Consider the following 72,089-nt stretch of genomic DNA (forward strand, 5'->3'; position numbering starts at 1 on the left):
TGCAAAAAACACCGCATTCATGAACCATTGCCAATGAGGGTCATTCACCTTAACTGGAATAAAACACAATAACAATATAATTTTCTTAATTTCCTGTATGACTTTCCTTCCATGCATTGCAATTCCATCCTCATTTTCTTTTGTCTCATTTCATGTCTTCTATTATAGTGGCTTTATTGTGCTTACTCCCCAATCCCTTATTGGCCCACATTCAAACAATTTACCGTTGGTAATTAGCTTTAGTGGGTCTAAGCCTTGTTATCTCAGCCTGCTCTGTTCACAGCTGTCTTTTATGAACACTCTTCCTACATTAGAATTTAAAAGTGTAAAAATAGGATCAATGTCTGTTGAGGACATTGTGGCTTAGTATTTCAGTCTCTAGCAACTAATTGTTCTGCTAGCCTCATTTGATTAAAACCACAAACCCAATGACAGAAGCACGGTTTCTTAAAAAAAAAGGGGGGGGTACATCAGACTCAAAATTTAGAATGCTTTCTGTGTTACAAGCAACTGTAGTATATGCTGTACAAAGCACGCTGAGAAAAGCTCTAGAACAAATGGAAAACAATTCCAGAAAACACATCTGCCGGCCAGGATAGCCCTGTCATTCCCCCAGCCAGACTCCATCCCCAGCAGGTTCTTCCCAGTTCTCGGAACCCGGCCTCTCCTGACAGCTAACTTGAGAGTAGCTGCAATTATCCATTGTTGCAACTGCCCATTGAGATGTAAATATTTGTAAAAGCTTCATGCTGGTTTTATAGCCCAAAAAGGTCTTTCTCAAAACCCCCCGAGGGATTCCTTTGAAATGTAATCTCCAGGGAAAGCAGCCCAGTTTCTCCTGGAGGGCAGGACGCTAACAGACTTGCTGTAAAACCAGTCCTAAGGAGGATGGAAAGTTCATGCTGCCTGTGATTGAAGAGGCCTGGCGAATCCGGATACTTGGGATTGCCTTCTGACTCCCTTGGCTTCAGGGCAGGTGTGTTCAACCTTTGTTCTAACGCAGAGAAAGGAAGCTTCACTTCGAGCCACTTCACTGATGCAGTTTTTACTTAGGCACTCGGAAGACTCACAACGTCCTTCCAGGGCTGTGCGGCGTATACTAAAGGACTAGAAACCAAGGTTACAGGAGAACCAGCAGCTGCAGCTCTGGTTTGTGTCAGCGAGTGACTCGGATTTCAGGTGACTAAATTGGCATATGTGTATTGAATAATATTTGAGAATGAAAATTAAGCTAAAAAAATACACTGAGCATTTTGTCAGTCTTGATATTTTTCCTTAATTAAGTTCTTTACATTATGGCCAAGAACATTTAGTGTCGATAGAGTGTTCATTATTATTTCGCTTTGACATAGTAAAACACAGTAGAGATTCAATAAATAGCTTGTTTTAAAGATTTATTTATCTTTATTTGAAAGGCAGACTTTACAGAGAGAGATTATCCATCCTCTGGTTCACTCCCCTAAGAGGCTGCAGTGGTCAGAGCTGAGTCGATCTGAAGCCAGGAGCCAGGAGCTTCTTCTGGGTCTCCCACTTGGGTGCAGGATCTCAAGAACTTGTGCCATCCTCAGCTGCTTTCCCAGGCCATCGCAGAAAACTGGATAGGAAGTGGAGTAGCCGGGACAAGAACTGACACCCAGAGGGTTAGCCCGGCACACCACGGTGTCAGCCCCTCAACAAAGCAAGTTCAAGGAATATGCGTTTGATGTCCTTTCCTTGCAAATATCCATTTATGTGATAGCTGATGCTAGTTGACATACTACTGTGAGGGTAGGCACTGCGGATGGGCTGCGAACACCAACAAGAGGAAGTCTGGTCCAGAGGACGCTGCTGTTGGTCAATGCAGAAAGCAAGAAGGGGAAGCAGCAGAGAGCGGGGGTGGTTAGCCACTGAATTCCACTGCTGGCAAACAGGGTGCCTGTCAGCTCAAGGGAGACACCTACTCACAGCCTGCTGACAGGGAGTGCTTTCTACAAAAGAGGAACAACGCACTCTTCCGAGAGGAGTCAGTACTTTCTCAAGAAAGTCTGGCAAGTTCAGAGTAGAATAAGGGGACTTGGTGGGTTACCTTTCAAAAGCCTAATACCCTCTGGATAAAAATCAGCATCAACATGGGGAATGAAGCAAAAGCAAGCAAGCTCAGGAATTCCAGACACCTGCTCCATGATGGAGCACCCAGGACTGATACAGAGTGCCCTGGCTTCCCACTAATGCTCACCCTGGCTCCTGGCTGCCTCTCTGTTTATGTGTGTCTCTCCCTTTCAAATAAATTAATAACATTAAACATTATTTTGTTGCCATGAAACAGATAAGTATTGAAGGAAATGTCAATAGTGAATGACAACAATTTTAGTAGTACCAGATTGCATCCTTGGCAGTGGAAAGGCAACCTGAACAAAATTTTGAGATTTATTGTTTTCCAGTACTTTGTTCTTGACTAAATAATTTTTATTGCTTTAACATAAACAGCAGGACCATATAAAAATTCACTCTCATCTAACATTTGTGAGTAAAACCTGCAAAATAACAAATATCTTCCATTTTATTCCTGAAATGGAAAACTGCATCTACAAAAACAGCTCTTGTTAACTGCTCTTCTTATAATGAGAAATCTTTGCAATAGTCTACAAATAGAAGTCCAGCAAAATTACTAGAATGGAAGCAATGATAATGAGAAGATACAGATGTAATTTTTTACAGCAGGCCAGAAATACTCCTGCATCAAGAACACCAATGTTCCCAAAACAGAGCGGCTCACAAAACTAGTGAGACAACACTGCCACCTGGTGCTCAAAAGAGATATTGCAAATCTGGAAAGAAAGTTTTGTTGTTTCCCCCTTGAGACTATTTCATTTTTTTTTAAATTGTCTCAAGTTGTCTCGATTATTCAATAAAATAACACAGAACTTTAAAAACATTATGTAAAATTCCAATTCTCAAATCTATGGACTGAGGCCAGCATGATGCACAGCTGGTCAAGCCACCTCCAGCAATACGGGCATTCCAGCTATAAACACCAGCTCTGCTTTTGCTCTAGCTCCTTACTAACGGTCTTGAAAAGCAGTGGAAGATGGCCCAAATATTTCAGTCCCAACTGCCCAACTCTAGGAGACCCCTATGGAGCTCCAGGCTCCTGTTGTTGAACTGGCACAGCTCTGTATGTTTTGGTCATTTGGGGACTGAACCAACAGATAGAAAAACCTCTCACTGTGCCTTTTTTTTAAAAAAATAAATCTTTCCTAAGAACCTTAAAATTAAAAGTTGTGGACTTAGTCTTTGATCTGTGAAGTTGGGCCTTAACACATCTTGACACAGAAAGATAAATGCAAGCTTTGGGGTCACAGGACTTTAAGCACCAGTGCTGACACTGGTATTACAACTTGAAGTTGTAATTTCCCTGAGTTTGGGTCATCTCTCCTATGCAGAATATCTACCACATTTCTTCAGAGGTAAGAGATAGCCAGTAACTGAGAGCTATACCACTTTCGCTAGAATTTCCCGACTTTTGTTCAACATTCTTTTGAAAGTGTTGTCATAGGTAGTGTGGCTCAACAACTTCATACTTCTTATAATTTTCAGATTCCCAAGTAACCTGTCAAAGGCATCAGGCAACCTTCACGCAAAATACAAGATCGACAGGCATATAACCGTGCATGCACATATGTTCATCTAGAGCAGCTGTATAATGGGGACCAGTATATCAAGAATTGACGATACAGTGCAGTAGGTACCTCTATTTCTGAACAAAAGATGGACTCCCGATGAAACTGTGAAATACATGGTAACTGTCAGTACAATGTGTGTCTGGATAAAAGGCAAAGTGACAGCAGATTGCTTTGATCCAGTGAAGCAAGAACAAGAAGCCGAAGGCAACAGGAGGAAATAGAATTCTGATGTGGTTGATACGGTTGGTATGACTTAGTTCTCCCTTCCCTCCCCGAGGCTCTGGCTCATTGACAACTGGCAGTAGAACTGAAAGAGGACCCTGCTGTTGTGTATGACTTGAAAGATCTCAAAAACAGAGATGCTGGACCGTGGGTGTGGTACAGCGGATGAAACCATTGCCTGGGACATCTGCGTGCTGCATGAGCTGAGGTTTGAGTCCTGGCGGAATGCTGGGACGGCTCCTGGGAAAGCAGAGAAAGATGAATGTTTCAACCCTGGCTGCCCACAAGGCCAGACTCCTGGCTCCAGACAGGCACAGTCCTGAGCATGACGGCCATTTGGGCTATGAATCAAGATGAGAGCTTTTCTCTCTTAAATTTGCCTTTCAAATAGATAAAGATTTCAGAAAACCGTTAGAGCCGCACAATGTATGTCGGAGTTTCTACGGGCGTTTCAACCCCTCAGCTTAGTTATGCCAGATGAACCCCATGTCCCTTACCAGGATTCTTCACACAGCCATCACTTACATGGGGTCATGAGTGCCGTCCCATTGCTGCTGGCTCTCTGCAAATCCTGCACTCCTACACTGTGTTATCCTTCAAACACATCAGCAACGGAGAAGGAAGGACTCACCTAGTGACAGTGTCGTAAATGCTGAAAGACAGAAACTTCAGCATCATTCACAAGAGTATACCTCTCTCCGTTGCTTTCCAAATTTCTAGCTTGCTGTCTTCCCCAACTCACTTAGCATTGCCCCAAAGGAGATATATTTTCATATTTTCTCAGAAAGTCCCAAACACATGAGGAACCTCAAAATTACTCCATATTCTTTTCCTCTCTTCTAATTTTTACAAATAATTATGAATTCTTATGGAAAGGCAGATTTACAGAGAGAGGGAAGACAAAGATTTTCCATCTTTTGGCTCACTCCCCAAATAGCTGCAATAGCCAGAGCTGATCTGGTCTGAAGCTGAGTCAGGAGCTTCTTAAAGGTCTCCCACATGGGTCTCTGGACCATCCTTCACTGCTTTTCCAGGCTGTAAGCAGAGAGCTGGATTAGAAGTAGAGCTGCCAGGACAAAAACTGGCACCCATCTGGGATGCTGGCACTTGCTTGCAGAACACTAGGCAGTTGAACTGTCGTCCTGGACCCTCTTCTACTTTCACAACTGCATTTCTCCCTCAAAGATCAAAGTTAGCTCTAAGAAGCCAAGGTTACATCACTGGCAGCATATGTCGATCCATGTCACTCCCCCATCATCCGCAATATGTTCATGACCATGTAGTAGCTTCCAATCCAACTTCATTTTGGAATCACTGGGGGAATTTCACCCTGAATGGGGCCTGGGCATCATTAGTGTTAAAAGGTGTGCACATAACACCAGCACTCCTTACTGCCAGCTGCTCAGTGCCTCCATCGGTTAATGAAATTTCAAGAAGGAACAAATGTTTGCATCACTTGAAGAAGAAATGTACTGAAACGTATAATCATTTCCTCTGAAGAACTAAAATCATGGGCAAGCAGCATAGCAGCTCAAATGGTAGGACTCGGGGGATGCTGTCAGTGTTGGTCCACTCTACAGCTTTACAGCCATTTTAGAGTTAGGTCTGCTGCCTTTCACCCTCAAATTAGAGCCCTATTGTGGAAGAGTCACCACAATAAATGGAGCTCAGTCCCTTGCCAGTACCTGCCATCTTTTGTGATATTTTGTCTGAAGGAATAAAGTGGAGAAACAGAGAATGAGAATCCAGCATCTTACCCCGCCCCAGGGCCTGTCTTCCAGCTTTCCCTGTGTTTCCCATACTGGACCAACGTAATCTACATCATGGCAAGCTTTTCAAATTGGCTCCCTTATAGTGTGCAGATAAAGTTCCATGGTGCCCCTAAACTGAGTATGCCAGACGGGTTGATGCCCTGTTAAACTGACTTTTCACAGACCTACCCCTGCCCACAGCTGAGTGCCTGCCTCTACCAGGACCTGTTGGCAGCGAGCACATCAGAGCAGAAACCCATGAACACAGGTCAGGTGCAGCGACTTCCCCCGGGGGAACTCCCATTCTCTGCTGTCCTGGATGCCCCTCTTCCTTTGAGACGCATTCTGCTAGCATCGCGGTCCATGGCTGCAGAGGGAGTCTGACAGGAAGAGCTACATTCCTATGGAGTATCAGCAATCTCTCAAAAGAGTGCTGGATTTCCTTTTACAAGTTTTGTTTTTTATTTATTTATTTTCTCAGAAAGCCAGATGTTCTTGTTTGGAAATTATAGTCACCAAGTAGAGAAGTACCCTCCCTTTGCCATCCCAAGATAATGCTTATATCCACAGGGAGAAGCTGAATTTCAAAATCTATGTCATTTAATAAGGTCCAACACTTAAAATATCCTAATATAAACATTCTGATGTAATAAAATATATGTAAATATGTATGCATATTTGTTTGTAACAGAAAAGCATGAAAACAAATACATTTAGATCTTTCTGGTTTCCCTTCCATTACATAGTAAACAATCATATACAATCATTCCCATGTTTGGTTTCACATGTGTATTTTCAACAATGCAATAAACAAACAGTAAAAGTTTATGACATTGAATTACATACAAAATCACAATTAGATCAACAAATAAGTTCAAGTTTTAAGATCATTATAAATTGTGAAAAACATGTATCCAGAAGTAAAACCAATGATTACAAATTACAGTAGTGTCTATATTCCCTGTAAAAAGAGGTATTTTTTCAGAATATACAGATCATAAACCACAGAGCCTGGCTCCTGAGTGCAGAAATCATTGGTTTCCTTAAACCAGTGGTTCCCCTAAACCATTGTCACTTAAAAATTCGTAAAAACAAACAGAAAACCCTGTATCATAGAGCTGAGCATACAGGACAGCTGCTGATAACTGAGAAACTATGAAGATCAACCTTGTAGTACCCTGTTCACTGCATCATGTCTGTGTACGGACTGTTTTGCTCTTCTGTGTCCTCACTTGCAACAAAGGGCGACAAGCCTTCCATCAGTGCATTCCTTTGGATTGGCCATTAACCAACAGACATGAGATTCCTCCATTTAATTCCCTTCTGCCATGTCCAGAACAGAAAAACAGCCACTTCCACCACGAGGAAGAAGCATTGAAAATGTGCCCAGCGGGGTGAGGAGGAGGCTCTCAATCCAGGTGTCATGTATCTATATTCCCGTCTATCCTTTGGTTGAATTCCTTTCTTCCCACTTTCATTGTACACCCCCCCACCCCCTGCATGCTGTTGCTGTTCGATGCTTCTGTGTGACGAAAGCAGGCCAGCCTCTTTCATTTCTAAGTTGTTTCTATCTTCTAATATAAAAATGTGCTACCTTGACGAGCTCCCAATTCATCCCATCCCCTCAAATTTCAGTTTACAAGTGCAACTAGGATCCTTGACCCTTCATCGGTCAAGGATCATCCCCTGAGTGATTGCTTAAATTCTGCAGCTCTTTAGCACTTCGAAGGCTGGTCACCCACCACATCTTCACTCTCAGTTTGTGTTCTGGTTTCACTGCATCTAAAGTACCACTTAAAACTAGCCCAGGAGCAACCTGACATCTCACCATTAAGCAACACTTACCAAATGCAGTCATCTCTGAGTCTGAATGTTAACAAAAATTGGGAAAATTCTAAATGTGGGTAGAAGTTACTTGTGTTGGTATTCACTGACTTGCTTCCTCTCTGCTTTTCTGGCCTGAATTAACAGAGAGGAACGCAACAGTGTTTTCAGCTTTGTGAAATATCTGAAGCTTCCATTAAGGAATAGGGTTTAATTTTTTCATCAAATCATAACACACACACTGCATGAGTAAGTCAAAATCTTATTTTAGGGACTATGAAGAATGCACTAAGTAACAGTTTTCTAACACAAAAAATTAAAGTGCTGAGTGTATATAAATGTAGAACAACGGCTCATGAAAGAAATCTTTCCATGTCTAATTGGCACTGTTTTTTTTTATTGTTGATTTCACTGGAATATACATAATTGAATAATACTACCATAGAATAGGTGTTAAATATTAAAAATTAGCAAGATCAATAAATTACCTCTTGAAATACTTGAGATAAAGTGAAAGGCTGTATGTGAAAAGTTGATTATTCATTATAGACCAGAACAAAAGACAATTAACATAAATTTAATAGTTCAAAAATTTGCAGTGACAAATAAAGGTTTGAACTTCAAAGAGTTGATAGAAACCAAAGTTAAAAGACATTTATTTTGGTGCAAAAATATTTGGAAGCCCATGCACACTTTATCCATAGTAATCATTTCCATGAGCTTTTTTCTTTTTTAAGACCCATGGATTATAAAACTGGATTTAAATCCATGGGTCTTTAATAATTCTTAGAAATCACACAAACCTGATTAAAATTCTGGTCTCATAGATTTTCTAAATACATCCAAACTCTTGACAACAAAAATTAAAACAAGTTGTAAACTGAACAAAGGCATCAGTTAAGTAACTTGTAACTGATGATTGGCTGTTTTGTTAACCATTGTGGGATACACTGGTAACTCAAGGGAATCAAGGAAGGGGTGTGTGTGTGTGTGTGTGTGTGTGTGTGTGTGTGTGTGTGTGTGTGTGTTTCGAGTCTTTAGTGGGCTTTGAAGGCACTAGGTTATCCCTTGCATTAAAAACAAAAGTGACTCCCACAGACACACAAAACACGTCAATGAATTTGTAGGTATATCTGTCCACTCTGAGTACATAATGCTGGCAGTGCTGCGGGGGAGATCAATTTTCCCGCCTTACACGGCTCTCACGTGGTGTCACCCTTCATTCTCTGCTTTGCCGTCACGCTCCGCCACAACAGTGGTCACCACGGTGCTCTGATTCTGAAACAGCACATCCGCGCCTGCTGGTGGTGGCTTGTACAGAAAGACGGCGAGTCCATTGAAGAACATGGTGATGATTTTGCAAGTCACACCTACATATTCAAGAGAAAACGTACATCAGGCCTTTATGACAAAATCAAGTTAGCTCTCACTAGAGAAGTTCTTCAAGAACAGAAACTCATCACTCTATACCAAAGACCAATCGGGCACTATAGGTCTATGCTCTAAAATCATGTGCAAACCATTCAATGAAATAGCATTTGTTTTCCATGCTCCACCTCCAGCTTCAGCACAGTACATGGCTATTGAAAGTCACAGACATACGGCAGCGATAGACAAATAGCTCACAGTGCCCTTGAACTTGAATAAGTTGCAGGATTTTTCCTGTTGCCAACAAACAACAATTCCGGGAATCGAAAAGGCTTTTGGGTTTCTTAAAAGGCAAGTTCTAGGGAACACATCACATTTAATGCACACAGTTTCTCTTAATTTTAAGCTAAAACTATGAACCATTCCAACTCACAAGCTTTACTGGCTTGCATTTTGAGCTCACCAAAATAAAGAGAAAGTAGTTCTAACCTCAACATTAAGCATTAAATAATAAGAGCCAGTGAATATGTGAAATGTCTATTTTTTTCAGCAACTGATTGGTTTTGTTTTAAAATGTTTTAAAAGTTATTTTAAAATGTGTAGTTGATAAGCAGGGTTGCTCACTGATGGGAACTGCTGGGTTCATAGGAGGGTTACTAACAGGGAACTAGTCACTGCTTTTGGTTGTTGCATTGTTTTTGAAGACTTAAGGGTGTGTATGTTTTGTCACACTCAACAACACAGAGCAGGAAAATGAACAATGCATCATCCTTATGGCCAGACAATACAAACAAAAGCAATTAAGTATATTTTAACTGTAATCACAGAGAATAAAAATGGTTTTTAAAAGCAGCTAAAGGTAATGAGATTAATCGTGACTATTCTTCTCCATGTTACTCTTTCATTGCTTCTTAAAGTTTATATATTCATTTCCTCAGAGGATATTTTATTACCCTGTCAGCAATTCAGTCAGGGCTTTCATACAGAAAGAGTAATAAGCTTATCTTGATAACTGTGCCAGAATAATAACAATGGAAATGATAGATTGATATCAGAATGATCTGTTTTTAATACTCAGATTTAATTGCTTAGAAGCTTTTCCAAGTTTTTGAAAGTCTGTCTTACACACCAGATGTGTTATTCCACTTTCTAATTCTTAGCTTACATTTTACATGTAACCAAGACTGCACCGACTACAAAAGCAGGAAAACACTGAATGTCACGGCTGACCACCTACACTGCGCAAAGGCCTCTCAGCAGGGTTGAGTGCCCACGGCCCTCTCACTCCCGGACAAGCTGCGCTTGCAGAAGCCTTGCCCCCATGGGACAGCCACCCCAGCAGGTGTCTCAGAACCCTGTTTTGGCGTATGGATACTCTATCCAGAAAACTGTCTAACATGTAGTACAGGGGAAGCAAACACTATGCTCTCTTCGGTAGACGTCTCACCCTTGCAAACTCGCTTCAAAGCCCCACGACGAGGACTTCTGCATGCGTCTGGACTTGAGGACTGTCCAACAACTTGGACGGAACACGACAAGCCAAGGAGCTAACAACAAACTCCTACCCATTGTCGCTGTTGACAGCAGTAATGCCAATGCTAAGAAGCTACCACTTACTTATGGCGACTAGCATGTGGGCCATCTTGATGTTATCATAGATCCAGCAAGCTCCTTTAATGCCACACTCATTAATATCCCAGAGAATACATGTGCTGTCTATTGTCGTACCAAATATAATTGGTCCAGGAATTGTGCCTAGAAAAATCACAGGTGAACACACATGAGTAAAGATTTCAGCTTATATTTGCAGATTTCTAATGTACATGTCTCTATGTGTATTTTATAAATAAAAAAAAGGCCCTAATGAATCTACATTCAGGTTATTCAATTCCTATATAAGTTGCAGGGATATAGAAGATTATAGATAAATTTTTTTAGAAAACCGTACGTAGTTATTATATCCATTAACCATTACTATTAGTTTAATATTTCTAATTAAATAAAATGTTATTTCATAGAAATACATTGAATTAGTGACTTGAATTACTGAATTACGATAGCTAACATTTTAAGTCACTGCTTTTGTTATATAACAAATGAATATACCTTTGAAAATAGCCATTGCATATTTAAAAATCAAAATCCACTGTGTCTGCTGAACCAAATCATGCACTCAACCACTGCATATGTGACATGTGTAAATGTGTGTGTACATGCTAACATGCTTGGGTATGCATGAGTGCATCAGACAGGTACACACAGACTTCTGGACTAATCCACACTGAAGTATTACTCCCTTACATGCATGTTAAAAGCAAACACTATGCCATTATGTAAGAGAATTTGACGCTCTCGGTTCTGGTATGAGGGTTCTGGAACCAATCTCCTGCAGCTACTGAGAGACAAACACAGCCAGGGTGCGTCAGCTGTTACGTATCCAAAACTGACTTGAGGCGATATTTCTTAAGGACTTTGGCCACTCCCAGTCTGTTCTCACATGACTTGTCATCGACAGAATCAAAACGACACTGGACTGAGAGAAAAGAATCAACTTCCTGGTCGCATTCCCGCCATCAGTTGTGGAAGAACATTGGACAAAACCCTGTACCTCCCAGGGTCTTAGTTTATGCGTCTGAAAAAATGGGAAAAGTTGAAGGAAGGGTTTTCTAACAGTAAGCTTTTGTCCTTTTAAAAGCTTTTGTTTTAAAAAGCGATCCCCCCAAAAATAGGATTCTATCATCTTCTTATTCCTACATTTAGAACCTTATACAAACCCATAGTATAAATCCTTGTACCCATATATGTTTAATTAGTCACAGTATCTAAAATACAGTATGCAGAAATTAACTCATTAAATTTCCTACCAATGCAATAGGGTAGTGTCACCAATGGAGAGAACAGCAGGGAGAAAAAACTGATGCTAATGTTTTTAATATTTCTGTAAATATGCCTTTTGAGGTTCTATTTGCAACAGAACGGAAGCAGCAGACACAAAGCAGGTGCCTAGTAAAGTTGTCATATTCTTAAGTGACACATAATAATGCTCCTTCTTCACCCAGAAAAACAGTTTTCTTCCATGAATAGTAAACAAGCTTCCACTATGCTTTATATTCTGGGCATACAAATGTAAATTAATAAACCAGCACACTAATCCATCCAGACACCACACAGTGGATTCATAAAAATGAGCATACCCAATAATCGAAGCAACATAAACTGTATTCCCAATGCTAGTGAGCGCTGCCTTTGATTAACACACCTGGAAATATTAAACAAAGATGAGACCAAGAAAGGGTAAGCTCATATTTATACCAATTTAGCATTGCTATATTAAAGTAAATGCTGTGCAAACAATAAAATAAAGAGACAGAGATCTTTCATCCACTGCTTCGTTCCCACAATGACCAGACTGGAGTCAGACCAAAGTCAGAAGCCAGGAGCTTCATCTGGGTGTCCCTCATGGATGCAGAGACTTGAGCCATCATCCAATGCTTTCTCACAAGAGCATTAGCACGAAACCAGATCAGAAACGGAGTGGCCAGGACATGAACCAGCACTCCCAGAGGACACTGGCAGCACACGTGGCAGCTTTCCCTGCTATGTTCCAATACGGGTTCCCACACAAAGACTTAAAGCAATGATTTTGAAGCATTACAAAGATGATTGAAACATAAGCATAATCAACACAAAATCATGTCAAAGCAATCCATCAATCTTCTAAAGCAAACAACTAGTTCAAATAAGTTGAAATTTTTAAAAGCATTTTCTCTCTATCTTCAATTTCCATGAAATGCAAGATTAATAACACTGTTGACAAAATCCCTAAACTTCATCAATATTTGCCACTTAGGATGCCAACATCCCATGTCACAGGGCTTGGTTTGAGTCCCATTTTCTCAATGTTTCTGATCCAGCTTGCTGTTAATATGCTGGGGAGACAACAGGTCATAGCCCAAGTCTTTGGATTCCTGCCACCCACATGGGAGTCCTCGTGAATTCTTGGCTACTGGTTTTGGCCTGGTCCCCTTCACTACTGCAGGCTATACACAGGTATCCACACATAATTTAAAGGTTTGGGAAAGAGACCTTACAGCTAAAAAGTTTATTTGAAATCCATGCATAGTTTTGACAAGATAATATTTTCCATGGACTTTTTAAAGAGCCTGCTGATGTGCATAGATATGAAAACATTTTGGGCACCAAAATAAACCTGTTTTTTAAATTCCACTTTCTGTGAACTTTTGGAAGTGCCCCTGGACACAGAACAGCTGAGGAAAATATGTAAGAAATATTGTGCAGAGCAGTAAGAAGGAAAAACAGCTGAAATCAGAAAGCTGGTAACCAGCCAGATGCCAGCCAGTTTCTTTTCAATTAGCATCACGCCTAGGAACAATCGGTACCACAGCCCCTAACGAGTGAAGCAGAATGCACATCATCCTGATGTTGGTACAGGTGCAGTGCACTTCAGTTCCATGATACTCATGGACCAATGAACCTGTCGCCAGCTCACAACGGAAGCTTGATGAAAGAGGCAGACAAAACAGCACCAAGGACTCGCCAAGTGGGCAATGCAAACAATCTCCACACACATCATCTCCTTTAACCCTTACACATCAGGCAGCCTCTCCAATGACACAAGATCAAATCTGCTAAGCACCAAACGAGCTTTCCAGCTCACAGTCAGTGGAAGTGCAAATGGAGCCCGTTCCACTCAGTGTGTCCCTTAGGGATGGGATCACTACAAAACACCTACCTCAGGATGGATACAGTTATCGGCGTACCAGCCATAAATGTGAAGACAATTGTCATGAAGAAAACACCCAGGAATACGGTCAAGTTTGCACACTGGCTTTGACACTTCCCAGCTTTTGCCTCAGAGCTAAGGCCTTCTGAATCTGAAGTTACTTCTGGTTGCCTTTGGATACAGGAGCAATTATGATATACCTGGGAAGCATTAGACATAAAATACCTACTGTTTATTTTGAAAATATCCTTACATTATTGCACACGGGGTGGTATGTAGGTACAGCAAACACTATAGCGCTGCCTGGGCCCCTAGATAACAAAGAACTCTGAGCACTAACCCCAAAGAAAAAATGAAGCAAGTGGAAACAAGCCAGATAGAAGAAGCACCATGGCCTACGCTTGATTTATTTGGCCATTACTTCAATGTACAATCTATTGCCGGCTCATGACTTTTTGAAGCAGATAAATGGAAACCTAATAGCTACAACACTCTAGACTACCTTCAATAGATTACAACTGCTCATATAATGTATCATTGCTAACTTTTTTTTTTTCCCCTTCTTTTTTGGGAGGGAATTGGCAACCATAGGGACAATCATTATCTTCCCTAGTTTGAAAAACTCACACTGCCATTGGCACAGTAAAAATAGCTAATGCGTCCTAAGACTGTGGAAGAAAAAAAATGCTATAACTACAATTTGATGAACATGTTTTAACTGCTTTACTGAAAGCAAACTGTATCCTTTTAAAACAGTGTGCTGACAGTAACAAAATGATTACTGTCTCAATAAGAGCTATTTTACAAATAATTATGCATGAACAATTTCTCATTCAAATAGACACATATATTATTATCTTAATAATGAAAGATATGAAATTAACATGATAAAACAACAGGCATTTTTCTCAGTAAGAGAAATAAGTCATTGACTCATTTGCATCAACACACTTTCTTCTATATGTGGGAGTTAAAAATGCATAAGCAAAAACAAAAAAGAAAGAAAACAGAAATGCCTGTATCTGTTTTATTGAAAATAAAGTTTTCTCAAACTTTAAGTCTTTGACAGATTCTTAAATATTACAAACGGCTAGAGTTTCAATGATTTTGTGACTATTTTTAAATTTATTACAGTTGCATCACTTACCATTTGTAACTGTTTAAAGTCCTCGCCTACTTTCCTGCTAAATAATGGTTTTTTTTCTTTTTATTTTTTGAAAGCTTTTTTTTTAAAATGAAGCATTAAATCTTTGAATATTATGCAAATTAAAATAATAAAAAACAGAAGTTCATTAGTCTCTAAGAGAAAATTATTTCTTCCAATATTTAATATCTCAGTTCTAATCCTGGTACAAGTTTCACACTTGTAAGACCTCAACCAATTTGGAACAAGTGGGCAAAGTCAATGCGAAATGGTGCTCTTTCATTGATCCAAGTCCAGAATCCCTTTGACGTGCCAATTCTAGAAAACAGTCCTGTCTCAGGAAATCTAAATATGCAAATAACACTGCATAGGCACCTGCACCCATGTGGGAGACCCTGAAGAAGTACCTGGCTCCTGGATTCCACCTGGTCAAGCCCTGGCCATCGCAGAAATTTGGGAGAGTGAATCAACAAATGGAGACCTTTTTTCCCTGTCTCTCCTAACCTTTTCTCTGGAATTCTGTGTTTTAAATCAATAAAATCAATCTTTAAAAACAGAAAAGCAATTAAAGTATTTCCTCTCCTGGTGAAACTGAACAACTCCCAAATAAAGGAGAAGCATTGACCCTTAATCTATCTTCCAAAGCCTGGTTTTGCAGTTTGGGTCACTAATTTGAAATGGAAGACAAACACTGCTATCACAGGTGTATAAAGGTGTTTATTTTGTTATTAGAAATACATTTGCTTATAGGAACTATTCCATGAGAAATAAGCATCTGAACAATCAGTGCATTTTTATAAACTAATTAGGTATAAAATGACAAGTCAGATCATTGAGGGTCAAAATAAATGGAAAACAATTTGCTATGTGTAATGGAAGTTATCTCAGCATTTAGTGGAAAAAAAATCAATTTGGGGAGTGTATCAGTAGCTAGAATTTCCTGGTTTTTGTCTGCTTTGCAAACAGAGTGAGAATGAATACATATTTCTTTAAATGCAGCAAACGCAATGCCTCTTTAAAGTAGCACACCCCGTTACCTTTGATTTCGATTTTGAAATGGCGTTCACACAACCTGCAAAGCAGGGAGAGAAATACTGGACCCCATCCTCTCCACAGACAGGATAATAGTATGATCGCAGACAGTTGCAGTCGGCATTGCAAGGGGCGGTCAAGTTCCCCAGCTCTCCAGTCCTGCATACAGGGGAAGAAGGGAGGATTGAGCTGATGATACCATCCCTCTCAGTACCAGACTGCTGCTGGCGAGTCGGCCACGTGTTCACTCACACAGCACACGGTGACTGAAGGAATAAAACACCTATCTGTCTTGCACATGCACCATCATTTCTTGTTGGAGGAGCTTGTATTCTGTAGACCTGCAACCCCTCCTCAACACACACACAGCACACAGCAGCAGCAGCAGCAGCACACTCTGACTCTGCAGCCATGGCAACCAAAACATCTCCAGACATGGCCACATGGGCTTGAGGTGCAGGCAACATTCTAAACCTGAGAGGATCAATGAAACCATAAAACTGCAGCCTCGAGAGGCTAACTTCGCTATGCTTGGCCAAGTGTGATTTCTCCGGTCACCAGATCCGGTGTAGCCTCAGTTGCCTCTGAACAGCAAGCAAGCTGCTTTGCATCATGGAGGGTTGCTGTAAAGAAAAGGTTTTCCCAATCCCTCATTCACTCATTCCTAAGTCATTCATTCATGTGCTTTATGTTGGGCAAGTGCTCAGCAGCAGCAACACGAAACAAACTAAAGCCGCCTGGGCGCTCAGTGATTTCACAGTTGAGCAGCAGAAGTGGTTGCAAACAGGCACCCATGTGCTGAGTGTGGCTGCCAACACGTGCCAAGTGCATTCTGGGGGTTCTGGGAATGCCATCTAACAGTAGCCCAAGTGTACAGTCGAGGTCCTGGAGCAATCGCTGCCTGAATCTTAAGCAGGGGGTGGAGCGAGCCGAGCTACTGGGAAAGGGGAAGGCACTTCAGGAGTAAGTGCAAGTATGAGAACCATTACGCTGCATGAAAACTGCCGTCTGCAGAGGAGAGGGACGGAAACTGCAGCTGGAAAGTCCGGGACCAGACTGGTTGGCTCTCAGGGGCCTTATTAAAAACAAGGAGTTAGGGACCAGCATCATGCTGCCATCTGAGACAATAGCAGCCCTTATGAGCACTTTTTAACAATTGTCCTGTTTGCAAACACAACCCAAATTCTACTCAAACTGGCCCCTGAACCGAGCCCTGACTTTTTATAGCACTGATACCCTAGGCTTATCATAGTCTCTCTTCTTTTACCTCCTCTCAAATCTTGAACCCTTAAAACCTCGTGTCCCTAAAGGAAATTTAAACCCATTGTACTATTATGTTGTGAAGCTTTTCTTCAGTCTGTCAACTAATACTGACAAAAAAAAAAAAAAAAGAAAAAAACTTCCTTTTGAATTTCCTACTACTTCTTATGTCTCCCTGTTCACTAATGCACTTCTGATTCACTCCTTGAGACTAGAGACTTTGCCACAAAGGTTGGCCAGCAGAAGCATTCCACAGAGACTGAACAGGTGCAATGGACCATAAGCAAACACTGCTATAGAATGCTCAGCTTTACATAAATCTATGACAACGACAGGTACTTGAACCGCAGCTACAAATGCAGATCATTGTTACTGGCAAACTGAAGCAAACAAGTCCATTTTGTCTGTGTCACGTGAGTGTCATATTATACAGAAGTACGGAGTCCTTGACCTAGACTGCTTCCCTCATCCACTCCAAATGCATGCAAGAAAAAGAATTAATGCAGCATGGTGAGCTAGAAAACACACTACTGTGAAATTGTCCTCCTTCCTGGTGCCCCCTGTATGGCTCAGAATTTCAAAGCAAAACAAATGAGACAAAGGAAGAAAAATTACCACACCATACCAGCTACCGACAGAAACATGTCTCCAGGCCAGAATAAGAAATTATTTATTTCTCTGCCACAGGCACAAACCTTCCAGTACAGGAGCAATGTTTTTGCATTAGCTAGGACTGGCTTCATTTTCATTTCTCTTCTACTCTGTTTTCAGCTCGTGCATTGAACGCATGTTATCATGGAGAGTCACCTCCATTTATAAAAACATAAATTGGTGGGAACACATAACATGAGATCGTACACAGGGTATTGTCTTGTTTCCTGTTCCTGCAGCAAGCTATCTGAGACTGAGTGACTGCGAAAGGAGGAGACAGAGGTGGAGCAGCAAGTGAAAATGTAGAGGACACGTATTTGTCTAATGGTTCTGGGGGTTGAGAGCAGGCCTGGGTGCATGTAGTTGGGTTCCAGCCACCTGTGCAGGAGACCTGGACTGCACTTCCAGGTGCGAGCCTCAACCCAAGTCTAACCCAAGGCACTGCAGGCATTTGAGAAGTGAACCAGCAGATGGGAGCTCTGTCAGTCTGCTTGCCTCTATGTAGTTGTGAGTCATGTACCTGGGCTTGGTCTCTCAGAGATGCTATTAATAAAACTACAAAAAAAAAAAGGTTTAAAATTAAAAAATGAAAAGTGAATTCCTCACCATTTGGGAATGCATATCTACTTGAAAATGTAGGCCTTGTCTATTATTTCGTTATCAATACCGAAAAGCACTGAATACACTTACCCATTATATGTTTCAGACACACCAGCAAACGGCTGATTTTCACATTTGGCATAAACAAACACGAAACTGAGCACAAGTGCCACTCCAGACGTGGCCAAGGCAAACTTCATTGTATTCTTACATGTCATTTTGAATTTTGAGACAATGACCCCACCTAAAATCTGACCAAGAGCAGCTCCAGGAATTAAAATGGCACCTAAAGAGAAAGAAGACAGAGAACCTAAGGAAATGTCCACATTTAATCATTGGCTGGTAACAAGTAAGAAACAGCAAAAATGGGCATTAGAACAATTTAAACATACAAAGCTAGCCACTCAATACAGAAAGAGATGCATACACCAGTTGGCGGTTCAATTAAGGCATTAATTAAGTTTAATATTGAACTGTCAGACTGAACAGCCTTATGAACTGGAACAGTCTTTCTTCTCTCAGCCAGGACAATAGATCATCTAACATTATCCTAAAAAAGAATCTAGTATGGCTAAATGAAATCATCTAATTAAGTTAGAATAAGAAGAATGTTTTACCTCCAAGGGTAGCAGCAAAGCTGGATGTCAATCCAAATTGATTTTCAATAAATTTGGGTAAAAATGTGGCAAATCCAGTGGTAACTAAGGCTTCTGAAGAAGTTGATAGAACTAAACACATAAAGACAGTATTCCTCATCAAATTCTAAAGAAAAAATACAGTTCACCAAATGAATAATTATGATTCCACTACAAAGTGCAGCATGAGAACGTTAGCACGATGAAATGGCAACATCCTGAAATAACATAATATCATGAACTGTAAAGTTCCAGCATTTCCAAGAATTGAACAATGGATCATGAATAGATTCATTGATACAATGGTGAGAACATGTGTATGTGATACGTAGGAAACCTGTGAGAGGATTAATCATTACAGTGATCATGCCTTTACAAGGGACCAGGGGAAGGAAGCGAAATCCCCTCAGAAAGGTTTCCTTCCTCAGTGTCACTGTGAATCTTCAGGCTGTTTGATATTTTATTGTGCTTTGAAATCCCATGTCCACGACACAAAGAGTTCAAGACTGGGGGCAAGGGATGAGAACAGTCTCTATGAAGCAAGCACGCAGTATTGTCCCAGGATTAAAGGACTCTGGACTTAAGAACCTCAGATAGGTTTCAAGTTTAAAGAGCTGTAGACATTTGTGGATCTCTCAGAATATAATATACTATAGGGAAGAATACAGACACTTATTTTTTTTTAACATATGTAGTCATAAAATGAAAAACAAGTTCAAAGATATTCAACGCTGACACCAGAAACCTTCACACAACTGAGCAACACAACACAACACACACGCACGAATCACAAAGAGATAGGCTAAGAGATTTCCTGAGTCAGAGCCACATAACCTAACCTAAGATTAACAAGGATGACAAATGCAGAAAAAGTACCTGGATGGAGACATGATAATACCTTAAAATAAGAATAATAGTAACAGTAGAAAATAGTTACCTTCAATGAAAAAAAGATAACAGATTTCTAAGAACAATTAATGAAAAAAGACACTCTGGCAACAAAAGGTGGATTTCTGAAACTACAGATAAAGAAAGCAAAAAAAGTCCACAAACTTAGAAATAGAGTCAGATCCACACTAGCAGGGAACTCTTCAACACCAAAAACCACAGTGGCCACAGACACCTAAAGGAGAGCATCCCCCACCCCAAGTCCTCATCCTTCGGACAGTGAGAGACAAACAGCAAAGATACAGCTGAGCAAGCCAGCAACAAGATGCTACCCCCAGCGGCCCGAGTCAGAGGGCACAAGACCTCAGGGATGCAAGTAGCAGCGGTGAAAAAAGGCAGTTGAAATTAGAGGTTGCAAAATGAACAGAAATATATACAAAGGGCATTGAGTGACCCTAAGGAGATAATAGTAGTTTTGCTAAAATGCCACGAACAATCTCGGCATAGCACCAGAAAGTACATGTGCAAGGGGGAGGGGAGGGAGTGAAACGTGAGCTGCATGAAGGAGTAACAGCATGCTACGCTTTCATTTCAGAAGGAGCCAGAGAAAACAACAGTGATTTTTTAAAAAAATTTTAAAAGATAAAGTTATAAATTTCCTAAAGAATAGAACTTTCATGGTATTAAAAATCAAGAATGCTTTTCTGCTGGGTCTAACACATGGGATCCATAAAACATTGCTCCCTTTAACCTTAAATTCAAACCTGGTTACTACCGACCACCATCGCTTTGATGAGAGAAGAATGCCAATCTGGCATTCCTGAGTATATCTAGGATTCAATGGTAACTGACGGATCCATCACACAGGGGGTTGGCTTAGAATAATGGGCTAGTGCTTGTGTCTACATACACACGTATGTGGGTTTGTACATGTATGTGAGAGTATATGTATGTCAAGGAGAGAGAGACAACTAAAGACAACAGTTTCTTTTTACCTTTAGGGCAGCTGGGAAATCTTTAAAACTTTTTCCAAAATTCTCATCTGTGTACTGTGTTGAGCTGCTCTTAGTCTGATGAGTCTGGGAAACTTTGGCATCTTGGATTTTTGCTGTACCTAAAAACAAAGCCAATGCACCCGCTGTATCATTTCACTCTTATCCAATCCAGCTTCCTGCTAACGTGTCTGGGAAGACGGTAAATGTTGGTACAAGCGTTTGGACATAAGCCATTCATGTGGGAGAACTGGGTGGAGTTCCAAATTCCTGGCTTCAACCTGATCCAGCTGGGTCTGTTGCAACAAGTGGATGAAAGATCTCTTTCTCCCTCTCTCTGTTCGTGTCACTCAGCCTTTCTAATAAATGGTCAAATCTTTTAAAAAGAGAGACTGACAGCTCCACTTTAATGAGAAAAACTGAGTATCTTCAACCTAGAGAAGACTGCGTCTATAGAGAATGTATTTCAGTTACACAATGACACAAAAATATAAGCTCGGAGAAAGAAGAATGGGGATTCTTTCCTATGAACCTTTTCTTTTGGGACAATCCAGCACTGAAATACAGTATGATGATGATGATGATGATGATGATAATATAAAGCACTGTACAGCACCACAATTTAGGTGACAATTTTAAAAATCGGTACATTTACTTTCCATTACAATGAATTATCTTGGGCAAATGTGTCCCTGAAATTGGTGGCTTCCTGAGTTTAGAACAGTAGCTGAAGATATTGTATCTTGTTACACAAAAAAACGAGATTCTATATAAAGAATAAGAAGCAAGCAAGTAGTAAGGAGGTAAATATTGAAACTGTCCTTGATTATCAATGCACATATTAATAATTAAAACTACAAATATTAACACCACTACTCTATTTTTTTTTCTAAAATGAACAGACACTTGAAAGCTTTCATAGGCAGACAAGTCAGGTTATCTCACATAAACAGAGTGACCCTGTGGTCTTTATTAATCATGGAAAACAACATCTGACTTTGAATAACACTCCGAATTTAAAGTAAGCATGCATACTTACCTGGCAGATGTTTTGGGAAACACGAGAAGGGAATTATCAAAGACCAGGCAAAGAACCAGCAGATGAGGAATCCAATCCACCAAGCCCCGAGCCACCGCGGATCATCCTCGGTGACATCAATGCTGCCAAGCAGGGAAGCAAGATCAAGGTCAACACCACCTTACGGAAAGCACTCCGGCACGGCTACGGCTAAAGGCTGGGGTTTGAGCACACATGCACGTGGTAGAATGTTACCGTCATGGAGCTCTGATCAACAGACTAGTGGCTGAGGGGCCGGCATGGTGGCACAGCCACTTCAGCCACTTGGCAACACCACTACCTCATGAGAACCAGTCGAGTTCCAGCTGCTCCATTTCCCATCCAGCTCCCTACTTAGGTGACTGGAAAAGCAGCAGAAGATAGTTCCGAATGCCCAGGTCCCTGCCTCCCACATGGGAGACCTGTATGATGCTCCTGGCTCCTGAACAGACCTGGCTGTTGTAGCCATTTGGTAAGTGAAGAAGTAGGTAGAAGAAATCTCCCTCTGTCTCTTCTTTTGTCTATTACTCTACTTTCAAATAAATAAATCTTAAAAAAAAAAAAAAAAGCAATGGTTTACAAACCATTTTTTTTTTAAGTTACTTATTTTTATCAGAAAGGCAGATATTCAGAGAGGAAGAGAGACAGAGAGGAAGATCTTTCATGCAATGGTTCACTCCCCAAGCGGCCACAATGGCTGGAGCTGAGCCAATCCGAAGCCAGGAGCCAGGTCTCTTGCGTGGGTGCAGGGTTCCAAGGTTTTGGGCCATCCTCAACTGCTTTTCCAGACTACAAGCAGGGAGCTGGATGGGAAGTGGGGCTGCCAGGAGTAGGACCAACATCCATATGTGACCCCAGGGCATTCAAGACAAGGACTTCAGCCACTAGGCTGTCGTGACAGGCCCTACAAAACATTTTAAAATGGCAAATGTGACATTAAAATTTAAAATATTTAATAGTAAATATGACAAATATTTGAAAGCATAGAGTTTCCAAACATTCTTCATGCAACTTTGGCTAAGTTTTTCTCTGCTTCCATACTAAATTTAAAAATCTCATTGCAAATCACAATTAAAAGTCCACACAGCATGTTTCATTCTACCATTTATTTAAATTTAAAATTATTCTCAGCATGATTTGTTAGCACTAGTTTATATTAGGTCTCATATTTTAATATCAGCAGGCCCCTTCCCTACCATCCATCTAACTCTCCACTGAAGGGGAAGTGTCTTTTCTCACAAAGTGGCTCTCCCTGCTCTGCACACTCCTTTATCGTTTCCAAAAGATTAACTTAGGACCAGCAGCTCAGAGAACAAATCACAAACCCATGACCCCCATTTTCTTACTCACTGACCACGGCCATACAGAGCACACTGCAGTTACGACTCCTGGCGATAAAGTGAGAAAATATGGCCTTGGTGAAGGTCATTAACTCCTCAGTTCCGAAAAAGGAGAGGAAACTCAGTGGCACACAGGGGGGATTTTAAATCCAAGTGGTCTGTCTAATTCACGTCTTGATCACTTCACAACTTGCGTGTGTTCACTACCCCCGGGATTACCGGAAGCATTCAATAAAATGGTACATACTCTAAGTCAACATGCAAATCATACGTCATCTAGAACACAGGACAGGACAAATGAACGTTAATTGCTAGCACTTGTCCTTGTCCCTAACAAGAGGGTGGCCCAGCTGTGACCGCTGTGTATTTATTGGGGCTGTTACAAAACTTCCGAGATGACAGATCTTGCAGACTCTATCGGCTAAACCCACTAAGAACATAAACAATTTGTATTAAATTCGGCATTTTGAACCACTTCATGGCCTAGGTATCTGTTTTTCATTTTAATTTCACCGTATGATTCCACTGAACACCTTCCTCTAAAAGCAACCGTCCCATGCAGACCTGGTGCGGCAGGGGATGTGTGAGGAAACAAGCTGGACACCCCTACCATGCATCGGTTCATGGGTGCTCTCTGAAACGTCCTCAGGCTGCCCTGGGGGAGCACTGGGTCGCTGTGACGCCAGCAGGGTGAAAAGAAGCAGAATGCAAATAAATGAAAACCAGCTCCTGCCTTGCCTTTGTCCCAACGCAGCATCAATGTACAGGGTGAGCAGCTGTCCTCCCAGCACGTAGCCTATGGCAGGGCCTAGGATCGACATGGAATAGCCAATTCCTGGGAGAAAAAGACACTGGAAATAGTCACACGTGCATCCTCACACAGCATGGCTCATCACAGTGAAGACAGAGAGACTTCACCACAGGGACAATCACATTTACATCAAAATTATACAAACGGCCGTGTCAATGGTATCTTCCAACCAACAGCAATCGAGGATCCTAACACGTACAGCTCAATACAAAACCTAGTGGGAGGAGTGACAACTCCAAGAAGCCACACAGCCATAAACGTACGGAAAGCTGTGGTAACAGGTGGAAGGGGTAGTCCATCTGTTCTTATTCGTTATTGAGAGGGCTCACAACTCTTGTTTATAATCTCCTGGAAGAAAAGCAAGTGAAACGAGAAGGCTTTTCACTCCCCTGTGCTCAGCATTCCTCCTTCTACACACGGAAGCTGATCTCAAACCTGGAGCTGCGGAGAAGTCTCCCATGTCAGCAGAAGCCATGACTTAGACTTCCTGAGTGCAGGAACCAGCCCTGATTTTACTCATTTAGCTCATTTATGTCCGAAATTTAATAGCTTTGCGATGAACAATTGAAAAAAAAACCCATACATTCACTCGCGTCTTAATGAGCAATCCCCATGCAAACATTTTAACCACTGACATTCTCCTAGCAATACATCAAAGAACAGGAAACTTCAGTTTATACCCAAACCTAACCTGTATCTCTGACAGAAATGATCTCCATTCTAGCTACATCTCCAAAGATCACATAGGATGATCTGAAAATATGTAAGAACTTCCTTTGATTTGCCAACTACCTTAACTTATTCTACAACTATATCATCGGCACGTAAGTTAAGGAATGCTACTTTCTGCAGGTATTTCACTTCACAAAGTCCATGGGAAAATACAGCTAAACAGTAAGTTTATATTGGTGCAAAACACATTTTGGAAACCATGCATAAGCTTGAAATAAAATGAACTTTTCATAGGGTTTTAAAAATACTCTTCCTCCCTTTTTCTTTCCCTCCCCCTTAGATCAATCAAAATGATAGATTTTTTAAAATTATGCCGTAAGTGAACATGGGACCATTAAGAGTTCGATGAGTATTTGTGGGAACATCAAGGGAAGAAATTTAAAAGACACCTGTGCTCACAGAAGGAAGAGCATTAAAGTGTAATTCTTTTACAAACATATGTTTGGGCTTGTGTGTGTGCGCGCACACAAAAGTTTGATTTGAAATGGAAAATCCCATGGAATTTCTGAGCACTTTCTCGTGGTTTCTTTTGTGGATGTTAGTTATGTAGGAGTAATATCGCACCAAACAGTGGAGCTCATGCCCAAAGCAAGCCAACAAGCAAAACAGCACGCATTCATTGACCGGCTGGGTACAGCAGCCAGGAACCCAACAAGTAAGTCATCCGGCATGGATTTCACACAACCATCTATGCAATTACAACTGACGTTTTATAGAAGTCTGTGTTATCCTCGACTTACATCATAAACGTATTATGTAAGAAAATCCTACTGAGACAGCCATGAATGGGAATAGCTCACCGATGTAGAGAGAAGCCGTGTGCGTGGGCGCTGAGTCATCGATGAAGGCTGTCCCCAGGGTGTAGAGAGGGGTGCCGCCCATGCCCAGCAACAATTGTCCCAGGATGAAGACATACAGATAGTTAGAGAGCGAGGACGCTGAGGAGGTACAGCTGGTGCTGTTCCGTGCTGTTAAACAAGTGTCTTTGAGGAGAAAAAAAAATGTTTGTGAGTATACAGAAATGTAATAATTTATACATTAATTTGACAAATTAAACTCGCCGAACATAACTTTCTTTATTTCTTCCAAGAACTTTAATTTGACTGTCTTTAAACTACTTTTAAAACTGTAACACAACGGGCCTGCCGAGGTATCCTAGCGATTAAAGTCCTCGCCTTGCACACACCGGGATCCCATATGGGCACCAGTTCTAATCTCGGCAGACCCACTTCCCATCCAGCTCCCTGCTTGAGGCCTGGAAAAGTAGTGGAGGATGGTCCAAAGCCTTGGGACCCTGCACCCGCATGGGAGACCACGAAGCAGGCTCCTGGCTTCGGCTCAGCTCAGCACTGGCCGTTGCCGTCAGCTGGGGAGTGAATCATTGGACAGAAGATCTTTGTGTCTGCTCCTCTCTTACTTTCCAATTTAAATAAATAAATAAATAAATCTTAAAAAAAAAAAAAAAACCTGTAACACTGTTGGAGAAAATGTATGACCTATCACCATGCCAAAATTCAGAAAGTACAGGACAAAATCAAGAAACAATACCGTTAAACTCTAAATAAACTCAAATAAACTGATAAATACAAGTGAAGCTGGGGCTAACAAAAGGAAAGCTTTCAGATTAGGGGGGAAAAAAAAACCTTTATTTTTTCCAAATCATAACCATACTCAATTTACCAATCTATACTTCAAGCAAATTAGAAAACAGTGCTTAAGATGTAGACTATTTGGGCCAAAATAGTAATCCTACATAATTATTACAAAGCAGCAAGGCTGTAGTAATAGCTAACATATATAGCTCAAACTATTTTATAAAATTTCATCCAATAAAATGCTTATAAGCTGTAAGATATTCTTTTGAATATCTAAGATTTGATCAAAATTGTTTTTAGAATCACAATGAAAATAAAAACCCAATATTATAGCATTTCCCTGTTTCTCAAATCCATCTGTTGAGTATTAACGGACTAATATTCTTGTTAAAAATTCTATTCTCCTGGAGCAGGTTAATTAAGTCACCACCCACAAAGCTGGCATTCCATATCAGAGCTCCACTTCCGAATCAGCTCCCTGCTAACCCACATGGAAAGGCAGCGGACGACAGCCCAGGGCCCCAGGCTCCTGGCAGCCATGTGGGAAATCTGGATGCAGTACAAGCTCTGGGCTTTTCACTGGACGAGCCCCGGCCATTGCGGCAATGTGGGCAGTCAACCAGCAGGCAGACCTACCTGTCCGTCCTCCTTGCTTTCTGTAACTATGTCTTACAAACAAGTAAAATAAGATCTAAAAACAAAGCAAAACTACCACCCCTTCCCTTAGAGCCTGATGCAGTACTGAGAAATCTGCATTTTAACCATGGCCTCAGCTAACCCTATTTTTATTACCTTGATATCAAGTCAAGTCTATTTCTTCAGATAAGGAAACGCCCCTAAGCACAAATGCTGAGATTCTCTCCTCTCTCTCTCTCTCTCTCTCTCTTTTTACATTAGCTAAAAAATGAAGAAATTTCTTTCATGCTCATCAAAGTGGGAGGGAAATTAATGCTCACATTGATATTTTGAAGCCCTCTCTCCAACGTCGGAGATTCCTACATTCACTTAATTAAAGATTGATGAGAGAACAGTGAGATGGCTCAATGACTAAATCCTGAATTCCCATGCTCTGGGATCCCATATGGTCGCCAGTTCTAATCCCGGCAGCCCCGCTTCCCACTCAACTCTCTGCTTATGGTCTAGGAAAGCAGAAGAGGATGGCCCAAAACCTTGGGACCCTGCAACCGCATGGGAGACCCAGAAGAGCTCCTGGCTTCTGGCTTTGGATTGGCACAGTACCAGCCAATGCAGTCACTTGGGCAGTGAAGCATCGGACGGAAGATCTTCCTCTCTCTCTCTCGAAAGATAATTGGTGCTAGTAACTCACCTCGAACCACTGCACTGATGTCACTTTCCAGGCTGGGCAGGCAATGGGTGTGAAAACCCTGGTGTCCGTAATCATACACACACACACACACACACACACACACACATATATATATATATTAAAGACATACACACATATATATATTAAAGACATATATTCTAAAGGCAGAGTGACATAGAGACGGAGAAACAGTGAGAGATCTTCCACCTGCTGCATCACCTCTCAAATTCTTTCAACAGCTGGAGCTGAGCCAGACCACAGGCAAGAGTCAGGGACTCCATTCTGTTCTCCCACATCTGCTGCTTTCCCAGGTGTGGTAGCAGAGAGCTGCACCGGGAGGCAAGCGGACTCAAGCGGAGCTGCCAGGACTCAAGCAGACACTCATAGGGGATGCCAGCATCCCAGGCAGCGAGCTAACCCACCATGGCCCAGTGCTGGCCACTCAGTGTCCACTTGCTTCCAATGGGTCGTGACAGCTGCAGCTGGCTCAGGCGAAAGCCAGAAACTGGAACCACATCCAGGTCTCCCACATGGAGGGCAGGGGTTGAAGTCTTTGGGCCATTTTGCACCATTTTCCAGGTACATTCTCAGGGAGCTGGATGGAAAGGGGAGCGACCACTTTCCCACCCACGTGGGAAGCCAGGGCTCCGGGCTGCAGCTTCCTGGAGCCACAATCCCGGCCCCCAAGACGCACGTTCTTAAAGCAGCGGATTGAACAACAACATCTTAAGATTTACCAACATGTATTTCATGATTTACTATATTTTCTTAGTTCTTTTTAAAATAACATCCGTTTTTTGAATAACGAGCATCTATCTTTTGTGCTAATCTGGAAGGGATTTTACTTACGGGTGTATTCTGTGGGGTTTTGAGGTTTACTTTTGCTTTGAGAAAAAGAAATCCTTGAGGTTTGAACATTTCAAGCAGCACTGAAGAAAAGCAAGGCAGGGTGGAGGGAAGCCATCTCCCCTACTGCCTTCACTTTACGCCCGGCCCCGTAGGTCACTTTGATGAAAACCACCTTTGTTTGAAGTTGCTTCTACATTTTCAGTTAATTAATCACTCATTTATATGTTCAACATTCCTTTTCAATTTTTTTTTTAACACAAGAATGGCCGTATTAGAACACCATCCTTCTATTCAGCAGTCTTCTGGCTTTCACTGTTATGTCACTAGCATATTGAATACCAGCACATCAAGCTCTACTTGAGTTGCTTTCTCGGCACTGTTACCATGTACACAGTAGAAACGTCCTCTGGCTCGTGAGTCTAGTCCACCACAGATATTTATAATGAATCATGCCGTATGTATTATTAATAATAATCTGATTATACATTTATCTAGATCCCTGTTTACTGATCTTATTACAAACAAGGTTGTGATACGCAAGTTTACCTTCGGCACCTCTGTGCCAACCTGCCTGTTCCACAAGTTATACACAGTGCAAACACCCACGTTCTGATATCGTTGATTTGCCTTATCACAACGTTACTCGAATATACGGCCCGGCTGACAGTGCAGCAACATTTGACACAATGAAACTAAAGTCGCAGTCAAAGTCATTGGCTCACTCACTTCCCGTAACTTTACTTCTTCAAAAAAAAAAAAAATGAAATGAAGTATTTTCCTATAGGATTGTTTCCCGTGAGCACCAACTGTTCCGGTGTATTCGATTTCCTTGATGACGGTGTAGAACTGCCACATTTCCTTGTTCTTCATACATACAACAGTTTTCAGTGGAAGCACACAGGCGCCTGTACTAAGGGCCCACGGGGTGTGGGGCTTGATCTCAGCTGCTCTAATGGAGTGCCAGCTCCCTGCGAGCCCTCCGCAGCACAGCACCTGCCGCTTAGGGCCGCTTCCCAAGGCTGGAGGGGGTCGGCAGCTCAGCTGCAACCCATTCTACACTCTGCAGGGGAAGCCCAGCTGCTCAGCCTTTTTACCTAATCTAATACAAACAACACACACACCTGTGTGGCGGGATCACCTCCACTGCTGACCAGCCCTGCTCCCCGTCAGTAAGTACGCTGGGAGACAGCAGTTACGTGTGGGAGACCCAGTTTCTGCAGATGTTCGGGATGTAAACAGGTAAACAGGAGTGTGATCTCATTTCTCTCTCTCTCCCTTCCTCTCCGCCTCACCCCAGTAAAAATAAATACTTTAAAATGTTTTTCCAACCCTGACTGAAGACAAGCAATATGATCATTCAATCATTTAAAATTTTTTGTTGTTGTTTTTACTGGGGAGAAATAGAAACACTCTTATTGGACAGAAAGAACTGGGGAACCTTTCCTGGAATAGATGAAGATGGACCAATCATTTACAAGGACTTACAACATCGCAGGAATATGTGACGGGGGGGGGGGAGTCATTCAACATCAATTTTCTGTGCTATAGTTACTGTACTTGATGAAAGAGTGTCACCTTATGAGACAGCTCCCAAACAACACTAATCCAGAGAGAATGAAGTAACAGGTGCTGTGACTCAAACAGTTCACGGGTTTCCAAATTGCCACTCAGATGAAGGCATGGACAAATATTTGACCATAGTTTAAGGAATTAGGTGGAGCAACATTTTTGGTATCAGAAGTGTTTCATTCAAAAAGACCTTAAGATTATCAGAAGCAAGTATAAACTACCGCCTAACAATGTATGATTGCAGTACTGCAGTGGATAAGAGTTAACTTCACCTTTTCAGTGAGTTACACAGCACTGTAGTTTTAGAAACTTAAAATTCTGGAAAACCACTTTTGAACAGTCTGCGATTTAACAACATTCCGCAAGAGGGCGCTCCTACACTGTTTATGAGACTCAGCTCTCCGCTTAATGGACAAGCCAGGAGCCAGGTCTGCTCACTAATTTAATTTGCATAGCTGAAAAACAAGAGAAAAAAAAAAGCTCATATTGTTATGCCAACTATTTAGAGGTAACTCCAGCCCTGAATCCTTCCCAAAGGTCCACAGCCTTCTCCCAAGGCATCTACACTAAACATGTGGAGATCACAACCCTTTCCAGGTACAGTCAGAGACAGAATGCTTTCCCTAGCCATATTTCCCACACCTCCCTGATTTCTGAGGGACGCCTACGTCTCCTGGAGCAGACAGTGAAGTTGCAGATTCTTCTGGGCACCCCGGCCTCTGTAATCACCTATAGCAGGGCCACCTTCCAAGCAGCACTAACCACCCACTGATTCACTCCCCAAATGTCTACAACCAGACCACGATGAGGCCGGTTCCGTGAACCAGGAGTCACATCTAGGTCTCACACATGGATGGCAGGAATGTGGGCAACCACCTGCTGCCTCCCAATGATTAGTGGAAAGCAGAAGAACCAGGACCTGAAACAGACTCCCCAGTACTGGAAGCTCAAAATGCTGCAGTGCCACACCTGCCCTGGGACCTCTCTTAAGTAACATTTCAACATCCCCATAGGGCCTTGCTGATCCCCTCCCATAACCAAAATAACTGACAATACTAACTCCTGTGGTGGCCACAGGATTTTCCCAAATATCTCCGATTTGGATGAAAGGGAATTGGGAGACTAGAAAATAACAACTGCTTCTATTAGAAATCCAGGAACAGATCAAATGCACAAGACTTGAAACAAAACAAAGCTCAAACTTCAGATGGCCTCGCCCTTTGGTTAAAGCCACTGAGAGGATTCAAGTGGCTCCAAGGCAAATACTTGTGACTGGGAAACACAGTACTCACGGAAAATTCCTCCAAGTCGAGTCTGAGGGACTGAACAAAAGCAGAGAAAGACTGAGATTGCAAACCAGAAGCCATATAGCAAGCCTAACTGTGTGCCCTCAAATGTGTGGGACCAACGAGATAAGAAATTGTTTCAGAAAGACTTATATCACAGAAGAACAATAAGCTTCTAAGAGAGGTGATGACTGAATGAATATTAAAATGACTCTTTGAAATAAAATAAAATAAAATAAAATAAAATAAAATAAAATAAAATAAAATAAAATAAAATAGCTCTCTGGTGACCCAACTCCCTACAAGTCAGAAAACAGGCTGATGTAGCTGCTCAGCACTCAGTCAGGGAATATCACCCACCTGCCTTCTGCTATCCTGCATAAAGATGCTGTTACAGATTGAAGCAGATACGGCTGCCCAAACTCACACAGATATCTGAACCTTGATATCTTAGGTTAGTGGTTAAAGAACTGACGAAATTGGTCACGGAGGGAGCAGAGGGGGTGGGGTGATCTAATTATGGTGACTTGGAGGTGGGACCAGTGGGAGGTCTTAGGTCACCAGCGCCTTGCCCCAGGAAGTCAAGTTTTGCCAAAGGGTTCATTAGGTAACTGCAACTTCTCTCTCTACTCTGACTCACCAACCCACGCTCCCCCCACACACACAAGCTCTACCAAGGCCATCTTCCACCATACACCAGACCCGTGGGGCTGCGTAATCATCCACGGAGAGCCTCCAACTCCAAGCAAGAATACAACTTCTATTTTCCAAGAAGCTTTTCTCATATACTTCAACATGATCAAAAGCTGACTACTAGAGGAGGCAACCAAGAAAGGACCCACACAAGACAGAAACTGAAATTCCTAGGTAGAGTTGACCCAGGAAATAACCTTAGTGTCTTTCTAGGGGAATCCCAGAGCTTCCATGAGCAATCACTAATGTGACAGACGCATACCTCATATGGCTCTCACCTTCCCCTTATTTCTCATCTGTTTAAAGAAATAAGTGGAGATTGCAAACTAGGTATATGTAAGAGAGTTTTCATGTCTTTGTGAGATGTGAAATATTTATGTACAGAATTCTGGAAGAACGTTGCAATTAAAAAGTTAACTTCATCTATCTCCTAACAGACAGTATGCAAGTTCTATCCGGGAAAAAGAAAGGTGGACAAGCACAAAGAGGAAAAGTGGGAGGAGAGGGAAAAAAAAACGGAGGATGAAGGGTGGAAGGATTCTGTTCATTTACTCAGTAGGCTTCCTCAACTACGGAACTTCGGTGCTAACAAAGCAAAGGCCTGAGGTCATTAAAATTGGATCTTATATTTAGCTTTCAGTAATGTATAATTATTTTATTTTGAAATAACAGTAATTCTTACGGTGACTAATCTAACCTTTGCACAACCACGTTAGCTAAAAAGTGACATCAAGAGATACAGGACCCCACACCTGGTGCCAGGGGAAAATCTATGTTGGCAGCCATAATTCCTTTCCTGTGCTCCCTTCTCTATTCCCAGGAGGAGGTAAGAGGAAATCTGGAGTAGTGAGGATTTCCCCCACAATTCACTGGGAACTGGGCCACGCTCCTCTTCTGCAGGTTCCCCTCGAGGTCACATAGGGAATCAGACCAACCACTCCCTTCTCTCTCAGGCAAGGTAGCATCAGCAAACTCCAATGGGAATCCAGCTGTCCAGTGCCACTCAACAATAGCAAGAGTGCTGCATGCCAATCAAGGGCAACACAGACATGCGGACTGTCCCCTCCCCTGCCAACAACGAGGTACCCAATCCCATCTCAAGAGCCTCAGAGCAGCGTCAGAGGAAGCAGCTCAATCAGAAAGCTAGAATCAGACACAGAGGGTAGTGATGCCGTACCAGACACACAAAACATTACTTACAGCAAATCCTCCAAGACAGCGCAAGGAAATGCACTTAAGACTTTCGACATAAATTGTGACGGAACTCTTAAAATATTCAGCAGCTCACAAGATGGCAGGAAGGATAAAACGGACAAGCCTAATACAGAACAAAGGACTGATGTCATGGTGCACATTGCCACTGTGCCGCTGGCATCCCCTATGAGTGCTAATTGGTTTTGAGTGGTCCAGCTGCACTGCAGCTCCCTATTGTTAGGTCTAGTAAAACAGCAGAAGATGACCCAAATGCTTGTGTGTCTGCCACTTGCATGGGAGACCCAGATGGCATTTAGATCCCTAGCTTTGAACAGACTTTGCGGCCATTTGAGTGATAAGCCACCAGACAGAAGACTTCCTTCTCTCTGTCTTTCTTTGTGTAGCTTTCTCTGTAAAATAAATAAATAAACCGGAGAAAGAGAGAGAAAGAGAATGAAATGGCAAACTTCCTGGGCCATAGGATGGCTTAGTGGATAAATCATTGCCTAGCCTGTCCCAGCTGTTCCACTTCCCATCCAGCTTCCTGTTTGTGGCCTAGGAAAGCAGTGGAGGATGGCCCAAATCCTTGGTGTCTAAAAATAGGCAAATAGTCCTCAGACTTCACAGCACCACAGCAAAATACAGAAAGTGGAAAAATCACACATTTTCCTTAAAAGATTTTTTAAACCCGCTAAGAGGATGAAAAGGCAAGAGACTGTCCAATGAAAGTGTTTCAAACAACCTATTTCAAACAAAGTTTCAGAATAAATATGTAACTAAAAGGTCAACAGCACAAAACGAGCAGTCCAGCTAGCTGATGTGCAGAGACAAGAACATTCGTTTCCCCAGGGAGGATCACACATGACAGATCAGCTCAAGCGAAGATGCTCAGTAGAACCTTTGGAGAAATGCCAATTAAATCACAATCAAACTGCCCTACACCCTTATCATCGTTGGCTTGGCCCAACACTGGCCTTCCTCCCATTTTGGAAGTGAATCAGCTGATTGGAGATGTGTCTACCTTTTCTTCTAACTCAGCCATTCAAATAAGTAAAGTCAATCTTAAAAAAAAAAAAAACTGAACAATGTTAACATGTTAACATGGATAGAAACGAAAAATAATTATGACCTTCATTATTCCATGTTTGCCTATGTTTTTCTACTTTCTGAATGTCCTACAAAGCTACAGATCATCTTTAAAATAAAAATGTAAAGATGCTTAATGAGTCAAAGTTAATGTGTTACTCTCAATGAACTAAATTAACCTGAACAAATATATTTATTTTCTTATAAAAAAAATAACAACCCTGGGAATATTTTACTAAAACCTTTTTGCTAATGAATTACTTGGAAAATGTTTGGACAGGCTTGGGGATAGGCCAAGGTCAAACAAAAACTACCCAAAAAAATGCATAATTTTGAAAGTGTTTTTTTTTTAACTTGCCTATATTATTTTTTAACTGTCACCACCAATGACCACACAACCCAAAAGAGCCAATCGTTTACTATGGCCATCATCACTATCATTTGATGAACACCACTCCCTTGTTGCCATGTATGCAAAATCTTGTATGAGGCAGTGGGTAGGAGGAGGTTTTGAAAAGTTGAGGGAAGCTGTGAAATGAAGGATTACACAAATTTCTCACAAGTTTTTTTTTCCCCCCTTTTTTTGGAAGCTCTCATGTTCCCAACATGGTTTGTAGTTGAAGAAACATATCCATGGTTGCAGAGTTCTTTCACACAGCGTGTGAGCAACAACTGTGTCTGTCTGGCCTTCATCATCTCCTATCACATGTTCAGCAAATGTCATGTCAAAATAGAAAAAAAAAGAAGAAGAAGAAACTAGAACACACCCTGAACAATTTGTGCATCTTTAAGGACTGTGTCTAAGACAACAGAATTTCCTCATTTCTTTTCTTGCCACAAACCACTCTTTACCAACCTTTCTGAGGAAGCTGCCAAAAAGGAAAAAAATTGCTTCATCATTACCTCTTAAGCTTATATCTGTTATGACTGTTAGTGCCTACTTCAGTGCCCGGTAAGCTTTCACTTTACACAGGGAGATCAATGCAGTCTAAAAACAAATAGTCCCGATATTTCCCAACACCTTGGAAGCCCTACAATGCAACAGCTTATGACAAAAATCCAATGTAGAACATCTACCTTTGTACTGCTAGTTGTAACCATGCTGCTCATTTTAGCTTCCTTTTTCACACTGTCAGCTTTTCACATCTTAAGTCCCACCCGTGAGATCATCTATGACAAGTAACGGTTGTCTCTTATTACTGAACACAAGTCTTCCTACTCTCAGAGCAAAGAGAGAGAAAATATCACATTATTCTCTAGCCCAAGTTTATGGAAGTTGGGAGAAAAAAAACCTCAACATGTCTTTATTTATTGCTATCTAGTCTTATTGTCAGTAGGCCCCTACTTGACACTATACAATCTGTTCTTTTTAATGGCTGAGCAATATTCCACGGAGAAGATGTACCACAGTTTCTTTATGAAGTCTTCTTTTGATGGGCATGTGGGTTGTTTCCATGTCTTTGCTATTGTAGATGCTGCTGTTGTAAATACAGGATTACAGATCCCTTCCTCATATGCAGTTTTCATTTCCTGTGGATATATTCCCAGCAGTGGGACAGCTGGGTCATAAGCCAGGTGTCTTTTCAGTTCTCTTATCATTCTCTATGCTTACTTCCACAGTGGTTGTACTAGCCTATACTCCCACCAACAGTGAAGGAGGATACCTTTCTCTCTACATCCATGCCAGCAGGTGTAAGTAGAGTTCTAACTGTAGGCCAATCTTACTGGAGTTAGGTGGAATCTTAATGTAGTTTTCATTTATATATTCCTGACAGCTAGGGAGCCTGAGCTTTTTTTAATGTATCCATTAGTCATCTGAATTTTCTTTAGAAAACAATGTCTGTTCATCTCCTTCACCAATTTCTTCGCAAGTTTGTTTTTTGTTCATTTTTTTAACTGCCCCTGTGTTTCTGAAGATCATTGTAAATCCTGGATATTAGTTCCCTATCAGTTAAGTAGCGTGCAAAGATTTTCTCCCTTCTGTTGGTTGCTTCTTCACTTTGTTGATCCTCTCCTTTGCTGTACAGAAGCTTTTTAGTTTGCTGTAGTCCCATTTGTTTATTTCGGCTTTCACTGTCTGTGCCTTTGGTGACTTTCTTAAAATGTCTTCCCAAATTCCTATATTTTGGATAGATAGTACTTCCTATGTTTTTCCGCAATAGTTTGATGATTTATGGGCACAGATTTAGGTCCTTGATCCAGTTTGAGCTGATTTGTGAATAAGGTGAAAGGTGGGGGTCTTGCTTGCGACTTCTGCAGGCTGCTATTCCTATTGTCCCAACAGCATTTGCTGAAGAGACCCGGCTTTTCCCCTGGATTATTTTTGATTCTCTTGTTGAAGATCGTCTGTACATTCTGAGGTTTCTATTCTGTTCCATTGATCTTCTCTGTTTCTGTACCAGTACCAGACTCTTTTGATAACTACTGCTCTGCAGTATATCTTGAGGTCTGGAATCATGATTCCTCCTGCTTGATTTTTACTCTTCAGGATATCTTTGGCTATTTGTGGGTCTCTTGTGTTTCCAGATGAACTTTTGTAACACTTTTTCCATTTCTGAGAAGAATGTTGGGGTTTTGATTGGGATTGCGCTGAATCTATACATTACTTTTGCTTTTAGGGACATTCTGATGGTATTGAGACCCTGCAGATCCAGGAACGTGGTAGGTTTCTCCATCTTTTAATATCTTCTTCTATTTCTGTTTTTAATGTTTCGTAATTTTCATTATAGAGGTCTTCCACATCTTTGGTCAGGTTAATTCCAAGGTATTTGAGATTCCTCTCTGCTATCTTAGAGGGGTTTGTACTTAGAATTTTTTTCTCGGCCATGGATTTGTGCATACTAGAGCCAGCAATTTGCGTTCATGAATTTTGTATCCTGCCACTCTACCAGATTCTCTTATGAGTTCCAGTGGTCTTTTGATACAATCTTTTGGTTTTCCTATGTCGAATCATGTCATCCCATAAACAGGGATAATTTTAATTCCTCAGTTCCACTTTAATTTGTTTTTCTTGCCTAATAATTCTGCCAAGGACCTCCAATCCTATGTTGAACAGTAGTGGTGATAGTTCTCAGTGCAAAAGCTTCCAGTCTTTCCTCATTTAGTAGAATGTTGGCATTGGGTGTTCGCATATTGCTTTGATTGTGATATAGAATGTTCCTTCTTTGCTTACGGTCTCTAGGATGAAATGGTGTTGGATTTTGTCAAATGCCAAAGGATCCCAATTAGAGACCATTATACTCAGCAAAACAAGGCAATTCCAAAAGCACAAATATGTCCTCTCTGATATAAGGTAATCTTTATGCAAAATACAAGCTCAATAGCCTTTTCAACACTATTTTTGCTACATCTTGGAAGGGGATGATTTATTTTTATTTTTATTCTTTCAAAAAAGTTTTTGTTTTTCTTACCAATTTCCTCACTGACTCATAGTTCACACAATAGCATCATCTGCTTCAGAAGGTCATTGATTTTCGTTTTCATGTCTTCAGTGACACATTCAGTAACATGCTACTTAACTTCATGTTGCTGTAAATGTTCTCTGTTGTTGGTTTTGTCTTATGGCTTTTCATTTAGGAAATGTAGAGTAACCGTGTAGTAGGGACTGGCACATACAGATGTGAAGAGACAATGCAGTGTACATCTCTACTTCCAGATCAATGATGGACTCCCAATAAGACTTCAGACAAGATGTTACCTCTGCCTTTGTCCATGCCTAGAATGTCAGCTACACTTCAAGAGCAGAATGATGGACTTATGACTGGTTGTGAAGAACTATACTATTGTAATGATATGGAGGAAGCAGAAGAGGGGCAGGGATTTGGGGAGGGAGGAAGGGAAATTCTGAAGCCTATGGAACTGTATCATGAAATAATAAAATTATTTAGTTCATTTAAATAAAAAAGAAAGTAGAATAATCTTGAACACAAAAGAGAGATCTGTTCTATAACGGGCACATTTGACAGTTCGATTTGTTTTTTCCCTTAATCATTCTGCCTAGTACTCCTACTGAAGATTCCTAAACTCAACAAGGCTTTCAAAAACACAGGCTTAAACCTAACACAGCACAGAGAAGCTTTTTTCAAAGTGCATTCACTGAAACACATACCTGAAGGAGGAAAGGACAAGTGGGAGCTGGAAATGGGGTGAGGATGCAAGCTCAGCAGCTGCGTCCCCGGCCAGTATGGTCAGCACTCCATGTACCAGATCTGCAGCATTGACTCCCACAAGGCAGCTGCTACGGCGATGATGCGCTTAATATGGCTGTGTAGCTCCCATTTCTCCCCAAAGTCATTCAACCACTGAACACATTTGAGACAACCTCTTAATACCTCTAGGGACTGATCCGCACACTATAACTTGGAGAGACTCTCTGATTTTTCTGGGCTTTGCTTTTTTGTAGTAGCCCTGGAGGTTTTAAGCTACTACCTACCCATGATCTATACGGAGCAGGCAAACAGAAGTGGGGCCTGTGTGGCCATCTCTGATGTGTTTTCCTAATTATTTTCCTCTGTGAGTTTGCTTTCTGAACTCAGAGTAAACTATGATGTAATAAGCTTGAAATAAAATTATGTCTCTGTGTGTGTAAATATCTACACGCACAGTTAAAAGCTCAGAAAAAAATCATCAGGCACTGAACCAGATGGACATGCATGTCCCATACTGGATGAAGACAACCTCAATATTTTTTTTTAAATACTGATCTCTGTATTCCATTCCAGATTGAATGAATCAGGGTTCCTAAGGGTGGGTGTTAAATAGGCATATGAATAGTACTAAATAGGAACAGCAACTGTTCCGAATAGTTCACAGTCTGGGGAAGTGCAGGGGGGAACTGACATGCCTCTGACATCACACATCATCTCAGCGTCAGCTGATGCACCAGCTATCCTAAAAGTTAACTTTAGCCTTGTCACAGCAAGTGCCAAATTAAAAGGAAATAACACCACTTTGTCTTTATTATTTCAGTTACAATGTAACTGAAAGACAAGGACGATAACAGTAATTTTCATACGGGAAAACTGGGGAAAAAAAAAAAAAAGAAGAAGCCCCCCAAAAAATCAAGGCACCTTGTTTTGAATTAATGACTGGAAAACTCTGTAAGCACTTTTTGGCTGAGATTTTCACCAATCGAGGCTTATTCCTCATTAAAAAGGAAAAAAAAAAAAAAAACAGTTCTGTGGCTTAGCATGTTGGCATCCCGTATGGACACTGGCTTCAGTCCTGACTATTCCACTTGCAATCCAGCTCCCTGCTAATATGCCTGGGAGAACAGCAGAGAATGTCCCAAGTGTTTGGGCTCCTGGATTCCTGTGAGACCCAGAAAAAGCTCCAGGCTCGAAGCTTCAGACCAGCCCCACTCTGACTGGACCAATGCATTGAAGATCTTTCCTATTGTCCTTCCTTCTCTCTGAGACTCTGCCTTTCAGATGCACATAAATGGATCTTCATAAATAGACAAATACGATTCAAGAACACAGAAAAAGTCAAATGGTAGCTAGCAGTCAAGCCGAACTTTGACTCCCATTCTAATTACTCCCCATGCACAACTCTTTGTTAATTTCCCAATATAATTAATGTCCTTTCATTCAGAATTCTACCTAAAATATCAAACTGAAGGCTTAAAAACCTAGTTATCAAATCTTACTTTTCTTTTTGAGAGCAAGTGGCAAAAATTAAAATAATACAACATAAAAAAATAATATGACTTAGGAAACATTTGAATTATCAATCAATAAAGAAAAAGATTTTTTTTATTTAGCAAGATTTCTCTATAATTCCTTGGTTTTAATAATGTCCCTCAAAGTCTCAGAAAGACCAAAAAAAAAAAAAAAATAACAACAACAAAAAAACTCTTTCTCAATGATGTTCAATTAACATTAATCCAAAAGAAATTAAGAAATGTTTGGATGAAAACACAGTTGTTATAAGGTAAAAATGTATTGACTACATTTAAAATACTTAAAGACTACATTCAAATGTACCACCCAATTCATATTATACTGAAAGACCTCACACATGAGTGTCGTAAGGGGACTTTTTGTTCAGGGACTAACTGCTTGGGGCAATCCCATCTTATATGAGAGTGGCTAGGTTTCAAGTCCTGCTTCATGCTAATGTGTACTTTGGGAGTTGAAGCCAAATATGATTTATGTGCAAGTATTTTATGATACTAATCCGTTTTAGGATAATATGGACAAAATTCAGTACTTATAAGTATTTCTCTTGATTTTTAACACTTCTATGTCCATCAAAACCTCCCACTGGTAAATTTGATCATCTCTAAAGCTAACTAAGCACTTTTAACTTTCAAGTTCCATAGAAGTCTCTCCTAAAAATAAGCCTTTCTCTTAAACCGACTAAAATATGTTTTGTACAGAACAATAGAAAATTCAAGCTGCATTCAAAGCTACTTTTCTTCCTCTTCCTAACTCTAGTTTCAGATCAAAGACAGACTCACAATGAAGCTGTTAGCTATATCTTGAGAATAGGATGCCGGACTCTCTGCCATTGTCCATGCCTGTAATGATGGACATACGACTGTTTATGAAGAACTATACAATAGTTAGTAATAATAAAGGGGAACTCAGTGGGAGGGGGTATTTTGTGAGGGGACGAGGGAAATCCAAGGGCTTATGGAACTGTATCATAAAATTATATTAATAATAATAAAGTAAAAATAAATAAATATATAAATCACATTTGGTTAGAATGAGGGAGCCCCTCAAATCCAGTATTTGCACTTCTAGGAATCATGTCTATTGAATAACTTGCATATTTACATGAATATATTCAAGGACTACATAGCAACACAGGCTACAATGTAGTATGTAGTTCATACCCCACAACTTCAACTATGAATTCTTAAATTCCACTCCCAATTCTGTCCAATCTAGAGTTCCATATTTAGTAAAATTCACAATAGTTAAGCCAAATACCAAGAATTCATTACTCATTCCTCCTTCACAGCCATTCCTCATAAAGGATCTTCTTTTCCTTCTAATACAGGCTGATAATCACACTCAAGAACTTTACGCCCCCAGCTCAGGCCACCCACTCCCACCCCTCACCTGCCCTAGAAATAATGAGCCTCCTAGGGCAGATGTTGGGGTCTGCAGATCAAACCGCTGCCGGCGACAACTGAGTCCTGTGTCTGTGACCCACTTACGCTTCCCATTTTCCTTTCCACTAATGCTCCTGGGAAGCAACAAATGATGGCACAAGACCCTGAGTTCCTGTCATCCACGTCAGAGACCTGGAGGGAGCTGCCGACTCCTTGTCACAGCCCGGCCAGATCCTGGTTGGTGTGAGAATTTGAGTTGTGAGCCAGTGGACAGAAGATCCCTCCGTGTATCTCCCTCACTCTCTCTCACACTCTGTGTTTCATCAGATAAATAAGAAAAAATTTTTATCAGAAAAAAATTATCCTTAAAAAAAGGAAAAAACTTCAGCCCAGAGCAGTAGCCTAGTGGCTAAAGTCCTAGCAACATATGCTCTGGGATCCCATATGGGCAGCTATTCGTTCCCAGCTGCTCCACCTCCCTTCCAGCTCCCTACTTATGATCTGGAAAATAGTAGAGGATAGTCCAAAGCCTTGGGACCCTGTGCTCACATGGGAGACACGAAAAAAGTTCCTGGCTCCTGGCTTCGGATCGGCTCAGCTCCAGCCATTGTGGCCACTTGGGGAGTAAATCAGTGGGTGGAAGATCTTTCTCTCTGTCTCTCCTTCTCTCTGTATATCTGAGTTTTCATTAAAAATAAACAAATCCTTAAAAAAAGAAGAAGGAAACTCTCCTGTGTGGTATCTTCCCAACACTACCTCTTTTTTTTTTTTTTTTTTTTTTTTTTAAATTCTAAAGCTAGATGAGGGGAGACAGAGAGGAAGATCTTCCGTCCGATGATTCACTACCCAAGTGGCCTCAACGGCCAGAGCTGAGTCAATCCAAAGCCAGGAATCTGGAGCCCTTTGCAAGTCTCCCATTATGGTGGTGGGTCCAAAGACTTTGGGCCATCCTCGACTGCCTTCCCAGGCCAAGCAGGGAGGTGGATGGGAAGTGGAGCTGCCAGGATTAGAACTGGTGCCCATATGGGATCCCAATGCGTGTAAGACAAGGACTTTAGCCACTAGGCTACTGCGCCAAGCCCTTTCCATTAACTTTTTCATGAAATGTTTATTTTGCAAAAGTAACTAAAATGTGAAAAATACATACCTATGGAGCCCTGTGTTATGTTTTGCTGCAGATATAAGATGGGAAATATTCCATATGATCCAGCAATCCCCCTCCTGAGTGGGAAATGAAGTCCTTTTGTGAAAGAGACATCTACATTCCATGTTTTCTGCAGCACTGTTCACAACAGCCACCTAAGTGTCAATCCATTCACCGATGAATGAATAAAGATAACGTGGCAATATGCCACAGGATGGTATTCAGCCATCCAAGGGAAGAAATTTTGCCATTTGCAAATCTTGTCTTTTTGAATTACAGAAGCCACAATGATCATTTTAAGACACAGATAAAATCATGCAATGCCTGTGTAAAAGTGGCCCATGATCCGCACTGTACTGCAGGCAGCACCTCAATGCCCCCTCCTTAGGTCTATCTCTCCAAGCTCACCTTCCACCACACTCTCTGTGGTTTCACGATGCTAGCCAAAACAGACAGTTCCCAAATTCTACCAAGCTCTTCCCTATTCCAAAACCCTTAACCCCATTCTTTTCCAGTCCGCAAAGTTTTTCAAAGTTGAAGTTTTTCAAAGCTGATCCCTCGTTACCCACTGGTCACTGGCTCACCTGCTTACGCTGTTGTGTGCCAGTACTTCATACTATTTGCTTCCTACATTCACCCATCCCAATCGCCAATTTCCTGTGTGCTTATTCATCGTGCATCTACTCCCATGCAAAGGGAATGGACTGTTCTCCAAGCACCAAGTGCACGGTGCTCGCTGACCAACCTTCACAACATGAACAGAAGTATAACAACCACAACCTGCGTTTCCCCTTTCATTTGTCACAGATACACCATCGGTCAGCTTAGGAATCAGTTTATTTCTGGTGAAAATTTTACAATTCAGCCATCTGTCTTATCCAGTCTATTTCAATCAAGTACTAAAAATACCAGAGAATGAATAACAACCTGCACAGTCATAAATGGACTACAGAATGTCCTTGACCTTAGCTTTTGTCTCTGGCTAGCCACCTCACTTGACCTGTGGCCATCTCCCTTTGGGAAAAATCAACTGTTCAAGGAGGCTGTCATTCCAGTTAGATGGGGCTGGGAAAGCTCAAGAAGGATAAGGCTTCTGTACTGGAAGAGATGTTTATGTTTGAGTTTAGACAGAGAATTTGGAGCAAAGCTTCTTTGTTTACCTTGAAAACAAGAGGGAGGGACACAGCATTACAGTGTGGAGCAAAGGACTAGATGCACCACACAGATTAGTACCCACATGCTGGAATCCCAGAACATTTTCAGTGTCCTAGTTCCACGACACGTTTTCTCATGCGGCAGTTAAGATTTCCATTACCATTCAGATGTTAACAGTGATGTATTAAAGCAGATACTGCCCTGAGTGACTTGTTCCTGAAAGCAGCCCCAGTAAAACTGTGTTAGATTTGGTTTGTGTAGTCTGTTCAGTCTTGGCTACTGTACTTGAATCTACATAAGCATTTGTTGCACTGATAACATATTCCCCTTATCTTAGTCAGTCCAAATTCCTTGGCCATACTTTTAAAAATCCCCTCTTTTCACCCAACTGCTTGAGTATTCTATTTCTACCTCTACAATAAATTCTACATACTAATAACTGTCTAAGACCATCCTGCAGAGTAGATGCATGCTGTTGAGAATATTCAACTATTTTTTTTCTTTTTCTTTTCAAATTTTTTTTCTTTTCTTTTTAATAAAGAGAATGACACATGCCCGTGTGGGCCTCTAATTTGGGTTGGGAGTGTCAGGTATGAAGGAAGGTGGGTGGAATCCATGTTTCAGTCTTTTGTCTGTTCGCTGTTTATTTCCTGCAGTGTTCACAGGGCAGAACAAGGGGGAGCCACCCCATTCTGTCTAACTCCATCAGCACACCGGCACGGGTAGGAGGAGAACAGTCCTTTAATGACATGGTAGAGACCCCGATATGGGGAAGAATGTTCCAAGGGTGCTCCTTGAGTGGTTTTGATACTTCTGAGAAGTTGTTGGTTTCACTTTAAATGTTTTACTGCAGAATAGTTTTAGATTTACAAAGCAAGAGTGCAAGATAATAATCGTTTCCATATATCCCTCATTCCATTTCTCCTATTAACATCTCACATTAATACCTTTTCTTATTTCTTATTATTCTATAAAATGGGAAAATGATCCTGGGAGAAATTATCACTTAGATTTTAGTATTAGTGCAAAAATTGAAAATCAAAATAATGCTTAAAGTGCAACAACTTCTAGTTGTCCCTTCTCTCCTTACTCTAAACCTTCTCTTCATTGAGAACCCTCAAAGGCTTCTAGGTTTGTAATCACCTTTCCCAGGAATGCCATAAAAATAATACAGACCACTTCCTTTAGCACAATACCCTGGCTATGTGATGGCCATTTTTTCCCCATTAAAGATGATTTTTTGAAAAACTTAAATATTCAAATTTTTCTTTCTGAACCCTTTAAGAACAGACAGCTTCCTGTAACTAGAACAACACTGAATGTTGCTTCGAAGCTTGTGTCTACACCATGGCCGGGCCGCGTGGGTCTCAGTGCTTAAGAAGTGGGCGTCCAGCGAAGGCCAGCCCTCCCCACTGTCTGTTAGATCAGGAATGAACCTCCAGGGCACAGAACCATGAGCACAACACACAGAGCCACACAAAGAAGCACGGCAGCTCTCAGCACCCAGGGGAATCACACCACCCTCCACCGAGAGACTATCATCTCTTTTCAGGGAACAGAAGCGGAGGATTAAAAACCAGGAGAGCTGCTGTTGCAACGAATAGCACACAGTCACCTTTAAGTTCCTTCCTCACACAGTCCACATGACCAACAAAGCCAAGAGCAGCCACGGCTTGGTTCCTCACCCTGTTCTACAGTGAATTTCAACATAAAGCTCATCTTCTCGTTTGCCACTTCAAGACATGAAAAAACACATGGAAACTCTTACCTTTAAAAATGGATCCCAAATGATACTGTCCGCTGAAAAACTGTGGCAAGGAAAATACGAGTGCTCCCAGTCCTATCATAAAGGAGGCGAAGGCCAGCCACCTGGGCTTGTGTCCCCTCTCCCCAAAGAACGAGACAAACACGGACAGCACGCAGAACGAGATATCGTAGCTGGATGATATTAGGCCAGTCAGAGAGCTCTTCATCTCATAGCGCTTCTCAATCGTGGAGATGCTGATATTAACGAGGCCATTGACTACGATACCTGAAAGAGAGCAGACGAGGTGTGTGTACAACACAGCAAACTCGCAACCCACAGTATGGTGTTTAACACAATGCACCGGGGGCAGCTCTGTGGCACTGTGTCTCAAACCTCTGCTTGCAACAGTGGCATCCCTTGAAGAGTCTGGTTCAAGTGTCAGCAGCTCCGCTTCTAACCCAGCTCCCTATTAATGATCCTGGGAAAGCAGCCACGAAGGAGATTGAGAATGGAGTTCCCAGCTCTTGGAACTGGCCTGGCTCGGTACTGCCTATTGTGGCCTTGAGTGAAGTAAGCCAGTAGGTGGAAAGCTTGTGTGTGTGTGTGTGTGTGTGTGTGTGTGTGTGTGTGTGTGTGTGTGTCCCTCTCTCTGTAACTCTGTCTTAACTATGGCCATTTTAAAAGTTTCAAAGCTCAACAACCCAAGCATACTCCTTTGACACACAGTATGCTTTTCGAATTACATATTTAAATGGCCTCACTTTATTTCTCTTAAAACAACATGCACAAAGCCAGACTATTACAGTGCCATGAAGCCAGTTTGCTAGATATCAAACATGCTGTATTCCTATGTAATTCACTGGGAAGAGCACAAAAGATACCAGATACAGCCATGCTCCAATACTTTCCAAGTTACTCAAGCCCTGAGCACATCTGTCTATCACAGATCATCCTGACTTCATTTCAAAAAGGAAAAAAACCGCATTCTCTACCTTTCTTATCTTAACACAAACTTTTTTTCCAAACACTCTTACACAGTTATCACTTAAAAATCTTTGAACAAAAGTAAATGAAGAGTCATTTCTCCCGCTAGCATTTAAAGACAGGCCAAGTAGAGGAGGGGCCAAGCATCGGCACAGTGGTAGACACTGCGTGGGACACCAGCATCCCCAACGGTGTCTCGGTCAAGTTGCTGCCTTACTTCCTATCCAGCTTCCTGCCAATGAGCACCCAGGCACTTGGGTGCCTCTAACCTATGTGGAAAACCTAGGTGTTGTGAGCATTTGGACAGAGAATCAGCAAGTGGATGGCAGGGGTGTGAGTGTGTGTGCGTGTGTGTATGTGTGTTTCACACTTTGCTTTTCAAATAAATAAGTAAATAAAGAAGACCTTTTACATAAGACGTAAAAGAACAACACACATATTTTATCTGCTTATTATACCTGCAATGAAAGTTTAATAGAAAGTATTCAAGGAGACACTAAAAATCCAATCTGGACAGATTTCAAAATGCAAGTCTGTACATAAATAACACAAAAGTTCAAACAAGGGTATAAACTGAAAACAAAACACCTCTGACCACATGTTCGCTCAGTATTCCCTTTACTTTAACACCATGAATTGCTTTCATGTATTAGTAATGGGTACAAGTACCCAGACACAATAATCTCTACAATTTCTTTAAATGGTGCTTTACCAAGACTGAATCTGAAAACATATTTCAAGAAAGTTAGCATAGCCATTTGGAAAAGTCCCAACATGACTTCTGTGTTAGTATAATAAGATTATAAACCAATTTATAATTCTGGTATTTCAAGGTAAACAAAAAGCACCAAAAATGACATTTTAATAAGGAGGTGGAATTACATGATGCTATGGAAAATCTTTCCACTGGAAAGGTCAATTTCCTAAAACACCTTTCATACTGATTAAACATCTGGCATTGCCTTGATGATAAAACTTCTCTTTGAAAAGCTGAATTTGAAGTCCTTTTAAGAGCATTCTAATCCTATGGATCACAAAGTGAATTCTATAACTATGCACTTTCCCATAGCATTGCTTTTCCAATTAAAAAAAAAAATAAGAACTACTAAATACCACAAATTATATCTCTGTTGTTAACACAGGCAGACAGAGTGCACTTTGGGAAAGTCAGTGCTAAGAGAAACCTCTTCTGTCTTTGAGAAATGCTGGCTTAAATAAAGCAAATTCATGTGATGTGATTTTGCTTTTCTTCTAAAATGTCTGTTAACAGACAGTGAAACTGCTTCCTAAGAACCATGCTTGTGAAACAGTCATTCGAAAGTTGAACCAACCGGTGAACTAACAGATCTTATCACTTTCATACAGGATGCGAATTGCTTATTGATAACCTCTGGGTAGATGCTACTCTAGGCCAAAGCCAAAGTTTTCTTTTCTTTTCTTTTTCTTTCTTTTTTTTTTTTTTTTTTTGGTCTAAGATCACCAGTTACATTTGGCAATGAACTAATATTTTATATTGAACATAAAATGATGTGTTTGGGATAACAGAAATTCTAGAATAAACTTTGATTAAACCCAGGATATTTTTAAACTAAGTGTTTAACGTTTTGAACTTCCCATGGTCACTGATTCTGGACAACTGACATCCAGGCAGTAACTGGCTGAACTTTGCTGGGGGGAAAAAAAATCCACCTTCAGCAGACCAGCAAATAGGTCCTGAGCAGCTAACATTTGCAAAGCCAGGGTGCCTTGGGGAGGAATAAGAACAAGCAGTATACATTTTGTTTTTACTTTCTTAGCAAATTCAGAAAGATCTGCTTGCATAATAACTTTATTTGAAAGAGAGAGAGACAGCATTTTCCAAGCCCAAGTCCTCTCCCCAAAAGATACTTTGGGCTGCATTTCCCTGAATCAGATCGCCCATGGCTTGTTTTTACAAGAGATATTGAGAGAATGATCCAAGCGACCTAAAGTACCACCTAGCAAATACACAGTAACTCCCTGGCCAGTGCAGGACTCCATGCCCACCTCTCCATGCACGCCTCCCTGTTCCCCATTGCTCACTGCTTCCACCCGTCTCTACTTCACTTTCCAGGAAGCCAGCCTCCTTTCACTGGACCAGCCCTCTTGCAAATTCCCCCGGGGGTCTAAACCTTGATTTCACCCGGTGATTCCCCCGGGGCGAAGGAGGAGAAAGTAAAAGAGAACTTAAAACAAAACAAATCCAGCGTCCTCCTGTAGCACAGGAGGTTGAGGGCAGCACCCTGGCACCCTTCAGCTCCACTAGCTGCAGCCTCGACTTGGGGGCTGCCCTGGGGTGGAGTGGGGGGGAGTGGAGGGGAGGCAGAGTCTGAACGAACACACGAACACACACACACACACACACACACACACACACACACACACACACACACGACTGCTCCAAACCAAGAGCGTGTGCATCTCGCTCACAGGACGGATTTTTATTGAGCGGGTCTATTATGTGTTTATTTTATCCTCTGGTGCTGATGGATGCATCTGCTCCCGTGTGACTCCTCTGGAAACAAGGATTTCTCCCCCAAACCCCGGGAAGGGGGCTTGCACCAGGCAAAAGGGACCCACTCCTCCCACCCCTGGGGTTCCCAAAGGCAGGCTCCAGTGGGGAGGAGCACGCCGGCGGCACCCGCCTCAGCAAAGCCCGGTACCGCCGGTTTGCACTTGTTTGTGGTCCTCGCCCCGCGCGGGGTCGCCCAGGCACCTGCCGCGCCCTCCTCCCCCGGAGCCCTGGAGCCAGGCGCTGGACTTTACCTTGCGTGAGGGCCAACAGGCAGTAGTGCAGGAGGAAGCCCCGCGGCGTGTTGCAGCGCTGGAGAAAGCGCGGGTGGAAGTTTCCCCAGCCGCACGGCCCCTCCTCAAACTCGGACAGCGACGGGGACCCAGGAGGCTCTGCCGCCGAGGCCGGGGGCGCGCCTGGCGGCGGCCCCGACGATTCCTGGGGGGACTTGTCCTCCTGTGCCTGCGAATCCGGATCTTCTCTGAGGCCGTCGGGGGTCACGCCAGAAACCTGCACCTGAGAGGGCGATGAGGACGAGCGACGCGGGGTGTCCGGGCTGGAGGGGACGAACGCCGGGTTTTCGATGCCTTCGGCGCCCTTCATGTTGGGTTTGGTTCTCTAGAGTCCCGCGCCGGAGCCGCTTAAAACACACACCACACACACACAACACCCCAGGTTGCTTTCTGGCTCCGCCCCGTCCCCCGGCGCCCCCGGGCAGGTGGCAGCGCCCCCGTGCGGGAGCACGCCGCCCGCAGCCTGAGGCGCCTCACCTGCTCCTCCCTCAGCCGGAGTCCTCACCTCACGGGCGACCCATGGGGGCGACCCATGGGGCCGGCCAAAGGGCTGCCGGGCCACGCCCGGAGAACACCGCAGTCCCTGCCAGCGCCGCGGGAAGAACTCCCTGGGGACCCCCGGCCAGGCCAGAAACAGCCAGCCAGAACTGCTGGAAGTGTGGATCCCAGGGCTCCCCCTACGTGCTGACAGGAAAGCTGGTAAACACACGGGCATCAGGACCCCCTACAAGCCAGCAAACTGTGGATCTCCTTCCTCCCTTGTTCTTAACACACAAGCAGGCTAACGTCTAGACTCTGGCAGGCACAGGTGTAATAGAAAACTCAGGGTGCAGTTGACCCTAGAAACTGAAATGCAACCCCACCATGCATCCTGACTCACCTCGTACCATCATTCATATCCCAACAGCACCACCTGTTCCCTGAAAGCAGTGGAATTGAAACAGAAGGAATAGACATGAAGAAACTCAAAAGGCCGTGTAGGTGACATCAACAATATTGCATCAGATGTTGATTATTTGAATGCCCAAGGCCAAGTCCAATTAGCTTCCCACAGTGCCTTCTACAGATCAGCTTGGGAGGGACCGGTCATGGCTCAAGGAGGTGGTGCCCTAACTCCACAAACCAATTCCAGACCCTTGGTTTCTGCCTGGCCTTGAGCCCTGTCTGCAGCGTGTAGGGGGTGAACCAGCAGATGGAAGGTAACTCCATTTCTTTCTGTCTCTTTCAAATAAATAAGAAATTTAAAAAAAAACTTGAAAAAATGAAGTGTCGCTGTCTCACAGTGGTGGACTTGGTGCACGGCCGATCATAACACGCGTGGACTCTGACTGATGGTCAAAAGCCTAAGTTTATGAGTGGCATCAGACTTCACACACTGAGGGTCATATGGGATAAGGGAGGAAGTACTGAGCTTATCAACAAAACCCATCAACTAGTTTCTATACTTTTGTTTGGAACTCCTTTTATTTTGTATATTCCACCAAGTGTTCCCATTCACATGCTGTCCACTCAACTGGTCTCATACAAATGATATCCAATCAGTTATACAAAAGGTAGCCATTGGGTTGTTATCACACAGATATTCTCCAATCAACTGTAATCCTGTGCCCGCTGACCTTCTAGGGTCACAATGTCCTACACGAAGTCATCAACTCTTAGGTATATGTACATGATTTATACCTGTGAAACAACAAAGACAAACGCTGGGTGTGAAGGCAGTTACCATTCACTCCTCCACTCTTCCAGGGGCTTGAAAGGCAAGAAAGAGTTTTAAAAAATGATAAATATCCCTCTCCTTATAATGCACACTGTGAGGAGCGATTTGCTCATCACGGAGACTGGTACCCTGCCTGGTGCCATTCCTTCTTCCTGACAGCTCATGAAATTCGCGCCAGTCTAGCCATCCACCAATCAGATGGAACCCAGCATTCCACCTGAGAATCACACCCCCAATCTTCCAGCCCCTTCCCCAATCGCACCCACTCACCAATCACCTCCAGGCATTCACCTGCAGGCACTAATCCACTGGGGCCTGCCCTCAAACCCTCCCAATCTCCACCCCACACACACCTTGTGGGCCTACCTGCAAAAAAGGCCCCAGGTGTTTCCTTCTGCCCTTTTTCTCTCCACCACCTCCACCCCATTCCTTCCCTGCTGAAATAAACCTCCTAAGATACCTCCTTGCATCTGGTGTTTTTAGCCCATGGTAAAGAACCAGGTTGCGGGAATTAGCTGCGCATAATAATATGGTAATATCCTATGAACTAGAACTCAAACTGTCTTAAATAACTCTAACCCTTTTTAAATAACTAACACACACCCCCAGAAGAGACAGATGAGTAACGGTGCATAACATGATAAACAAATATAATCAGCTGAAACTTTTTTCTCAGTGACACATGTTTACCGGATTGAGGGGTTAAGACATAAACCATTTCTGACTTGAACAGGTATACGTCTGTTCCCTCAAAGGCATGAAAAGCAAGACCTTAACATGGGGAAGGAGGAGGAGGAACTCATTTTAAATGTCTGCAGTCTGCCCTTTTACTGGTCCTCACATGGTTCTTATCTACATCAGCTCTACGCTGAAGAAACCACATCCTAGAGAGGCCCCGAAACCAAGGCACCCAACTAAAAAGGGCCTGGTTAACTGGTTGGGGACTTCCTCTCTGTTCTCTCAGCCACACATCTTTCCTGGATTTGCCTTTTACATATATTTACTGCAGCATCATTTCACATCAATTCAGAAGGCTCAAGACTCGTATTTATCTGATGCCTGTGAGATTTCGAAGATGAATGCTGTCAGAATTTGGAGGTATTTAAATTAAGCATTTTGTGTTAATCCTCCAAGGCCTCCTTTTGATAGAAGTGGATTCAAAACAGGTATCAAAATGCACGAATAAACACGGTCTCCATGGAACCTATGGAAGAAAGCCATTGATCCAGCCAGCAAGTTTTACTTTAATGAGATACAGTTTTGAACAATCCCAGCTTAAGGCTAATAATACTACCAAATTCCGAGCAGTTTAATCACGACACACTTAAATCCATGTCATCCAAGCAGAAATCTACATCCTTGCAGTGCTGGAAACTAGAACTTTGTTGAAGGATTAGCCAAAATGCTATGGGTTCATCTTAAATATTTCTTGTTACCAACACATTCTTGGTTTCTTACACAGTTTGTGCTGCAATCGTGAAGTTAAAAGGGCTCAAGTTTGCAGCAAAGAAAAAAAAAGTCCCTATCTTTTTTTTTTTTAATGCGTTGGTCAATCTGGTGATAAATCTGTCTCAAATAAGCATAGTCAAAATCTATCCCATTAAAATTCAAAAGATATTTGATGGATTCTTTAAGTGAATTTCAATTGCTAGCTTTTTAAAAATGTGCCCCTGGAGGAGGAATGGTCTCCACAGTTTATGGTTGAGCTCTAACCATGCAGAGTAGCATATGCACAGGTTTATGACGAACATCCCAGGGACATGCAGTCATCTTCCCAACAGGAACTGAGTGGGCCAGGCCACAGTAAACTGCTCCAGGGACAACAGCCATTGCCATTGTCTCACTAACTCCTTTAGTTCCTTGTCTCACTAATTCCTTTAGTTTCATCCATAAGCTCAATCTTACATTTGTGCTTTGGCTTTCCTGACAGAAAATGTCTGCTAAGTGAAAATGACCTAATCTATCTATGTTGCATGTTTTGCAATTTTGCCTTCTGTGTGCTTTTAAGACTCCATTCAAGTTAGACACTGCATGTAAGTTTTTTAGCAGTGTTAAAACTCTGAGTCTCCTAAAATATTAAAATTAGAAGATCATTGGCAGTACCTCAGAGCAGATGTAGCCAATTGCAGATATTGTTAAGATTAACTTAAAAATTCTGTGGGATTTGGCCTGTCAAGATGACCTCACCCTATATGGAGATGCTTGAGTGTGAGACAGGCTTAAGTAGCTGGGTGTCTGACACTCACACGGGAAAGCTGTGTCAACTCCCAGCCTGTTGCTTCCATCCCAAACCCTTCTGGACATGTTACGGCTTTCTTATGGTGACTCACCTGCGATACCAAAACACAACTGGCCCGGTCCTTGTTTTTCATGTCACCAAGACTTTAAAGATGAGAGGGAAGAGGGGGAAGCTACCCATCTATGAATAAGGGAAAGTAATAAGACAGAGAAGCCCATTAGGATTTAGACTTGCAGGGCTGTAAAGCCCATCAGGATGTTATTTGTTCATCACCTGCTCAAAGGAAGTACACGCAAGAGAGCTTAGTACACACAGAAGCAAGGTAAAAGCCAATCATAGATAAGTTGAGGGAGGTGAATGGGGGATTTTCATGCATTTTTATAGTAACCTGTTATCAATTTACTTATCAATGATAATATTTATTGATGATAAATAAATAACAATTATTTATTTCAGAGCTTTATTTGTTTACTTGAAAATCAGAGTTACAGAAAGGGAGAGAGAGAGCCTCCACTAATTGGCTCACTCCCCACGTTTCCATAATGGCCAGAGCTGGACCAGTCTGAAGCTAAGACCCAGGAACTTCTTCCAGACCTCTCACACAGGTCCAGAGGTCCAGGGTCTGGGGCCATCTTCCAATGTTTTCCCTGACTTGCTAGCAGAGTCAGATCAGAAGTGGCAAATCCAAGAATTGAACCTGCACCCATATGGAATGTCAGCACTACTTTCCCCACTACGCTACAATGCCAGCCCAATCGGGGCTATCAGTTTTACTGGGAGTTGGAAAATTGTATTATGAGGGTGAGACAGCTAGTAAGTTGGTGTAATATAGCAAAACAATTAAGTACCACATACTAGTACGAGCTTTAGTGAATAGGGCTCAAGCAGACTACAGTTTTTTAAAAAATATGTCTTTACAATTATTTGTGCAAGCTCTCAAAATATGTTCTCAAATGACAAGGGCAAAGATTTCATATCTCACCAAACAGTCTCGCAAACAGAGAATTGTTTCATAGTGCAGCACAGAAAATGCACAGCATCACCTATCCATGCTTTATGAAATATCTATCGATTTGTTTATTTGAAACATTGAAAGAGAGACACAAAGAGACATGAACACACACACACACGGGGAGAGAGATCTTCTCTCTGCTGTTTCATCCCCCAAATTGCTATGACAGCCAGGGCTGGCTCAGATTAAAGCCAAGAATAAGCTGGAATCTCAGCTTGATTCTCTCATGTGTGTGGAAAGGGCCTACTTACTTAAGACATCACACACTGCCTCCCAGAGTGTGTGTTAGCAGCTGGAGTCAGAAGCAGAGCTGCAACTTGAGCCCAGCTGCTCCATCATGAGATGTGGGCATCCTAACCACTGTACTAAATGTGTGTTCCAAACATCTTGTCTTTGATTGGAGGGAAGAAAGCACAAAGATCCTCACACTCCAGCTTATGACTATGAACAAAACCTAAGGATTATAAGGAAGTAAAAAATTACGTTTTTAATTCCTATAATCTTGGGCCAAAACAGTAGTCTAATGGCTAAAGTCCTCATCTTCCATGTGCCAGGATCCCATATGGGCCTTAGTTTATGTCCCAGCTGCCCCACTTCCCATCCAGCTCTCTGCTTTTGGCTTGGAAAAGCAGTAGAGGATGGCCCAAAGCCTTGGGAGTGTACACCTGCATGGGAAACATGAAAGAGGCACCTGGCTCCTGACTTTGGATTGGTGTAGCTCCTGCCATTGCGGTCACTTGGGAAATGAATAAGCAAATGGAAGATCCTTCTATATCTCCTAATCTCTGTATATGCCTTTGCAATAAAAATAAATAAATCTTTAAGAGTATTCCTATAAACCTTTGGCTAGATATTTTAAAAGATCGCTAGATTTTTTTTTTTTTAACAGATTTAGTTATTTATTTGAAAGGCAGAGTTCCAGAGAAGGAAAAAGGAAGGGCAGAATGAGAAAGTACTCTTGCTTCCCCGGTCCACTCCATGAATGCCTACAACATCCAGGACCAGGGAGTCGGAACTCCACCCATGCTTCCTACTACTTGGTTCACTTTCTGCTGCATCCCCAAGCACACCAGCAGAGAACTGGATGTAAAGTGGAATTCCGACTGTTGCAGGCCTCCAACAGTGAGCATGCAGGATGCTGGCATTGCAGTAAATGGCATAAACCACTGTGCCACAATACTATCCCCAACAAGAATCTCTTAAAGTGTACACACTACAAAAAAAAAAAAAAAAAAAGAAGAAGAAGAAGAAGAAAAAAAGTGGCTCTAAAAGCACAGGCAGGGGAGGAACTTGGACTGTTATTCATATAGAGGAATACAGAATAACTTTGGCCTCCACCTGAAACTATCACCAAGGTAAAGTGTCAACCTGGAAGAAATGGAGTGCAGATACAGAAGAGACCATTGGCCCGTGAGAGACAAGAAGCACGGTGAGCAGTATATGTCTCCAAGTTTTCAAGAATTCAGAGTCACAAGAGTTGTCAGGATGCAGGATCTAGAGAAAAGGCCGGGCACTGTGAACTGAGAGAGCTGAGAGTGTAAGGAGACCAGGACAGCAGCATTGGCAGAGCAGTGTTCCAGAAAGGAGCTGGCTGCCCAGAGCAGAGATGCAGTGTGTCCCCTCACGTGCTCGGCAGAGGACACACAGCACCTGGCAATGAAGCAACGATTCTAGCCCAGGGAAGCAATTATTGAAACCAATTAAAGAGACAGTGGCCTTCTGCCTCTGGGCCAAATGAAGGTGAAATAAAGGTTTCAGACATTGCAACCCAAAACCCTGAATCATCACCTAGCGAAGTTACACAATGAAAATATTGGAAGTTCTTAAACAGAAGTAAATGACGGCAGGTGGAAGCACTGGTTTATGTTAATGAAGAAAGGGTACTAGAAATGAGATGGAGATTAATTATGTTCTATGGTTATATAATATTGTTCTTTTTAAAATAAATACATAACATTGTTTAAAGATATTTGCTATTTAAATAAAAATAATTAACACTGTATAAAATACGAAAGATGAAATGACAATGCAATGAAGGATGAGAAAAATAATATAGATTATAATGATTTATACTATATTCCCAGACAACCTCTGAAGTAACAACCACAAGAAACAATTCATGAAGGAGATAAAGTGGGTTGTGGAAAAAAATGCGAAGAGAACAAATAGTATAATTATTTCCATTGAAAGAAAAAGGTCTTCAGATTTGACATGACAGTCAAGAAATGATTAAGTGCTGCTTACAAGAACCACATTTTACCATATAAAGGCTAAGTTGCCAAAAATAAAGGTTGAAAGTGATGGATCATTAAAAGTAGCCTTAAATTTGACAGTTTGGGGATAAAATGGGCAAGTTTCTTTTTAAGAAATTACAAAGATTTCTTAAGCTATAACAGTTCACATAAACAAGCTCACAATTTCTAAAGAAATCAAATTTGTGCTGAAAAAAAAAAAAAACCTACTGCAAAACCACAGCTTGATGACATTTGAATTCTACAACACATTTGATAAGAAGTAATCCAAATTCTACACACATCCTTCCAAATAATCTAAAAGATGGGAACACATAATCCAGTTTACTCCACTGTGCAAAAAATTACTCATTTGTCTGTATTTTACCATTGCAAGCACTGAACTTATGTATTTGTGAATAGATGGATGTGGGGTAAATGGATCCCAGCATAGTTAGTATTAGTTATGCTTTAACACAATAGCTAAACAGACATGTTGTGTTAGACTGTTGGATAGCTCCATGAATTTAAAGAAATAAATGTTTCTAAACCTTTGTTTCTGTTAAATGTAAAGTTCAATGTGGATTTTTCTGTTTGGGCAACTTTCTGGAAAAATACTCCTGGGGATGGTGAATTCTGGGGTCTAACTTACTCTCTTTTTTCCTAGTTCTTGCATTTCAGAGTTCATTTTGTTGCAACAGGTCAATCAGGGAGGTGTGAAGATGGTCGTACTGAATGTTCCTGTTGAGCACTGAAATGGATCCCAAGACGACTCAGCCCAGATGGCACTGATGAGAACACAGTCCATGGCTCTGCCTGGAGGTGAGAGGCACTGGGCTTGTACTTGCCCTGCATGCCCAGGAGGGGAATAAAACTATCTGATGAACACACAGCACTATATCTGCCACTAACATTATGAATGATTTACACAACCAAAGAAGCTATAGTCAATGTCTAGTATGCTGACATAGGGTAGAGAGAAATGTTTTACAGGATTTATTTATTTTTATTGGAAATAAAGATTTAGAGAGAGACAGAAAATATTTCCTTCTGCTGGAGCTGGACAAGAAGTGAAGCAGCAAGGACATATTATTTATTTATTAAAATATTAATCATTATTTATTATTGTATTTTAAAACTGACTATTAAGAATAAATAACTCTTTTTAGAAATAGGGAAATTTTTTTGGTAAGGTACATCATCCCTTTCCTTCCATATTTCAATCACAAAACCAACCTTGAAAACAGTTCTTTTAGGGTCTAGCACAGTGGCTCAATGGCTAAAATCCTTACCTCGTGTGCCTGAGGATCCCATAGGGGTGCCAACCTGTGTCACAGCCACTCCACTTCCCATCTAGCTCCATGCCTGTGGCCTAGGAAAGCAATAGAAGATGGCTCAACGTTTTGAGACCCTATGCGCATGTGAGGGATCCAGAAGAAACTCCTGTATCAGGTCTGTATCTGGCTCCTGGCTTCAAAACAGCTCAGCTGCAGCATTTACAGCCACTTGGGAGGAGTGAGACAGCAGATCGAAGATCTTTCTGTCTGTCTCTCTTCTCTCTGCCTTTCCAAAATAAATAAATAAATCTTTAAAATAAAAAAAGAAGATGGAAATCAAAGCAAACAAAGAAAGAAAAGGGATGAGGAAAAAAAATGAATTTTAAAAATACAGAATGGAGAAAACCCAGTGAATCAGCAGTTGACCCATTAGTGCATAAGCATGTTTGATTAGCTTCTGAGGACTTCCCTTACCACGGAGAAAGGGGAGTTGAAAATTAAAAGAAAGAAAAAACAAAGCATATCAATTTTAAAAACATATCAGAGTGACCAAGTAACGGAATGGTTGTGTAGGAATGGGTTTGTGACAAAGACACATGAGCAGCTTTGCAAGATGTTGGAAATGTCATAGATGTGATGATTCATGACCATCATACTTCACAAAGGTAAGCTTTGTGCATAAATTGAAAAGGATTAAAAAAAACTAAAAGAATTTAGTAGAAATGCAAACTCCACACCATATTAACCGAAAGATCTTAAGTAATATTTCATCACAGCAACAGTTATAGGTGCTTTGACATTTGCTGACTTTGTGATATAGTTTAAGTTATTTCACTTCTTTTAATTGTCTCTTCTACAACACGGAGAAAGACACAACTGAGACATAGGACTGTGGCATGACATTTACATTAGTGAATTCATTACTCAGCAGAACACCTGGCACCTGGGAATCCCTGCATAAAGAATATTGATTAAGCATCTACCATAAGAAAATAATTTCATTAAGGGCTTGATATGCAGAAGATAATTTAAAAAGATAAGTCTTTTTAAATATTCCTGTGCAGGAGTAGAAATTCACAGTGGTAAAAGCAAAACTGTCTGAATATAATATGTATTATGCAAGTAACCAAATCAGGTGAGCACAGTGGAAACAGGACAGATGATTGATTTAGCTGGAGTGATGCTACAGTTTGAATATTTATCCTTCCTCCAACCCCTAACAAAATGGCATAGTCCCGAAGTCTCCTGTTAATAGTACTGACAGAATGAAAACTTATTGTAATTGCGGAGTTTTGATGTAGAACATTTGGGAATTGATGATATTTGAGTTCCCACCTTGGAACTCTGCTAGCAACAGCATCATCGGATGTTCAACCATGAACCAGAAACATGAGCCTAAGGAAACCACTGTTTAGGTGAAGTTAGCTTGCTTTGGGTGTTTCATTATAGTAACAAAAAGCTGAGCAGGATGGATGGTAGGAACTAACTTTTACACTGAGATCTGGATGGGGAAATTAAAAAGAGCCACACGTGCATTAATCTGATATTTCTAATATGCAAGCCAAGCCAATTTCCCTTAATGCAGCTGGAGTATTTGGAGACTTTAAAACAGAAACATGTCCATTCCATTCATGATTTAAAATGTCAAGGTTCATATGTGATGTTGGATTTATGAATTCTACAACCTGTTATGGAGCTGCAGGAGATTGTCCTCAGAGTTGTAAGTGAAGGAAAGAATATTTAATATCTGAAATACAATATATAAGACTATTTAAGTCTACTTACAAGTCAATTTGATTTTCAAGACCTTGCTATAATTTAGGTATTATTCTGGTTGTATCCCAAATTTCCACGTGTTAGAGACTTGAACTCAAAGTCTTATGTTAATGACTTAAAAATAAAAGTGTTCCATCACAGTATCTGAATGGGGGGCTTGGAAGGTGATGAGACTGGATTAAGTTGTTGGGGTTCATGGAGGCTTTCTAAAGGGAGACTCTTAGATATGTGCTCCTCATCTCCCTCTTACCTTCTTGGCTCATCGTCTGCACCTTTGTCTGCACGGGCTCTACCACCCACTGCCTCCATCAGGTGCCAGGCCAATGGAAACTTCTAGTCTTGTACTGGGAACCTTCAAAGCACAAACAAAAATAAGCCTTCTCTTGTGAGTTTCCTCTGTCTGGTGTCTGTTAAGTGACACAAAGATGACCAATACAGATATCCAGAAATTATTGATTTGTAGCAGTAGGGCAGTCCAAGGAGTTGGGGACTCATTCCTTCTCTATTACTGCCCTAGCATGTATAGTTTTCACTTGGTTGACCGATTCTTGGCCTCCTGTTATCAAATCTGAACTTCACCCAACAGGAACGAGGAAAGGGATGAAGCAGGACATCAGGGGAAGGAGCCAACAGCACCTTTGCCTACATCCCACAAGTCAGAAACCAGTTATATCTGGCTAAAAGAAGGTCTCTGATGAAAGTCTTTGTTCCAGACAAAGTTTGGGCTTTGAGCAATGTGAATTTCAAATTACTAAGTAGGAAAGAAATATAAATATTTGGGATTGATGACAAATATGACATCTTTGACTAAGGCGGGGCAGAAAGAGCAGTGGAGGTAGAAAGAAAAAAAATCTCCCTCTAGGTATCTCTGCTGGAACTATTCCACAGCATTCAAATGTGTCCTCAGTGCTTTGGTGCACTGAGGACAAGGTAGCTTGGCTTTTCAGTAAGTATTGGATTTTATGATGAGACCGTTCATCAACAAAGTTACTTAAAGTGAGGAGAGCAAGATTTTTTTTTTTTCTTTTCTGACACACCAATGATCAGTATATAATGTGTACTCCAGCTGAAATACAGTTCCTACGGACAGCCCACTCCAAAAGCCGTGCCATCTCTTACCCTCTCAGGTTTCCTGGTGATGAGGCCCCATTGATGCTGGATCCAGAGCAACGCATTCCTACTACTTCAAAGGATTCGTGTAACCAAGATACACAGAGACATTTGAGAAATCTAGGAAACACATGGAGTTATCTGTAAACCTTTCTACCTATATTTTTCCTCCAGAACAGGTATGTATCTGTCCTCACACTTTTAAAGTGTGCTGTGCAGTCCTTCTGCGTCCTTCTGTGCTCAACCACAGTCTTGTGATAGAACTGAATTTTCTAGTCTCTCACTTGGGTTTTTGAGATTACTCAAAGTACACCGAAACCCAAGGGCTCCTTGCTAAGTGTTCTCGTTAGAAGCATACTATCAAAGAAGGAGGGAAAGAACAACCAGTTCTTCCAGGTGAAAGAACACATCTAAGTCTTTCACTTTTTATCACATTCTTAGAGTTTAATAGTGTGACTCTCCCAGAGAAGTGTGAAGTAGGGGGTACATAACACATAAATAAATCTGGCCCATAAACTATAATTCTTAGGAGAATTCTCAGCATTCTGTTATATTAATAAGCATCAGGGCTAAAGAGCCCATAAACTTTTTTTTTTTTTTTTTTTTAATCTAGAAGAGCAGGCAAGTATTTTGGGGTCAGTAGATAAAACACTGCTTTGGGAAGCCTGGATCTCACACTGGAGTGTCAGTGTTTGAATCCTAGCTCTCTTTCTGATTCCAGCTTTCTGGTAATGTGTACCTTGGGAAGGAGCAAGGTCAGGCTCAAATAGTTCTTGGTCACTGCCACCCACTCTGGACACTCAGATTGAGTTGCACACTCCTAGCTTTGACCTGGCCCAGCCAGGCCTTCAGTGCTGTAGGCATTTAACACATGAAATGGCAGGTGTCTCTGTCTCTATAAGGTTATCATTTGTTGACTAGCATGTTAAGCCGGGGAGTGGGCTTGGGGCTAGAAGCACCTGGTCTAATTGGACTCAGCTGTATCCAATATGCGCCAATGAGGGTATGGGGGAAAGAGTAAACAAGAAGTAGGTGAAAGGTCAAAAGGGGAGACAATAAACGGAGGCCTCAGAGAATCTTCCACCATCACAGGTTTCCTGTCAGTGCCTCATCTCTCAGACCCTTGCCTTGTCCACCTTACAGGCTCAGCTGGCGGGAATAATCTTTCTCTGGGTTTCTAACTTCAAAATCCATTCAAATGTAAATAAAATCATGAGGATGTCATTAATATTTATTAGGCACTTTAAAACAGTATCTTCTTTATGTTGCTCATACAAATAAAAAGTTTCAGTGCAACTATCTTGCATTGACTGGTGAACCTTTTCCTTAACATGCTCATGTCAGTAGACAGTGGCAGTAAAGACAGAAACCTGGGAAAAAAACCTTCACAGCTCACTTTCTCTCTGATGGCTACTTTTATGAATCAACGTGATGGGGCCACAGGACACCCACCCAGATACTTAGACAACTAGCATTCTGATGTGTTTGGGAGGGCTTTTCTGGATAACATCAGCACTTCAGTTAGTAGGCTTGGTAAGCAAGGCCCCAGAACAGGAAGACTTTCTTCAAGCACTAAAGGCCTGAAAGAAACAGGTGCAGGAGTATGTTCCCCAGCAGACAGTCCTCACTCAAGCTGAAACATCGGGGCTTTGGTATCTTCAGCCTGCCCACCACTCTGTAATATGTATTTTGAACTTGCCAGGCTATGACCCCTGTTCCTTTAAATAAGCGCTCGCGCGCGCACACACACACACATCTGTTAGTTGTCCCTAATGTACCATTTCCCATCCATTCCTTTTTCTTGAGTTTCATAGTTTGTCCTATACTCACCTGCTTTATTCTATGCTTTGTGCTTCAGTTCTACAATTTATTTTTCTCATGGCACTCAAAGAGTTTGTTTTAAACCATGAAAATAGTAACAGATTATAACTCACTGAATTAAAAACTCAATTAATTTACATCAAAAATAAGTCAAATAAAAAATGGAGAAGGAAAAACTCTTATAATAGAACACTGATTAATGACAGAGAATCATGGCCACAGAAGTTGCTAAAACTAGTGGATTAAAGAGTTAGGAGGCACAGGATATCATGATGTGTCAAAATAAGTCAACATACTCTATATTAGCCACAAAAGCAAAAAAGTAAAAAAAAAAAAAAAACAATGGAGGAAGTTATAGAAATCTTCTTAACCAAGTGGTCAAAATTAACATCACAATAATGAGAAAAACTGTTATGGGTAAGTCTGGATAGGATGCACTGGAAAGCATACAATGTCACTTTCATTCTTGTAAAAAAAAATGCATAGCCTAAATCTAACTGTGAGGGATCATTAACTAAAATTAAGAAACATTCTGCAAAACAATCCATGTTCTTCAAAATCAGTAAAGCCAAGATTTGAAGATACACTGACAATTAAGTAACAAGACATGCCAATGTCAAATCTCCAAATTTTAATGATTATGCAGTTACTGTGTCAGCAAATGCTTGCTATTGGAATTACATGTTGAAGTTTTCAAGTAAAAACTGTACAATCTCAAATGCAGACTCACATCAGAGTATTCTATAGTATATTGACAAAGACTACGAAGCTAAGCACCAGTTGTAACACAGCAAGCTCTGCTGCTGCTTGCATTGCTGGCATCTCAGCTGCTCTGCTTCTGAACCAGTTCCCTGATAATGCCCTGGGAAGGAACCAGAAGATGGTTCAAACACCTGGGTCCCTCCCACTCGTCCTGTTCAAGTGCGAGACCTAGATGGAGGTTCAGGTTCCTGGCATTAGCCTAGACCATTCCTGGTTGCTGTAGGCAATTATGGAGTGAGCAGCAGATGGCCAAGGTATTTCTGTGTGAGTGTACGTGAGTGTGTGTGTGTCTTCCTCTTTTTTTCTAATAAGTAAATAAATTTCTATGAAAGAATATGTAACCATAGATGGGGCATGATGTAAATAACCAGAAAGTCTGAGTAAAGGTTCTATAATTTCCTTCTGCTATTGTTTCAACTTTTCTGTAACAGCAACAAAAGTTTTAAAAAGTCAGATTTGAAAAAATGAAGTATTTTTCATAAAAGCTTTAAATGTTTTTTTATCATATATAGGATGAAATAAAACAACATCCCCATGGCCTACAAGATCCTACCTCATGGAACTTCAAAAAAAGTCAAGATAAAGGGAATCAAAATATAGCCTTGTTTTCCAAACCCATGCATAGCTGTTTTGATGATATATGTAATCTCTCTGGAGATCCAATATGTGCATGAATTTTAAAAACTGATGAGCAAAGAGAAACCTGTATTTTAATTTCCTGTTATCAGTTAATTGGAAAGTGACTTTAAGGACTTACACAATCTGCCCAAAGCCACAGAAGTGACAAATCAGGAATTCAAACCCTGATCTCTCACAAAGCCTGTGTTCTCAGTCATTTGCAATCTGCTATTTTCATGACGCAGGAGTTAAATATTGTTCAATTAGAGTTATATTTCTGTTGATGTAACTATTCCAAGTCAGGATAATCTTTTATCATTTCTCTGAACCTGTTACCAAAAACAACCAAAAAAAATCCTCAGTTGTGTCTAACTCTGTTAAAATAAAACCATGGAGCCTTTTTGGGGACACTATACTCCAAGTGGATCATGTTATGTAATCCCTTTGAACAAATACATTCTCTCAGCTACTGGAGGAAACGTAGGCGGTTAACATTCAGCAGACTTGGTAATGACAGCTAAAATGAGCGGTTCTATAACATTCTGTTGTGAGTTTGCGAGATTTGGGGCTGAGGAAGAAGCGTTTTCCTGAATTTTAGATGAACCTTGGTCGGGCAGGTTTTCTTGTGATGACCCCTAGCACTTGCAACGGGAGGGGGTGGGGCAGGGTGGGGGGAAGCCAAGTAAGGAATGAGACTGTGACCGGGGGATAGGGGGGTTGGGGGAGTAAGTAGGACACTCGCACTCAGAGAGAGGGGTTCTCAGAGCACTTACACATCCAGACGCTGTTCAGCTGGCGGGAAGTCCACACCCTGGTTTACTGTATTACTGGATGACAGAAATAGGGCACCTTCCCAATAGATGTAAAGCAGGCAGGCTTGGTATGGCTGAAATTCTGTCTCTGTGGAATACAGTCAATCTGTTGTATACAAAATTGAGTTTGCTACTGGTAGGAGTTTGAGCCCGTGGGTCACAGTCTCCCGTGAAGCAATGCACGACTGAGGGGGTCATCTTTGCCTCCTGTAGGTAAAAGATTGAAACTAAACTGTCACAGAAGACTTGGCCAAAGGGCAAAACATGCCCCTAAAAACCTCTGGGCTGAAATAAAATCCTAACTTTTGTTCTTTGGCAGGTAAGTCTGAAGTGTCTCAATGAAGTATTTGTTCAGTCATATTAGAGGCTAAAACTTGAGAAAAACATTGGCCCCTCATCGCTTCTTGGCCTTTTGGCTAAGATCAAGTGTAGTACCATTGGCCCCTGGCCAGGCCTGGCTGTGCACTGTGCTCTCATATTTCCTGAAGAAGGTGGGGTCACCTCCAGGCGGAAAAAAACAAAAATCACCATGTTTAATCTTTATAGTTGCACCTAATACTGCTACTGATATTCCCTATAAAGAAAAATAAAGCATATGAGTTTCATAAATGAAATATCAGCGTTCACTCCAGGCAGAGCCATTCTATTGGCCAATCTGTGCTGCTCAAGATGCAATGGGTTGTGACATTCTCAGGGAAGTGCTAGCCACACTGTCTGTGCATTTAAGCCTTCTCATCCTAGCCAGATCTCCAGGTGCTAGAGCAGTTTAGTTCCTTATTGAAGTATCTTTACTGACCTCTAACCTAAGATAATCTATGTCAAGTCAAATTGCCATGACAAATAACCTTCAAATCATGCGGCATCAACAACATCATCAAATGTACTTAACTGCAGTACATGCAATGAGGTTTGGGGGGTGTCTGCTGGACTCCACACACTCACGCAGGAACCAGGAATAACTGTGATGTTACCCTCTGAACAGTAATAGAGGGACAAACAAGAAAAGAGAACCTGAAAACTACTCAGCTTACCTTTCAGTGGCCTGGTTAGTAACCCCTAACTGGAAGTGCATTGGAAAACGTTAATGAAGCGTGTGCATAGAGTATTTCATGAATATTAACTCTGTGATGGATGGTGCCATTCCCACACATTTTTGAGAACTGGTGTCATGCCTGTGTTAGCCCCTTATTGCTACCTTAACAAATGACCAAAACCAGTGACTTGGAGGAACACAAATTTATGATCTCATAGCTGTTGGGATCATAGATCATATCCAAAATGGGGCCCATAGGACTAAAGTCAGGGTGTTCCTTGTCTTTGCCTAGTGGCCTCCTTTCATCTTCAAAGCCAGAAATGGCAAATACTGTTTATCATTCATCACATTACTTCCTGCTTCTACTCAAGCTCTCCTGTGATTACGCTAAACCAGGATAGACCTGAACAACTTAACTCTTTGAAGATCACATGGGGAGAACCCTAATTCATGTGCAATCCTAATTCTCATTGCCATGGAACAACATGGCCACGGGTTCTAGGTATTATGCATGGACGTCCACTACAATGTGATCCGAAGAACATTTGTGCAACTTCTGAATACCTGCTATTAATGCTTATTTCTTAGTGTAATGACCTTTATATAAATTAACATTCATAAAAGTTAAATGAGCCGTTAAGTTTCCTTCATCAAATCATAGGACTGAAGGAGCACAATATGACTTTCTTTCTCAGAGCCAAGGAAGAATGTAAATGAATGCAGTTTTCCGTTTCCATAAGCATTTCAGTATCAGTTCCTGGAACAAGAAAATCCTGTTTTCCAGGTTGTTCTATAGTTTATTTTTCCTTGAAAGAAAAAAATGCTATTTCCAATGCTTTTAGAAGTAAAAAATATTGTGGAGCACATTTATAGAAAAATAATATAATATTACAGTATTAGCAGCGGTAGGTCAAACAGAAGTCTTAGACTACTGGAGGTAAACTTAAAGTATCAAAAATAAAAAATATTATTCTGCAAAATAAACTTTATAGTAAAATATATATGCACACTTGAAAGAGCATATTCAGAGTAATGAAACAGTACCCCATTGCCCAGAATTATAACAATCATTTAGTGTAACAAAACATATAGATGAAGGCATAAGTGGCTACATCTGGCAGGAAATAAGCAGAAAAATATGTTATATAGAAATGTTCTAAGAAAGGAATCAGGAAGAAAAGAAGGAAGACTTGAATCATTAGGGAAAATGGCTGATGGAATAACTTTCTGAAATACTCTGATTTTTTTCAAAGGAGTTTGTATCAAAAGGACTCATTCTTTTCATAAATTTCATGTCAAAAATGCTTATTTCAAGACTAATATATTCTTTATGCCAAAAATCAAGAAAGTTTAGTGTACAATGTGAAAGTTACAGACCAATCTCCATTGAAATTACAATTGGAAAAATCTCGTGTAGATGGCAAGGACCCTGTCTGTCCCTTGACTGTCACCTGTTGCCTTCCCGGGTGAAGTAACAGGAAGCTGGATTGGCAGCAGAGGACCCAGGACTTGGACCTGTGTTGATACGGGATGCCAACTTAACTAACCCCACCATAACACAAAGAAATGTCAACCAACAAACTCAGTCTGGCTGATACTACTCATATAATACTTAAGAATATATGGCATGTCAATATTTACTGTTAATATACATAGTCAGAAGGGCTGAATTAAAATTTTTAAAAAGATGCATAGTGAATGCCTGGATTTGTCAAACATCAGAAGACAGTGCCAGATATCTTAGTTCCTCTTGGGTCTGTTGGCTTCAAGGATATGTGATACCCCTCTTCATTAGGCCTCACTGGCCTGGATAGCTAACAAATGGACTGAGTTCAAATCTGACAATGTATGCACAACAGGAATGTTTCTGGAAATATGCCTAATTCACTGCTGGCTCAGTATTTAAGACTTGTTTGAGGAAATTTTATATGGGAGTACACTTGCCAGGTAAAGATTTGTTCATCCCTTTATAGACTCTAAAATGGATTAGGTCAGACTGTCTAAGACTGTGGACATAAAGGCCTTGTTTTCATGTTTCAGAACCTTGATTTTCTTAAACTGTCTTGCCATAACAATGTTATCCATACAATTTGGGTGATGGAAGTCCTCTATTTATAAGACTTCCGTTGAAGACTTAGCTGCTCTTGAAGTTGGGTGGCTACTAGCTTAGTGATCATGACCTGTGAATCAGATTATTGATTTGATGTAAATTATAAAAGTAGTAATATCCAGTCACAGAATTGTTACATTAATTGGGCCAACTTATGCAAAGCACTTCAAGCAATTCTTAGCAGTAAGAGAACACTCAACAAAAACTATCTTGTTAGCATACTTATTAATAAAATACAAAGTTTTTTCTCAAGACTGAGAAAATAGTTGTTCATCTCAATAACAGGTTGTTTGCATTATATTAGCATCATTGAATTATTTGATTAATCTCTTTGCATGGACATCTAAGCCTAGAAAATATATGTGATGTTCCTGTTTGTATTTTTGCTTTTATTCTGTATTATTGAAAGTCGGCGTTTTGATAAGAAATTGTTTCCTAGTAGTGGAATGTGTAAATCTGAACAATTCTTCCAACTGCTCTATTACATATCAACACTTTGTACAAACATGGCAGCTACTCAGAATCTGTTCCGTAATATGATACACACACACACCCTTGTTTAAACAGTAGTTCCTCCTCCCCATCTCATCTTTTTCACATTTTTTTTCTTTTCTCCACCACTTTTACATATCTTTGCAACATTTTCCATTTGTCTAATTTGCTTATTTCTCATTTACTTTTAGAAAAAAAATTCCATATTTGTGGCTGATAACTGCTGCTTACCCAGTATATATTTTCCTTTTTAACACACATGATCCTGAATTAAGCAGTTACTTGGGCTGTCCATATTCCATATTGCAGTGTCTGGCTCATGGTCCTGCATTTACTTTTGAGCCCGCTTTCTACACCTACAAAACTACACCGTGGTAACTAATAAATACAAAAATATGTGAATTGTCAAACAATTTAAAAATAAACAAACTGTCCCATAGCAAAGTTACTTCATGCACATTTTACCTGTTCCCTTACTTGTAAATATTAAAAACAAACAAACAAAAAAAAACTTCTTTCGTTGAAATATTGACCCTATCTGGCACGATGAGGCCATAGAGGGAATCTATTGCAGGGTGTGCTGAACATTCAGGTGTTGGAGGAGTAAATTACAACAGAACAAAATTAAAGCAACAGATTTTAGTCAGTTACTATGGGAGAACGGGATGGTTGACAGGAAGCACTGGGCTCTTCCCACCAGCAGTGTCGGTGTTAAGTCAGCACAGATGTGGAAGGTGTGTTACCGCTGAGGAACTTCCAAACCAACATCAATTGACGGACCCCAATACTGGTGGAAGGGAGAGAGGGGATGGCTGGGAGTGAGAAAATACTGAATTCTGGGTCTGGGGACAGTAGATAAGTGTCTTCTAAGGTGGGGTCAGCAGGGGCACCTGGTAAGGAGGCTCTGAAACTGGCTAGCAATGCAAATATGCCCAAGATCCCAGTGTGTCTGGCTCGGGGCAGGGGCTGAATGTTTGCCTTGCACTCCCTGTAGAACACGTACCAAATCTTGCGTGGAGAAGGCAGATTCCTTCTATCTTTCAAGGCAGATAAGACTCAAGTCAGACTCAGTTATATCGTCACTAGTAACTATGTACACATCTTCATGCTTTGCTCATGCTCTTGGTTTCCCCAACTGGATCAGTTGAGTGGTAACTGCCTGGGTGTCACTTCTGCTCAATTTTAACAAGTTCTTTTAGCTTTTCTCGTAAAGGATTACCTGCTGTGGTGAATTCTGTCAGTCTTCTGCTTTTATGGAAGTTTTCAACTTAACCTTTATTTATGGAGAAGAGCTTCATTCACTGGATGTAAATTCTACATAGAGTTGGTTGAGTATCTTGGAATGTCAAAGTTAATGTTTTGTATGTAATTTGGAAAATATCTGGGCAATATTTCTTTATCTTTTCTCCTCCCTCTTTTTGGACTACCATATAATCTTGATGATTTCCAGTGAGTCCTTAATATTTTCTTGATACATCTTCATTTTTTTAAGCTTGTATTCTTTGGATTGGATAGTTTCCATCTCAGTTCAACTGCCACATTCTTCTACTTCCTAAAATATTCTATTTAGTCATTTTAACTAACTCTTTATCTCAGTTGTAGAAATTTTCAACTTCAGAAAATGTTCTTAGTTTCTTTTTTATAATTTATATCATTTACCAAGAGAATAATCACGCAGCCCCTAAAAACAGTTTCCTCCGGTTCTTTTCTCGTGTTTATACTTGTTTTTGGAAGGTTGGTCTGCATAGTCTCACATCTGAGTGCTTCAAACCATCTCTCTGCTCTTTTCTTAAAGTATGACTCATACTCATATTTATTTCCTTGTCTAGTGACTTTTGCTGAAAATTGACATCCTAGAAAACATATTGAGCTAGTCAAATTTTTATCCTCTATTTAGCATTGATTTTTGTTTTTAGAATTAATTATATTGGCTTGACGAACTCTGTAAAATTTTTCTTGTCCTACGTGCCTCTTATAAGTAAAAATGTACACTGTTTTATCTTTTAATTTTATTGTACTTATTTTTTTTTATTTTCAAAAATTCTTTTATCTGAAGGAAGAGTGACAAAGAGAGATCTTCCATCTGCTGGTTCATTTCTCAGTTTCCCACAAGAGACAGAACTGGGCCATTCCTAAGCCACATAATAGAAACTTCACCTGTATCTCCCACGCAAGTGACACGAAATCAATTATTTCAACAATCTGCTACTTCCCAGGAACGTTAGCAGGGAGTTGGAGCAAAGACAGAGCTGCCAAGTGTCAAACTGGCACTTTGATGCATGATGCAGTTCCAAACAACATCTTGAGCTGCTCTGCCGCAATGCCTGCCCCTTTGCATTTAAGTCTCCCCTAACAGAGATACCTCTAAATCAGCCAAACTCAGCTGGCCGGGTTTGTCCTTGTCCGTGCTGGCACAGTACATTTTCCACTCTTTGTACATGGTTTTGTTTGAAGGTTGGGAGTAATTTCATAGTCCGGGTGGTTCATAATTCTTTCTGCATTCACAGGCTCCTGTGTTCCTCCTGATCCAAGCCATTCAGTAGGGTTGTTATGATCTTTAATGAGCCTCACACGTTAGGTACATACAACCGGGGAAACAGAATGCTTGCAAGGCTCTCTTGTGCTACACCATTCTCTAAGCCTTAATCATAATGCTCTGAATAATATGTTCTTTTATTACTTGTTCCAACCACTATGACAGCTTCAGATTAAAGGTAGTATTTGCCTTCCCTGATTGTCTTACTATAAAGATCACAACTACCCTGTTTTGAAAAATATTTGCTTTTGCTTTTTTATTTCAAAGTCAGAGTGACAGTGAAAGATGCAGAGATCTGTTGATTAGTTGATTCTCCCCAAATGTCTATAATAGCTAATTTATTTGCTCTCACATAAATCCATGCTAACTTATAACATGTCTGAATAAAATCTAGTAAAAGCACTAGAAAGGATAAGACATTATTTTTATGAGAGTGCCTATTAAAACAGTATTAATTCTACCATACCTGAAGCAAAGTCCAAGCATCTAATAGACGGAGAAGCTTTAATGAATGAATGGAGAAATCATTGATGCCTTATGAAAACTTTGTCATACAGATAGCACTACAGATAAATCAGTAGCTTGAAAATGAATAAAACATTCTAGGAAAGTATTAGTATTAAAGATGAAGGCAAGGGCAATAGATCATATACATTAATTTGAGAAAAAAATTATTTTTGCTTAATTAAAGAGAATAACAGTTAACAGCAGAAATAATGATCAATACAGTAGACATCTCAACTATTCCTGCTCATGCAGTTACAACTGAAAAATTAACTTGGATTCAACGTTCCAGATCAGCTACAGACAAGAATAGAGTTTGCAATGCAACTTTCAAGCAGTGGCATCAAGATTTGGAAGCATTGGATCAAAGTATTATAACAAGAGATGAAATGTAGCTTCATGGGTAGGATTTTGAAGACAAAGCTACGAAGAGACAAAAGTGGTTCCTTCAAGGCAATAGAGGAGTTGTCAAGAGCAAAGGTTAGGTCAACAGTTTTGGGGGGATGTTCTAGGTATTTTCCTTGTTGACTTTCTCCAGGAACAAATAATGATAACATCTGGGTAACATGAGAATGCTTTGAAAATTAACCAAAGCGTCAGCAGGAAAACAATCGAGAGATCTTCACCAAAAATACTGTCTCCACGACAAGAGGGTTCTTTTTCCTTTTTTTTTTTCCCAGTAAACTGGGAGAGTTTCATAGTTTTATTACAACTTTATCTCTAGACATTCACTTCACTCTCCTAATTTGATGGTTTCTGAGTCACATAAATCTTTAAAGGATATCACATTGTTTTCTAATATTTTATTTTA

At 41.1% G+C, this 72,089-nt stretch overlaps 1 protein-coding gene across 1 annotated transcript; it reads right to left on the reverse strand.

Annotated features, from left to right (window-relative positions):
• Positions 1-6,078: 6,078 nt before the first annotated feature.
• Positions 6,079-49,612, reverse strand: SLCO4C1 (solute carrier organic anion transporter family member 4C1). Its single transcript, XM_040986093.1, has 13 exons — positions 49,190-49,612; positions 45,443-45,706; positions 25,514-25,696; positions 23,909-24,005; positions 21,813-21,934; positions 20,777-20,895; positions 18,876-19,020; positions 18,349-18,544; positions 15,753-15,906; positions 13,581-13,771; positions 12,022-12,086; positions 10,445-10,582; positions 6,079-8,829 (listed from the first exon to the last, which is right to left on the reverse strand). The coding sequence occupies exons 1-13, from the start codon at positions 49,536-49,538 to the stop codon at positions 8,672-8,674; spliced, it is 2,181 nt and encodes a 726-aa protein (XP_040842027.1). The 5' UTR covers positions 49,539-49,612; the 3' UTR covers positions 6,079-8,671.
• Between the last annotated feature and the right edge of the window lie 22,477 nt (positions 49,613-72,089).

This window comes from Ochotona curzoniae, unplaced genomic scaffold (assembly GCF_017591425.1).
Source record: "Ochotona curzoniae isolate NIBS_2020 unplaced genomic scaffold, NIBS_Ocur_1.0 contig_4501, whole genome shotgun sequence".
Lineage (NCBI taxonomy): Eukaryota > Metazoa > Chordata > Mammalia > Lagomorpha > Ochotonidae > Ochotona > Ochotona curzoniae.

Excerpts from the sequence above, each read along its gene's own strand:
- SLCO4C1 (XM_040986093.1), bottom strand. The coding sequence starts at position 49,538 with ATGAAGGGCGCCGAAGGCATCGAAAACCCGGCGTTCGTCCCCTCCAGC. Across the intron at positions 20,896-21,812 it reads TTTCCCAAAACATCTGCCAG|GTACAGCAAAAATCCAAGAT; the intron begins GTAAGTATGCAT and ends CTTTGTTTTTAG. Across the intron at positions 15,907-18,348 it reads GTGTCTGAAACATATAATGG|GACTGGAGAGCTGGGGAACT; the intron begins GTAAGTGTATTC and ends CCCTGTATGCAG.